The sequence below is a fragment of the Pempheris klunzingeri genome, chromosome 13 (assembly GCF_042242105.1).
Source record: "Pempheris klunzingeri isolate RE-2024b chromosome 13, fPemKlu1.hap1, whole genome shotgun sequence".
Lineage (NCBI taxonomy): Eukaryota > Metazoa > Chordata > Actinopteri > Acropomatiformes > Pempheridae > Pempheris > Pempheris klunzingeri.
This window is the reverse complement of record NC_092024.1, coordinates 4,393,501-4,465,170: the sequence shown is the minus strand read 5'-3', so window position 1 is coordinate 4,465,170 and position 71,670 is coordinate 4,393,501. Positions and strand designations below refer to the sequence as shown.

At 42.2% G+C, this 71,670-nt stretch overlaps 2 protein-coding genes across 3 annotated transcripts; both read right to left on the bottom strand.

The window, feature by feature from the left end:
• Positions 1-6,498: 6,498 nt before the first annotated feature.
• Positions 6,499-11,464, bottom strand: LOC139211910 (ovarian cancer G-protein coupled receptor 1). Its single transcript, XM_070842331.1, has 6 exons — positions 11,366-11,464; positions 10,509-10,658; positions 9,804-9,937; positions 9,406-9,628; positions 7,047-7,227; positions 6,499-6,968 (listed from the first exon to the last, which is right to left on the bottom strand). The coding sequence occupies exons 1-6, from the start codon at positions 11,462-11,464 to the stop codon at positions 6,499-6,501; spliced, it is 1,257 nt and encodes a 418-aa protein (XP_070698432.1).
• A 17,054-nt stretch (positions 11,465-28,518) lies between these two features.
• Positions 28,519-70,050, bottom strand: ccdc88c (coiled-coil domain containing 88C). 2 transcript variants are annotated; one of them, XM_070841845.1, is made up of 31 exons: positions 69,971-70,050; positions 68,008-68,120; positions 64,995-65,103; positions 55,134-55,203; positions 54,375-54,433; positions 53,292-53,375; positions 52,118-52,261; positions 51,730-51,962; positions 50,837-50,918; positions 50,273-50,431; positions 49,799-49,945; positions 49,315-49,465; positions 49,017-49,198; positions 48,700-48,837; positions 48,305-48,589; positions 47,404-48,201; positions 46,782-46,909; positions 46,501-46,642; positions 45,884-46,033; positions 45,392-45,553; positions 44,989-45,266; positions 43,664-43,807; positions 41,087-41,273; positions 40,780-40,925; positions 40,532-40,621; positions 40,092-40,396; positions 36,018-36,107; positions 35,354-35,464; positions 35,132-35,269; positions 34,667-34,896; positions 28,519-33,319 (listed from the first exon to the last, which is right to left on the bottom strand). In XM_070841845.1, exons 1-31 carry the CDS (start codon positions 70,028-70,030, stop codon positions 32,546-32,548), a joined length of 5,889 nt encoding a protein of 1,962 aa, XP_070697946.1. In that variant the 5' UTR covers positions 70,031-70,050; the 3' UTR covers positions 28,519-32,545. The 2 variants fall into 2 exon arrangements, with proteins under 2 accessions (XP_070697946.1, XP_070697948.1); XM_070841847.1 differs by having other exon boundaries at positions 46,501-46,639.
• Between the last annotated feature and the right edge of the window lie 1,620 nt (positions 70,051-71,670).

Sequence of the window (71,670 nt, the reverse complement as noted above, 5' to 3'; positions counted from 1 at the left end):
AAGAAAGCACTTACCAGGAACTGCGGTGGGAGCTGCTGCTGAGGAAGCTGCGGGTGATGAAAGGATGGTTGAGAATACCACTGGGGGAGATCCTCTCCCTCTCATCCCACTTGAGCATCGCCTTTAAGAGCTCAGTACACTCGCTCCTCTCATCAGCCTCTGCCACGTTGTCCCTCTCCCGATACATCTGGTTTTAGGAAACATTTGGAAAACACATCAAAGATCAAGACATTTTCCTAAAAGCATGAGACAAGTCTTGAAAGGCACTTTTCCACCTACTGTTTTCATTTCGTCCAGAGAACGGAACGTGTAACACCTGTTGTCACTGGAGAAAGTGAACTCATCCAAACACTCCTCGGGTGTCTAAAATAAGGTTAAAAGTATTTAAGGCACATAATAAATGAATTAATAATAACAAATGAAGTTGTTATTGTAGAAACTGTGTGGTAGAAAACAGTTACAATAAGCAAAGTAAGGTTAATGATCATAATAAGTACTGACAAAGTCAAAGAATGGGTATTATACCAGGAATTTCCACTGATCAGAATCTGTTTTCTGAAAATACATTTTTGATTCAAGCCCAGCATTGATGAGGTGGTCCGGTGGTAGACCCAGGAGGTCGATCGTGTATCGGAGCTGGAGACAAAGCGCAGCATTACATTTGTCACAAAGCAAAAATCACAATGATACATTTAAACAGAATAGCACTTTTCATGCAGATTGCTAATTGCAAAAAGTGCTTTACAACTGCCAAAACTGACGACTGACACAGGCGATAATCATGCAGCTCCCTCTGTAAGCTATGGAAGGCTTTATGATAAAAACAGTTTCTACATGTGCAGTAAACACCTGTAAAAAGACCCATTTCTAAAATCGGTATAATTCCCCTTTAACCCTTGTATGGTGTTCGGGTCTGTGGGACCCGTTTTCATTTTTTTATCAAGAGAAAAATGATACAATTAATTATTTTTTCACACTCAGACTCATTGGCCTTTGCTCATTTTGATGAGTCTGAGTTTGAAAAAATAATTCATCGTATAATTTCTCTTTTGATAAAGAACATAAATCGGGTCCCACAGACCTGAACACCATACAAGGGTTAATTCACAGCAAACTATATATACTTAAGAACTAGATAGGTTTGTGGAGGTGATGAGCTTGGATATGTAACTGAGGCCTGTTTGTTGAGTACAGACACTTGTGTCTGTAGTGTATAGGTCAGTTAGTATGTAAGATGTATCAGGAAGTAACTCAGCAAAACCCCATGGGCCTTTACAGTTCTAGTTTGGGCAAATGTTCACTTTTATCAATGACCACAGGCTTTAACACTGGGGAGGATGTTTTAAAGCTTGTCCTGTTATGTCTGATTCCCAATGGGCCATTTTTTTGGCCACTTTAGGGCAACTTTTAAGGTGGTATGCCACTACTGTTAGCAACTAATTTACACGTCTAGCAGTATCAGAACATCCATTTACTGTCATGTTTGTGTTCTGTTTCTGAGCCCAATAACTTTATTCACACTCTTTGACTCTGTTTTTCGGTCTCTACCAGCTCCTGAGGGAAATATTGCCTGTTTAGCTCCACTGTGTTCACTCGCTCGTCGCTCACTGCGCCTGTCGCCTGTTTAGGGTTTTAAAACTGCACTGCCAGTTTAAACTCTGTAGATTCATCACTACAAGTGACATCTCTCACATTACAGACTGTCATTTGATTAGCTGTTGTTATTAAAAAAAACATATAAATGATTGCTGCTCTGCAGACCCGGCAAACTGAGGCTAACCAACAGTACTTGATATCGTGGGAGTAGAGAGGAAAGCAAGCAGAGAGTCGTTGATTTCTCTTACTGTGTCATAACTCATTCCTGCCGGGAAGAGCATTTTGCCCAACATCATGATGGCCATCACGCACCCCAGCGACCACATGTCAATGGCCTCTGAAAATGGGAGTCCCAATATAATTTCTGGCGCCCTGAATGTGGAAAAAAAAAAAACACTTCATGAAATAAAGTTACACTGGCATATTTTAACAATTAAAGCTCACAAATAGAACTTAACGGATAAATAATAGCGTCAGTACAAAGTAAATATACAGCTTAAAATTCAAGATTTCTTAGTTTTGATAATGATCTGTGTTTCTTACCTATACTGAGGTGTCTGCATATTGCTGTTCGGCTTGGCCTGAGATGTGAAAATAGCCAAGCCGAAGTCGATCAGTTTGATCTTGAAGGGTTCTCTCAGGTGATCCACCATCATGATGTTGTCTATTTTCACATCAGTGTGGATTATACCAACTCCCTTCAGGGCATCGAGCGCTGTGGCCATCTACAAGTATTATTATTGATAAGCTTTATCTATAGAAAACTTTTATATGGGGAATTCTTTATCATATACAAACAGAGGTGAGTTACACAGTGTTTAAACCACAAAACTTATGTACCATATATGTGTATATATCATATACTTATCATAGTACACCACAGGGTTGTACAATGATATGTAAAGCCCCTTCTTCCAACACAAACATATATCATATATAGATAATGAAGTTTAGAATAGTATAAGATCAAATAAAATATCCATCTACAGTTATTTATATATGTACATATACACCAAGAAAACAATGTATGCAGCTATAAGTTACTACATAATATGATGTGACAAATAAGAACAAGGTGAGTGTGGACCACAGTTGAAAACCAAAAGAGAGTTTAGTTTTGCTTCCTTGATGATGCCACACCTGTTCAATGACACTCCTGATGTCCTTCAAATACATTGGGCTGTTTAAATCCACGAGGTAGTCCTGTAAGCTGATGTCCAACACCTCAAACACCAGATTTAATCTATTGTTCATCAGGAACTCATCATGAAACTTGATGATGTTGAACTTGTCCAGGCCGTGATTCATGAGGACTTTCATTATGTGCGCCTGGGGAGACATGACAAGATAACGTCATTATTAGGCTGTTGGGCTATTTCTTACCACTTGCAACACATCTGTGTAGTCTTGCATATAACATGTAGTCCTAACTATCGCCATTAGCACATAGCCCCACTTTCAAAATGTCTGTTTTGCAACTGAGAAATCAAAATTCGCGTCCCACCTCCTGGTAGAAATCTGTGTAGCTAGTCTGGACTTTTACAGCCACGGGCTGTTTGGTGCCCTGTTGTATGCACTTGACCACTGTTCCAAAGCCGCCGTCCCCCAGAACTTTCAGGACCTTGTAGTTTTTGAGGAGTGGGAGCCAGTGTGCCGAGCACGTCTCAGGGGAGGATGATGATGAACGGTTCATTGCCCTTTTCTTTTTCTTTTCTCAAAGACAGCTAAAAGGGAAATGGGGACAAAAAAGACAAAACATGCTTTTCTCTATAATTTATATGAAACCTGTGAAACACCTCAGCTTTAACCTGTGCTTTTAACCTCTCACCAAAAATAGGTTCCTAGGTTTGTTTAGGAATATACACCACTAAAGCACTGACCCATTGAAATGATCTCTCTGACAGAAAAGCTCTTGTATGTGTCTCTCCTCTAGACGATGTCTGGAGCTGAACAATGTTTGCTAAATCAGAAAGAAGAGCAGAGGTGCTTACCTTAGACGGTCACAATCGGTTCTTTGATCAGTTTAAAGATGGATGTCGTCGACTCGAGCTCGATTCAGCGCCCGTCTGTCTGGTTATACTTGAAATGAGCAGATTCCACTTCACGTGACAAAAGTTCTAGAGCGACTTTTGATATCTTCTAAAGTTCTGAGTTCTAAAGCTTGTTTTAAAAAAAAATATGGAATTATGATAATTGTGTGGCCCACACACACACACACACACACACACACATAGCTGTCCTTTTCAGTATACAGATTCAAAGTTTTACAAAAAATATAATTTATCACATTCAGCACTGGGAGGATGTATCAGCTGAACATTTATCATCATGAAAAGAAAGAAAAGCTTTAGCCATAATATTATTCTCTGTGTGGCAATATGAGTACGTTCAGATGTTTCATGTGATTGTCGGACTCTATGTTTCTGAACATTGTAGTGAGTTTAAAGCGTTTAATGCACTTTATATGTCACAGTACATTTCCATCTGGTTTCAGTATATATAGGACAATATAGGACCCGAGTCACATTGGGTGTAACAGTACAGTAATAGCTTTAAGTTATATTTTCACATTCAACATTTTGAACATTGTCCTGATTGAGGAACAAGATTTTGTTGAGATTCTATATAAAAATTAAGTTCTGACCTGCTCTGATATAACTCCCAGCTAAAGTTTTGACAATATTTCGCAGATCTACGACAACACAAGTTGTGAACATAATGTTATTGTTCAGTAACAGACGGACTTACAGATACTGAACTATTTAAAATGATGACCATAATAACAATAAGGCTCCATCCCCATGCATGCATATAGCAACATGTGAACATTAGAGATGTCTTCCTTTGATATTTATTCCCTTATAGCACAGAGGCAGACCTGGACAGATGCAGGCCAGTGATGAAAACCAAAGACTGCCACACATCCAACTGCATTCACTGATAACGACACAGAAAAGTCAACCAATGCCATTTTACGTACAAAATCCTATCACTTCTTAAAATGAATAAAAAGTAATTAAAAAAAAAAAATATTGAACCTTAAATAGTAACATTTTTAAAACAAGTACTAAAAGATGTTGAGGGTTAAAGTTGTGAAAGAAGAGGAAGACTTTTTTTTACCTTTTAAATTCATAACAGTCTTGTACAATTCAATTCAATTCAGTATTCTTAATAAGTTCATATTAAATACTCTGTGCTGTTTATCTCACATGGTGGAATTATTGTAAAAGTCATGCGGTCTTTTTGTCAGGGTTACAAGATGGATTCAATGAAATGAAATGATTCTACCTGCACTGAAATCATTATAAATATGATACGAAATTAATCCTCAACTCAACAACAGCAAAGTTGACTTAAAACTTCAATGTCACATTGCCGATTGCTTGTAGGAAGAGGAGTCAGCGTTACGGAGCATAACACATAATACAAAGTTCTCTTCAATGCTTTTAGAGGAACATTGGTACCACGGTCCAATAAGTCGTCCTTTATAAAACAAAGGTCAGAAGGTGTAATTAATGGTTAATTAATCTTAATGGTTAATATACCATTTACTTCAGGGATCATTAATAAGCCTTTAATGAGAACAACTAAGAGTGTAAACGACTTCACTGCCGTTTATTAGCTTCAAAATCACTAAAAGAAATGTTAAACACCTCCATCAAAGGGGATGTTTTTACACCCTGCCCCCCCCCCCCAAGCACTGAGCTTAAATCACTCATATTCAAATCTGCCGTATTCTAATTTTCTCACGTGACAACTGAAAATGAAACATTTCACGTGTTTGGGTCTGCTTTGCAACATGATGACATGATGATGATGTCATGGAGCCTATAAAGCTAGCTGCTGTCGGTACGTCTCGAGGCTCACGCGACAACAGGATGAGTATGGTGAACGGCCTGTATTTGTATAGCGCCTTTCTGGTCGTTGCAAAGTGGTTTCGCATCACATCCTCATTCACCCATTCGCTCGCCATTTATACAGGAGGAATCCAGTTGGAGCAGGATATTCTTTTCTACACATTCACACACTGGAGCTGTGCTTCAGGAGCAAGTTGGGGTTCAGTGTCTTGCTCAAAGGTATTGGGGAATGCCAAGTGCTTATGCTGCCACACCATTCATCAATTGCCAGGATTTTTGTCCACACTGGCCAGACTGGTGCCTGTGTAGCTTAATTAAACACTATTTATCTATTTAACAAGTAATGATATGGCTGGACCCAATAATGTCTTGTAGGCACACCTGATTTTCTCCACTGCTACTGCAAAGCTACTGCTCAGCTACCGCCAGCATCCCCAGACACTGTCGTTAATAGCTTCGGACTAATCTATAAAGTATTAGTAAATGATTTACTAACCATTGATAAAGCCATTGGTTACAACTAGCCTTTATAGAGGGAGCCTTATTAGAGAGTGGCACTGTAATACTATTGTTTTAAAGGAATACTGTGACGTTTCCCTCCAAGAGTTCGGTACCTAAATCCACTCTTAGTTACAGGACAAAGACTGTGACCTCCTGATGCATGAAGACACTCTTAAACTGTCTCCAATTTGCTCCCATGTCTGTAAACCAGAGAAATGTTAACATAACATTTATAGTCTAAAAGTCACACAGATGCACGTTGAGCTCTCACATAGTATCAGCTACTGTTGCTATCACTTGATAGACAGACGAAAAATGTTTTCAGTCCAATGCCACTGGATGATGATGATGTAAACACAGCTGGGTGGACAGCAGGCTGTCACTAGGGCCTCTGCTAGATTGGCCCGTGCAGGCAGGTTAGTTGTAGGTGGCCTCTTGTGCATTCTGCACCCACTCTTGTTCTAATTCAGCTTCAGGAATCAGTCTTGTCCTCTTAATCCCACCGCTCCTCCTTGCATCACTCCTAACTGCTCCTTCGATAAGTTTAGCTGGTGTTCTTGGCAGTCTCTTCAGTCCCCTCCCTCTTTTGGGTCTTCTCTTCCATGGGTATCACACAACTGAGTGTTCCTTCTCCGTCTGCACATTTGTTGGAGTGCCTCTCATCTTGTACAATTGCAGGCATGATAGTTTTTTCATCAGTCCGTGTGATTAAAATTGTGTTTTTCTCTGAACTGTCTGTTTTTAAGTTGTTGAGTGTGCTGGTGTGTGTGAGCAGCATCACAGTCGGATGGCCGTTGTTTTCATCAGTGGCCACCTCGTGAGAATCTGTGGCTGGGTTTCCTGGGCTGGCGTTGCCACGGCGACAGCAGCAGCATAGTATCCTGTTGACTGGTCGGACTATTACTCTGTATAGGCCGCGGCGGGCGCTTTCACTGACGAAGCAGTAGAGAGCAGGGTCGGCCACGCAGTTCAGGGTGGTCAGCAACAACGACAGGTGGTAGTAGTTAAATATTCCTGGAAATGAAGAGGCCACATGCTTAAAATGTTTCGGCGTTATTCACTGAATTACTTTGTAGAAAAAAAAAAACCCACCTGCAATAAAATTGCAGTCCCGCTCCAGCAGGGTGCGAACTAACAGGAAGATGTGGTAGGGGGAGAAGCAGACGAGGAAGATGAGGATTGTGCTGCTGACTAACTGCCTGATCCTTATCTTCTGATCCGGCTGCGTCCCAGCACTCCGACCCACAGCACGCAGGACACGAAGGTAGCTGATCTGCACAGAGAAAAACACGCATCAGACCTGATGCACCCGACCCTGACGGATAAGCGGTATAGATAATGGATGGATGGATGGATGGAATTGTTTGAACAGGTTTACAATTAAATCTGGAGAGATGTATTGGAGAAGAGGCTTAAAGAGCAACCCAACTAATTTAGTTAACACAGTACACTATAAAAAAAAGTTGTAGAATACGAGAGGAGTCTTTGGTGTTTAGACTTTGAACGGGGTAGTGATCCCATGAGCTGTACAGGAAAAAGAAAATATTTTTCCTTACTTTAGCAACAGAATTCTTACGACTAAGGCAAGAAATTACCAGGAATGAAATATGTAAAGGTCTGCGATGACCTGGGACTAAATGAATAGCACAGTGGGGCAGTTGGTCCATATTCCTGCAGGTGGTGCGTGAAGTGGCTTGAGAAGCGACGAAGCTACGAAAAGAGCAGCTTTGGTGGAGAATGATCTGTACAACTGAATATGTTTTCATATTTAAGATTCAGATTGCTGGTCGACGCTAGATATAAATTAAGCTCCTTTCTTATCTCTGGACAGAAAGAGCAAAGTTAGCAGATGCTAACGTTCTGCTGGGAAGCTGATGGATAATTCCTTGCTTGACCAGGAATCTGAAGACTTAATGGCCACAGTGACATTTCCCCTATTGCAACCATTCTCTCACTCTTGGGGGGTTGGTAGGATGAGGCTCACTAAATGTATGTCTTTACTTTGAAGGATCTTTGTCCTAAGACAGGGGTGTCCAAACTACGGCCCGCGGGCCAACTGCGGCCCGTGGTCCAATTTTCATTGGCCCACAGGAAATTCTAAAACTGTATTGGAACACGGCCCACACATGGAACTTGCACTGGACTGTGTTGTACTTCTTAGTCTCACCACTAGGTGGAGTAACTGTCCTGAACGAGGCAGCTTCTCTATAAAATGAGTAATAGAAGAAGAAATGTGCTACAGGTGACCAAAAATGGCAGAATTAAGGAAACGTAAGAGAGCAAGTAAGTGTAGAAAGTTTCGGACGCGGTGTGCGATGAGAGCACAGCTAATAACTAATGAAGATCACTTTTACATTATGGAGGAGCTGCTTGATGTTAGCAGTCTAAAGAGCACCACGACGGGGGAGGATGTGTTTGAAGCTGTGCCACGTGCAGTTGGCATGATGGGACTTAAATGGGACGAGCTGTGTGGAGGTACGATGGATGGAGCTCCAGCTGGGACAGGGGAGCGCAAAGGAATCTATGGTGTCCGCCGAGGGGCAACAAAGTGGAGGTAAGGCTGTTTATTCGAGCACCAGGGCTCTAGCACAGACTATTTCAAGCTTCCCTCTCTGATGCTGATGCTGATGCTGATGCTGATGCTGATGCTGATGCTGATGCTGATGCTGATGCTGGCTAAGTCGTGGCTTTGTGCGGCAGCGGTTTTATTCCCTGAGATCAGAAATGGACCAGTTCAGTGACCCTCTCTGGTTGGCATGTTTAGTGGATCTCACTGATCACCTGAACACACTGAACAAGAGCCTACAAGGCAAAGACCAGCTTGTACCACAACTAATAAATGAAAGTCCACTAATGGAAAGGCTGTTTTTTTTCTTGAATCATATTCAGTTATCAAGCAGAATTTACCTACATTTGATTGATATTGCCAACTTTAATTAAAGTGAGTGGCCCAGCCCTTTGTATGTTTTTCTGTATGTGGCCCTCAGGGAAAAAAGTTTGGACACCCCTGTCCTAAGACAAGTGCTTGAGGGTTGTATAGCCCACTCAGAGGAGGGGTTGGGACAGCAGACGCCAGACGATGTTGAGCAACTTTAGTCAGACTGCTTGATCCGCCAGCTTGAAGCTGAAGCGAGCTTGAAGTTGGACAGCTGACAGCAGCAGAGAAAGAAACAGTTGGACATCAACAGGGTAAGCTGTCCCATACTAACAGGTGCAGCATAACAAACAGGAGACCTTGAACCTTAAGTAAGAGAGAAGGAGGAGCCAATCAAGTATGTGGACATCGACAGCTGCTTTCTTCCTACAGTACCACTAATGCAGAGATTTCCCACACAAAAAGTCACTGGGGGCATAAAGACGTGTTCAGAATATTAATAAATCAACTACTAATGTGATTCAAATGCAATAGAATGCCACTATATCAATAATTGATTAATAATTGTCATCCTACCGATAGAATGGCCAGCGGGAACATGAAGCCAATGGTGAAGCGGTAGTAGTTAATTGGATACTCCCATGACTTCATGGGGTAGTGCTCGAAGCACACAGACTGGTTCTTGCGGTCTCGACTCAGTTCTTTATGGCGGAAGAAAACCACACCCACAGCGATCTCTTTCAGCCAGATGATGGCGCTAACAAACCACGCTGCACTCATAGAGCGGAGAGAGGTGAACCTGGAGGAACAGGGAGAGAAAAGATAGAACATGTCATTAGCATTAAATCCATTTTAATGAAGTTCTGCATTGATAAAACCGCAGGAGCTCAGAGGAGCAGCGGTGAGCAGTCGAAGGAGCTGGAAGATGACGCGTGTGCCGCTTGGCTGTTTTTATCATGCCAAATCCAAGTTACCTTAAAGGATGGACCACAGCCAGGTAGCGATCCAGACTGATGCAGCACAGGAAACCAATGCTGATGTAGATGTTCTCATAGAGCAGGAAGCCACACAGCTGACACAGCCACTCTCTGTGACTCCAGTCATCATCCTGAAAGAACACACATGAAACTCTATGTACAAAACAACAGGTAAGTGACTTTAATGAAAGCAGGACTGTTGCGTAGATAAATGAATACTAGAGGTATATTTACACTGACACCATCATTCTATGATCCAAATACATAAAATGTACCAAATGAGCATACAGTGAGACTACTGTAGAAAGAAATAGAAATAAATCAGATATTCATTAGGTTTAAGAGTCACAACAAATTATTTGTAGAAACTGAAAACATAAAAAGTGCATATGCATTAATGTGATAACCTGCCTATAATTTAAAAAATGTAGAACACAACGTAATTACTTTTTGCATATAATGTAATAACTTTTTTGGGATTGTGACGTATGGAAATAATACATAAACTATATATATATATATATAAACTATATACTAACAGTATTATATTTTCTGTTAGTTATCTTACTCTAACATTTCCACAAATTTTGGGTCATTATTCTAAAGAGAAACACCCAAATGAAAGGACGTCTACATTAAATGGGAATGAATGGAATCAGCAGATCACACATGTGACAGAGTAAACGGATGGTTTTAGTTTACCTGAAAGATGTACTGTAGCCACAGTGGTAACGATGCCAGGTATAACAGATCAGACACGGTGAGGTTCATTAAATAAACTCCCAGCTCATTCTTCTGCTTCAGCTGCTGAGCAGCGTGGTACAAAGAGTACAGGTTGGAGGGAACACCGATCTAGAACCCAGAAGATCATTCACTGTGATTATTTTGAATCTCTTTTTACACGCTGCCCTCCGCTACATCACGTTATTACTGAAGCATGTGTTCAGAATACTTGCCTCTTCCTGTTCAGACAACCCTTAGGCTACAGAAGAACATCCACATTGGACGAACCCTGACCTCCACACTTTGCTACTTACAGGACACTCTACTCGCGTCGGCACTGGACGCTGAATTCATTCAACTGTCCAATATGAATTTTATTGTTTAAGTTTAAGGATTTTGGACAGTTGGGTGCACATTTAAAGCCAACACACACCCCCAACCATCCACTTTGTGCTTTGAAAACACCTTTGAAGATGCAAACACCTGCTGGATAACCGATAACCGTCGGTTTTAGTCGACAACACTGTGACCAAATCACAGAGTGATGTATAAAGTGTTGAGATTACAGATGGGACCTTTGACATGTCACCGGGCTGTGACTGTCACAGCTTCGAGGCAGTTCAAAGTGTCCAGTCCAGCTAAAGTGCATGATACTGGACTGTGGTTGGAACCTGAGTCATCACACTTGTTCTGGGGTTTCTGTAGCTCAGAGTACGGTTTCCTGTGTTCCACTGACCTCCATTTGGAAACAGTTTCCCATTAGCTATGTATTTGTTATTAAGTATTCAGACACCTCAACGGTTTTGCTCAGGTACTCAAGATGTAAACACACTTACCAATAGTACGAGGATATACACGCAGGAGAAGAGGTACTGGTGGATTTCATGGCTGATGGTGCAGTTGATCACGTCCCCCTCAGACATGGTGAAAACCATCACACCCTACTCACGCTCACACCGCTTCACCTTTCACATGCACATTCTCTCACCTTTCACACGTGCACATAACTATATTGACGACACAACACACATGCACACACACAGATCTTCATGTTGGTGGGAGCACTCAGCAGTGGTTTAGACTTGGCTCGTCTGGTTGAGCGTAGGGCCTCTCTGATCAGGTAGTCCAGTTTAGTTCAGCCACTGTGGAACACAGGGAAGAGAGAAGTAAGAGTGGAATTTTGACCCAATGAAGCACCAGGTGAATCACCAAGGTTGTTAGTTTTAGTTTAGTTAGTTGGTAGTTAGTTGGTAGGAGATATTGCACTGAAAACTATGAGCATTATTAGGATTCGTAATTCAAAACAAAATCATGCAACCGTCGTATTGTACTATATATATATATATATATATATATATATATATATATATATATATATATACATACATACACACACACACACACACACACATATATATACACTACTCACAAAAAGTTAGGGATATTCGGCTTTCTGGTGAAATTTCAGGATGAACCTAAAAAGCATTCTAACCTTTCCAGGTGAACTTAATGTGACCTTCTCTAAACTTTTGAATGCACATGTCCAACTGTTCAGTGTCTCAGTACTTTCTGCACAAGTTGCTGTTCTCTAACAAGAAGCTTAACAGCAACATTCACAACAGGTTTGATCCATGAATCCACCAATACATTTCCTGCTTCAGTTAGAATTGGTATTTAAACAGTCCTCCTCATCCTGCTGTTCACATTCTGACATCATGAGACCAAGACGACACCTAACAATTGATCAGCAGCACCTCAACACTGGAGGCTTCAAACAGGAAGTCCTCAGACGGAGGTGTTCACTGAGCTTAGAGGGTCACAGAGTGTCATCAGGAGGTTGGAACAGTGATACAAGGGTTAGGGTTAGGGTTCTCTCTGGGTACTCCGGCTTCCTCCCACAGTCCAAAGACATGCAGGTTAGGTTAACTGGTCACTCTAAATAGCCCATAGTGTGAGCTTGAATGGAGTTGCTGGGGTCAGCTGGGATCGGCTCCAGCCCCCCTGAAGGATAAGCGGTATAGACAATGGATGGGTGGAAGATCACAATACATTTTATAAATTGCACCCTTCAACCTCGGACCCTCATTGAGAACAGAGGGAAGTCCCACAAAAGCCTCAAATTATAAAAAAAAGATGTCAAGAAATGATTTGAAAGGGCCTCACAGTTAGAATTTCCCTCTCACTGCTCGTGTCAATGTGCCGGCAAAAAGAGGAAACAAATAGGAAACCAAAAATCAGCATTTACTTTTGCTGGCTGCCAGACTGTGTTCTTCAGCTGCTCCTCCTTAACTACTATTACAAACGGATACTGGCCAGGAGAGAACATGTAGTGTAATGTATAGTACATGCTCAGCAGAAGCTAACAGAGAAAATAAAAAAGGTATGGTCTCTGTGATTAGAGATTAGAGAAAAACCTTCTGGCTAAAGCCTGCTCTGAGGCCACAAAGACGCTACAGCATCCTCCAGCCAGCCTGCGTTATTACGACAGTGGCAGCAACAGCTCTCCATGATGCATCTATCTTACCGTTACCAGTCCGCCACCCTGCATCTGTGCCACATCACTACTCCAGCAGCAGCCACTGTAAGAACAAGCGCTCATGCTTGCATGTGTGAGGATATTCTCTTGCACCCTGGGGGGTCAAGAGGAAGCTCATATTATGACTGATGTCTGCTGACTCACTCCTTCTGTACTCTTCTAAGATAATACAAGATAAGTAACATTTACACTCAAGAGTTGGAATTCACCCACTAATCAGTGTGAATAACCTTCTGTTTGATACGCCTTTACTTCATCACTTCATCCTGTTAGACATGTGGGTGAAATGTTGTCATAATTAGCACATGATGCATTATGGCCAAAAACATGTTTGGTGAGGTCACAGTGACCTTTCACCTTTCACCTTTCACCACCAAAATATAATCAGTTTATCCAAGTGGGTGTTTGTGCCAAATTTGAAGACATTTCCTCCGTCCCAATCACGAGAATGGGTCGGATGGATGGATGGATGGATGGACAGACAGCGTGAAAACATAATGCCACCAGCCACAGGTACCACCAACATGGAAACATACAAAAAAAAAGGCCCTAAACTACATTTTAACTCCGTCCCCCCGTATAAAGGGCAGTGGATATTGTATGGCACTGGAAAACTTTTAAGGGGGTGTTGAAAATGCAAGTCTGTGGGCATTTATTGACATGAATATTAATACCTATACCATGCAGCTTCACAGTAAGCTGCCACCTAATCTCCAATCGGCCTTTCCATGGTAGACATTAAGACTTGTCAAAGCAGGACAGGAACAGTTGGAATGAATCACGCTAATGATGGCTGGTTCTTGTTAAGGTGAGTCAGTTTCAGGACTCATGCTCACATCGCACTGGCACACTACGCTAACGTTATTTACACCTGTGCTTTTCCTGCTTTGACAAGTCGAAATGTCTACTGGAAAGAGGGTCTATTAGCATAGTAGACCAGGTTACCACAGGAGGAGTCAGACTGAGATAATGCTCTTAAAGAACATAGAGAAACAAACAAACAGGAATATATTATGACTCTGACACTAGACATGGATGCACCAACAGAGCATTTTCACACTTCGTCAGCTTGACGGTCACAGAGTACTGTAGCGTGTTCACAGCCTGAGGCAACTCGCTGGACCAGTTCCAGAACTTTTTGGTCACTTTGAACCCAAAAATAGGGCCCAAGTTTAAAAACAAAAAATCATAAAATTAAAAATGCCGGAGTTATCCTTTAAGGGAGGAGCTGTGGTGCAAACAACTTCCTCAGAAGAATCTCAAACCCACTGCCTGCATGTTAAAATTACAACCACAATACGTTCTATGCCATGCAGTGCATGTGCAGCACCTACTGCACACACGGCCAATGCTGGTGTGTGCTAGCATGTGTCATTTATTTTAAGTCATTTTAAATATCAAAACCAGCACAATTGTCCAGTGCAGCCTCAGGCGATTCACTGTACACTTCTAGTTTAGCTGAAGTAGAGTTTACAGTTTTTATCACATGTCTCTGGTCATCTGCTCCCTTATGTGTTTTTCTCTCTCCAACATCTAACAACTATAATTTGCATAGTGAATAGAATACACTCGGTTCTTCTTACTTTATATTCCTGCATCTGACATTAGAAGTAGAAGGGAAAAGAAGTGGCAGTAAGCATTGCAGTTATAGATGCCCAATTCAAGTTCAGCTACTGAACGGACACTGTTAGAATAAACTAGTGAAAATGAAGAGCATCTAAGTACAGTTTAGCATCCTTTCTGTGCACTCCTGTTCCAAAGTGACACAGAATCAATGGACAGTGAATTCTCTGAGTATAATCTCCACTAGATTTCTTTGCTTTGGCATCCCAGCTTCTTTAGAATGGCTCCATAATGACACACTAGAAAACCATTTAGAGCCACTTCAACACAACACACTTAAACCACAACCATCATCTCTCTTTCTCTCATTCAGTCTGTCCTCCTGTATGAATCTCTCTCTCTGGATATGCTGTGCATTCCTTAAGAGTCAAGCTAACCCAAGCTTTTAACCCTTATTCAACCAGGAGACTGGAATAAATTTATACACATGCTGTAATATCATGTGTATCTGAAAAATAAGGACTCAGTTGTAGAAAAACATATCCGCTCTGCACACCTTCAGCTGTTGACCCTGCCACAAAGGAGTAAACTTGAAGTAAGCTGGGGTGAGGTATTGCAGGCAGAGACCCACTTCCTGCAGTGATGTCCTGTGTGATCATTGCACAATATGACTGTAAAGTGTTAGAAGAATCTAACAAGATGGCTGGGTGCAGACACAGATGTAAATAGATCTAGTGAGCAACATGTGCAGGTATGTCTGAATCATCTCCTATAACCAGCAATAACAAGCATCCCCCATCCAGACTGAAATATTGTGCAATCTTTTCAAATCACAGATGAATTCCCTTCATGCACGTGAATGCAACCGAGTTCAATGATCAAAATTAGAATCTGTGACCAGTGTAACATCTGTAAACGGTGTAAACATCTGTAGATTCATGTGTCAAATGGTAATAAGTCTCCAGTGGAGTCACACAGAGCAGGTGCAGCAGTCTTAGTGATGCATAGTGCATAAAGGTCAAAGAAGGTTGTGCAACATGTCATCCAAAGATAGAGATGCATCGATACAACTTTTTCTCTCCAAGTACCGATACCTCAACCACAGGGTGAACTACCAATCTGATTCCAGTGTGCTCTGTTCCCAAGATTTAAGATTTAAAGACATATGACTAAGAGTAATTACTAAGAATAATACTTTGCATACGTTGTTTTTTGCACCAAAAAATACACTGTTAAAAATTCTTAAAATAACATTAACATTCTTCTCTCTCATTGAAAAATCCAGAATGGTCCTTACCAGCACATGAAGTCACTGAAGCCTAAATTACCAACAGCAAATATTGATAGAGCAGCTTGACAGCTAAACCCACATGACAGAAAGGTCTGGACTTGGCTTAACTCAACTTCAATTCATTTGGCCACATTATAAAAAGTAATTTACTGCTGAAGAACAATGCAAGTTTAAAGAGGTCTGTTCACCAAAGAGGTGGTTTTAATCCTTCAGAGAGTTTTAACCCTGTCTGTGAGGGTTCAAAACTATCCTGCCTAGAGGAATGACAGCATGGACTCTTTCAGCAAATGCACCAAAGTGTCTTATGTTTATGTACAAAGTGACAAGGACCTCCATCAGCTGTAGTAATTATGACAGGAGCAAACAGCAACGTTGTTACAGAGCAACAAAGTCCACAGATATTTCACAGCCTTAAACAAACTGTTCATTTCCTACTGACAGGAAACAATGCCTGACCATGATCACTCCATAACCTTCACCACTTGGTTATTGCTGTAAGGGTGATGGCAACGCTCCCCTAACCGTAACGAAGCAGTCAAACCAAAATGTTTCCCTAACCTTAACAAAAGTACTTATTTTCACCCAAGCAGCATCTGTCCCTGAACCTAACCAAGTTGTTTTCGTGCCTAAACCTCACCAAACCGGAACCATAGCATCATCACATCACTGTCCTGCTGATAGGGGCGTCAGATCAGACAACACCTCCGTACATGACAGCATGGACGAGCTGCATATTTTGTTGTTTAATTTGGAGGACTTTTTTTTTTTCCCCTGAATCAGAATCAGAGTCCCCGTTACTCTGGATAATACTGCAGTCGGACAAATTCACATCATCGGACAACTCATGATGGTGTCCAGTTATATGTGAATACTGTGCACCGAAATTATAGTTCTACATCTTTTAGATTTTGGTTTGATATCCCTGAACAAGGAACTTTGACCGACATGAGGCATCCGTGTTTGTTTGGTTTTCAGGCTCATTGAAATCCTGAAGTGCCAAGTTGGATGGCAGAAAGTAGTTCAGATGAAAACTGTTGTCACTGAGGCGTCTGGGTTATACAGAGGATGTGTTTATTCTGGAAAGCATAATGTCAAGAAGTGCATACTGTAAATTCTCCCCGTCGTGGGACTAATAAAGGCATATCTTATCTTATACAGGATAAACAAGGATAATAACACATGACAGGGAGTGTGACACTGGCAGTGCTGTGCTACAGACATGTGCACAAGGCCGAAGACATCACCAGTTTCTTAGGTTTACCCTTTAGGAAGTTTACCTCATATGCATGACTATAAGTCTGCAGTAAGGCACAATATCTTGTATGTGGAAGATATCAAACTTTATGCTTTGTTAGTCACTGACCCATATATCAGATGTGGAAACGAGCTTCAGTCTCGATTTCTCTCTGCGTGGGATGAAGACTCATGCCCCCTCACTGAAACACTGAGTGTGCCGTCTTTGAATAAGTAAAACAAACTGATATACTTGGCTCTGTGGAGGAATCAGTATAATGGTATGTCCTGTCACCGCTACAGGGAGGATATGGAGCTCACTTGATATCTACGGTAATAAAACCTTTCTACTGTTCTTGCTTGTTCCACTGAATTCGTTCTTCTTGAGGCCGGGAGAGTTAATGGCCTTTTGCTCTGTCCCCCAGCAACATCTATCCAGGCTGGGAGAGAGACTCTGCTCACTGTACAGCTGTGAGATCTGGATTTAATAAAGTAATTAAATCACACGAGTGATGACACGATAATTGAGAGGAGGTCAAACCCTGGGTGTGTGCGCGCACATGTTGCATATACAGTAGTGATCGGGTTATTCTTGCACAAACAGATATAAAAGGTAAAATGACAAACAGTCCTATCGTATTATCACATCAATATGCCATTTCATGATGGCTTTATCAAAGCCAATGTCTGACTCAGTGTTTCATGGAAATGCGCAAAATCATCTGAACTGTTGATCAGGATGACTTTTCTTCTGATCTCTAATAAAACTAACTTCTCTCAGCGTCTTCATGTTGAAATAATGAGCAGTATGATGTGATTAATATATTAATTATATACATGAACTAACAACCGTCAATAACATTGTTTATTCGGCCGACGTGAAAATCTAAGCTGATGTAGTGAAGATTAGTAGAATTAATGAAACCAGTCCGATACCTGAAATGTTACTTCCTGTGGTTATTTTGGTTATGTGACAAGCTGCATCTGGGAAATTAATTAGATTCAACCACCTGCAACTTCACGAGCGGCAGAAATGTGCAAATTCACAAGAGCAGCAGCTTTTTTCTAATCTGCCGACTGCCAACGTGATGGCAAACAGTTTCCTATTTACACATTCAAGGCACACAGAGCTGCATTGGCATTAAGTTTCTGTCCAGTGTTGTGGTCTCCACCAACCCCTGAGAAAAGTATCTGGCTCTTTGACTGCTAAATGTGTTGGTTGGGTGATTTGACAAATGTATTTCAGGTGAACTTCAGAGCAGCACAGAGCAAACTTTCCCAGCTTTTCACTGAATACTGATAAATGTTAACTAAATCAATCCCCCAGGCACCACGATCAATAATTTAACAAATGACCCTGTAACCAAAGGCAACTACAATGTTATTGCTGCTCCATCATCAGTGACCCCCCCCGGCAGTGGTAACCACGGCAACAGCAGCAAGTTGTAAATCAGGTACAAATAAGGGTCCTGTCACTGCTACAGGGAACATAAATGGTACCACAGACATTTATCTAACTCTGTCACAGCACCCGACCTTCATCATCTTCATCACATCCAAGGCCTTCGTCATCACTATCACCACCACTGCCATCCGTGGTTGCTATGCTCAGCCCATCACAGGATCATCTCGTGGAATATCGATTTAACGCGTTCTGATCTCACAGACATATAAACGCATTTCTTCCAAAGCGACTTAACAATAAGTGCATTCAACCACGTGGAAACAACCCAAAGGTTAAATCACACAAGTACATCATCTTCATCAAATGTGCTGAACTGCTAAACAGTCTGAATTTGCAGTCTGCACCTGAGGATGCGAAGCTGTTCTGCTGATCAGATGGCTTCTCAGGCTCTGACGCGCTGTAGGTCACATCCTGTACACTGAATTATTTTTTTCTTCGCCTCAGAATCATTTTAGTGTCCATTGAATACATTGTGCCTATTGCTTCATTCATTTGACCTGCGTAGATACACAGATAGATAAGCTGTGCTTATGAAATCCAAGTAAATGTCAAAATTTCAACATACTGCTCAACACTCATTCTGATCTTTGGGGGAAATAGTGTTAGCTCAAGGTAGCGTATTGCATTTGAAATGTGCCATTATGCCTGTGTTTTACTTTATAATAGTTTATGTATCTCCATGGCTGCATGTTACAACATATGGAGTAGGCCTAGGCGTAGGGCCCCCCCCCCCTCCTTAATAGACATTTGACGTCAGGGATGATTATTGCTCACCCTCATGATCAATATCATCAACCCATGATCCTTCATGACCAAAACAGTTATTTCCCAAGTGATAAAATGGAACCACTATGAAAATAACTCTACCGCAGTACAGTATTCTCCTTTTTCTCCTCCCCCAGGGAAATCATTTTCATTTTGTCCAGCAGGTTGTTATTAATCAACTTCCATCTCTGGCGTTGTATTTGATTTATGGTCTGTTCCAGTATGTGCTCTCCAACAGATGTGATTCACTGGCTACATACATCCCAAAAGCAGGGTGACATGTATCCTACTACACCGTTCATCTTCCTGTGTCATCTCCATTAAGGAACACGGGTTTCACTCGATGAGTCCTGTGTCTCTCAATCAGGCATTTAAAGATTCAAACCAAACGTATATGCGTTTCCTCGACACGTATGATTAGTAATTAGTTAACCACAGAGCGACCGTCAGATCTAGCTTGCACACGCTTAATCATCAGATTCCCTTCCAGAGTAAGTCACGAACCGTCTGTCTTTGGACTGCAAAGGTAAATCAACTGAAATGGTGTTTCTCACACAGATTGGACCTCAAAGATGACATATGATTTTATGCATTCTGCGATATCATCTCGCTCCACACACCCCTTCATTCCGCTGTTGGATAAGTGTGTTCACACGGCAGTACTTGGCCGTCACAGCCAGACGACCGCCTCTGAGGCTGGTGAATAAGAAGAAGATCACTGTGAATTACTCGAGGACGTACAAAATCAGTGTTTGTTGTTTGGAACTTGGAGAGAGCAGAGTGTGTGACACACGCTGCTGTGGCATCAAATTAGTGTGGGATTCAGCAACAGAAATAGATTTATCTACTCACATGGAAAAAAAACAACAACACTGATGTGGTTTTGGAAAGTTAACAGACATTTTAACCTCAGGACTCATCATTTTAAGCCAATGATAGTATGCTAAAGGTCATTACTGCATGACAGACAAGTATGAAATGTGTGATGCACCGTCTTATCACAACCCTTCCAAATCCACGTTACAGCTACTGGTAGGTATGTGAGTATGTCGAGGCTTCAGAGACTACTGGTCAAATTCTGCTTTGGACCACTTAGAAACATCTTCAAGGCCAACAGTGAACATCACAGTGTTAAAACATAGAAGAAAACGTGAAGTCGATGTTGGATCAAAAACATAAACAACAACCTGACGATGCCATAATAACATACATCCCTACCAGTATTCATTAGGGGGGGGGGGTTCTCCAAAACCCTCTAGCTTTCTGTCTACGTCTTTGCTGCTAAGCCCTAAATGCTGTTTGTTGCCCTCAAAACAACACTGTGACATTTTACTCTCTTATGCCTTCCTAACCATGGATTTATTGAAACTTATTTAAAGTAAAGCAAAATAAATATTATCTCAAATAAATAGAAAATGTAATAAAATATACACTAAGCTGCATTGTAGTCTTGTGTGTGTTTATAAGGGGCTGGTATGACTTCCATCCATCCTTCCATCGTCTATACCAGGGGTGTCCAAACTGTTTTCCCTGAGGGCCACATACAGAAAAACATCCAAAGGGCTGGGCCACTCACTAGAAGTGAGCTATGCTGCTAACTTTAATCCACTAGAGGTGATGTATATCGCCTCCCCTCTCGTGGATTAAAGTGGGCAAAATCAATCAAATGTAAAAAACAAAAACAGCCTTTCCATTAGTGGGCTTTCATTTATTAGTAGTGGACCAAGCTGGTCTTTGCCTTGTAGGCTCTTGTTCAGTGTGTTCAGGTGATCAGTGAGATCCACTAAACATGCCAACCAGAGAGGATCACTGAGCTCATCCTTCTCTGCACTCTGTCTGGTTTACTCTGCACATACTGTTTATAGTGTATATCACACTCTGGAGTTATTTTTTTTACCTGCAACATTTTGCACATTTTTATTTTGCTTATTTATTTGTTTGTATTCATGGTGGTGGTCACTTTTACTTCTTTACTATTGTAACACCAGAAATTCAACCCGGGGATCAATAAAGTATTTCTATCTATCTATCTATCTCTTCAAAACTGGTCGATTTCTGATCTCTGGGAATAAAAACCGCTGCAGCACAGAGCCACGACTCAGCCAGCGCAGAATGGTAGAGCAGCCTTACCTCCACTTTCTTGGCCCTCGGCGGACACCGTAGAGGCCCTTCCTTTGCGCTCCCCTGTCCCAGCTGGAGCTCCATCCATCATACCTCCACACAGCTCGTCCCATCTAAGTCCCATCATGCCAACTGCACCTGGCACAGCTTCAAACACATCCTCACCCGTCGTGGTGCTCTTTAGACTGCTAACATCAAGCAGCTCCTCCGTAATGTAAAAGTGATCTTCATTAGTTATTAGCTGTGCTCTCAGCGCACACCGCGTCTGAAACTTTCTACACTCACTTTCTCTCTTATGTTTCCTTAATTCTGCCATTTTGGGTCACCTGTAGCACATTTCTTCTTCTATTACTCATTTTATAGAGAAGCTGCCTCGTTCAGGACAGTTACTCCACCTAGTGGTGAGACTAAGAAGTACAACACAGTCCAGTGCAGGTTCCATGTGTGGGCCGTGTTCCAATACAGTTTTAGAATTTCCTGCGGGCCAATAGAAATTGGACCACGGGCCGCAGTTGGCCGGCAGGCCGTAGTTTGGACACCCCTGGTCTATACTGTTTATCCTTCAGGGTCGTGGGGGCAATCCCAGCCATTGGGCGCCAGTCTAGACTAGACACGAGTCAATCACAAGGCCAGACCATTCACACTCTCACCAGATAACCTAACTTGTCTTTGGACTGTGGGAGGAAGCTGGAGTACCCGGAGAAAACCCACACAAACACGGGGAGAAACATGCAAACTTACACCGTTACAGCACCATGTGTCATTAACGCCTGACAACCAGTTGTGTTTGGAGAGAAATCACAGCTGCATCACTAGCTGAGTGCACCACAAGAGAGCGATAAGACAGGGTTCCATCATTAGCAGTAACACCCAAAGGATAAGTGGGTAGAGCTAATGGATGGATGGATCGATGGATTCAGGTGATAAGCAATGGCCACATCGAAGCAGTAAGACAACACAGAGTGCCAAGTATGGCTTTATTATCTCTCAGACATAGAGAGTAGAAAAGTACTATCATTATATTCATTCATTTATCATTTAGAAGTATCATCTGCTTCATCCATATACAGCATGTGAGTAATGAAAGAACACACTTTGTAATCTGATCATTCCTCCTCTGTGAAGAGCAGCAGTACATGTGACAGGTGTGGTATCTCCTAATGAGGATGGAAGCCTATCTAGCTTATTGTAAATACGATATGAGCTTTAATCGAGCCAGCTTCAGTGATCGACGGGAGAGTAGGCTTAATAGTCTAGTAGCCTAAGTGATGGACAAGCAAAATAATACTTAGTCTCTCATTATGTTTCAGCCTGCTGCTGGAACCTGCTACCACAAATCACTCACACAGAATATTAACTAAAGTGTTCTCAGAGGTTTTTAGCCAGAGGCCTAATTGCTCTACAATAACTTAGGAACCATTTTTAATCCTCTCCCGTCCCTGAACTATCCAAAGATTTTCATCCAGGGTGCCTTATGGGAGTTGCAGCGTACTATTAACTGTCAGCACTGCAGTAATGAGCTGCATATAATTAGGAAGGTCAAGTTCTTGGCATTCTGTCAGATCATGTCATGGCATTTATGTCTCGAAGAACTCGAGGTGTTTCTTAATATGCCAAATGTAGACATCCTCAGGACCCCCTTGGATACCCTTTGAGGCCCCTGACAGTCCTTGGTCTTCACATTTAGCACTACCACTGCCTTCTGTACGTAAAGCCACTGGCATTACAAACAGGGGTTTGCTTTTTCTGCCTTTCTACTAATGTCTGCAGACAGCTTTTCATGGATGGATGAGGTTAGTGTACACAAAGAGCCAGTGCACTCCAGTCCAACTGGTGCCCAATGTCTGGGCCTGGACCCAAGGGCAGACTGTAAGGAGATTACAAAATGGTCCCTGACTTATCCAGGAAGAGCATAAGTTTACAGTAATTACACTATGATCATCAGTCATTTGTGTAAGTTCTGCACTGACTGGTGATCAGAAAGAAATCAATTACACTTTACAGTTTATATTTATTGCTGGTTACATCTTAATTGTCTTTATCGTCTGTTATGTAGCCAAAGTTTGATTTCTTTGATTATTAATAATTTCCTTTTATTCGTTTGTAAATGAGCACTAATGCTCGAACTGAAGTGATTTGGCAATGCTGCTGCTCCTCCATTCATGTCAGTAGCGCTTACTAGAACTAAGTGAGTCGGTGTAAGATAGCCTGATAAGAATGTGATGATAAGTCCAAAGACAGGCTAAAATAACAGACCTGCCGGCTTATCCTCAGTTTTGTGGGCAGGAAATCAAGATTTCGTACAGAACAACAGCCTACAAGCTAGTAGGCAACTAAACCAATCTTTTTATAAAACTTAATATGCCCATTTGGGTTTGTTATTGCAAGTCACCCCTTTCTGATTACACACAGTCCTTTGACATTGTTAATAGAGAAAATATTGATTAGTGCAGCTTTAAAGCTACTTAATAGGAGGAAAATGGTGTCTTTATGTTGAGAAACTGAGACCCATCTTTTCACAGAGTCACATCTCAAACAGACCTTCCGTCAAGAGGGGGGGGGGGGGGGGGGGAGTGCGGGGGGTGTGATTCAGTACCTAACCTAACATAACCACAATGCAAGTGAAGTTCCATTCACCTCCACTGTGATGGCAGAAATCCCAGCGGTGAAAATCTCTAACGCTACAGCCCATCAAGCATGGCTGGACGCCAAGTGGGAAAATAAGCTAGTTTTGTATTTTGGGTGACCTGACCCTTTAAGATACGGTCTGGTCATCCATTCATTTAATTAGCCACCAAGTTACTGTTTCTAGAAAAGTTCAAAAAGTACGTCTCTGCTCAGCCACATCAGTCATCCAGCATACGTGACTGAAACCAACTCTTGACCAAAATCAGCACAATACTGTGTCTGAGAGAAGTACAGCTGACTGTGATGTCAAGAAGCTTCTTATCTCCAACAGCATCTTCACAATATTGCTGTGATATTCTTGTGAGGCCTTGAGCTCGAGTGCCTGAACGTAATGTAGCATCCCTGTTGTTGTTGTTGTGTTAAATGCTGTTTTGAAAAGTCCCACTGTTCCTGAAGGTGTTTTGCTAGGCATGTGAGTGGCTGAGAATAGGAGGAGGGCGGGGCGAGAGTGTGTGCTTGATTGTGGTGTGTGGCATGTCTCGTCCTCTGGTCGGCGCGCTTGGTGAGAGAGAGAGCTGCTCAATTGTTCCGTTATTGTTATGTTTATGTTGGCGTGGTTACGGCCGACAGTAACCGAAGATTAGTAATAAATTACATTACTAACAACTGGGCTCATTATTCCACCATCCTGCTGAACGTTACATTGGTGTCAGAAGTGAAACACTGGACTTCTGATCTCGGCTAGCAGCGACCCGAACCAGCTAACTCTGCTCGACCTACGGTGGCGATGGCGGCGCAGCGGGAAATGACCGGTACTCGTCCTAAAGTCAAGGTTGAGGCGGTGGACAATGAGTACGATGTCACACCGGGACATGACAGTGGCTTGGACCGTGCTGCGGAGCATAGAGCCCGCCTCAGGCAGACGGCCAGGAGGCTAGCAGCTGACGCCGGCTTCAGCTCGCTGAGTGCGGAAAAACCCGCCAAAGACGCGGGGCCATGTCTGATTAAAGATGGCGGCGCCCAGAGTCACCAACTGTATGGGAAGACGCCGAAATACTCCGGTAAGGCGGACTGGGAGGCCTTCCATGCCCAATTTGAACTATTGGCAAGGGCCGCTGCCTGGTCGGAGGACACTAAAGCGCTCCAGTTGGCTCTGTGCCTTACGGAGGAGGCCTTGGCATGTTTGCTGCTGCTCAGCCCAGCCGATAGGGGGAACTACGGGGCTTTGGTTGGAGCCCTGCAGCGGCGGTTTGGACAGTGTAGCCAGCCCGGTGTCCTGCGAGCGGAGCTGTCCAACAGACAGAGAGGGCCTGGGGAGCCGCTCCGTGTGTTGGCTAATGACATTGAGACCCTGTCAAGGAGAGCATATGCCCACATGCCACACACCACAATCAAGCACACACTCTCGCCCCGCCCTCCTCCTATTCTCAGCCACTCACATGCCTAGCAAAACACCTTCAGGAACAGTGGGACTTTTCAAAACAGCATTTAACACAACAACAACAACAGGGATGCTACAGTAACTTTATATTGAACTAAAATGGTAAGAATGCATTTTCTTTATTGTATCTCTATAGTTTGATATAGAAAGTTACAGGAAAATCTAGACCAGCACAGCTGAAAATGAATTACATGTTAGCAGTGAGTGTTTGCAATACGGTGACTCTGTATACATTCTACATGAAGCTCCACATCCGTCAGCCTGCGAAAATGAGAAGTGCCATTTGAATGCAGTGGATCTGCAGCTGTTGCCTCTTTTCCTTCCACAGTGTCACACAGTCAGTGATGGAAAACGCTCCCCTGCTACTGACTCCAGCGCTGACACGGCTTAATAGTTAAGATGAATAATGAATAACTGTGGACTGAAGAGCTTCTACAGGCATGCAAGCCTGGTCCAAAGGTGACACTCGTCAAAGCAGACAAATGATGTTCATGACAATCCTTATTGAACACCAATAAGACACTTCAGATATTAACACCAATTTTTTATGAGTACCGTAAACGCACCCAGTAAGAAAACTCTCCCTGATTGGTCCACAGAGGCAAAACTACACACAGGAGCTCTGCTGCGGGAATCTCAACTTCAACCACATGTCATTTACACACTTCAATGAAATGAAGACGCTGATTTCTTACCTAATCTCTCCGGCCTGAAGGTCTGCATCAGACTGAATGCCAGCTCCCTCCCTCCCTCCCTCCCTCCCTCTCTCTCTCTCTCTCTCTCCGCCCCCAAACACACACACTCACACACACACAAACACACACACACAGTCCCTCTCGTTCTCACAGTCGCTCTTCCTTCCTTTTTTTTTTTGATAATTCTACGAAGTGTGTGTGTGTGTGTGTGTGTGCAAAGTTTTACAATAAAATAAGTAAAAATTAGAATATGAGAAACAAGATTATTAACCTCCACATTTTTTAATTAACTAATTACCCAGTCCCTAGAATCCTAAAAACTAGAAACCAAAAAGGAATATCAAAAAGGAAGTCTAATATTCACCCTCCTTGTAGCTCTGTTTTGGTCTCAACCAACACTTAAGGAAAATATATGGCTGACTTTGGTTGCTGTTCTGTGCTGGACAGGTAAGTAAGTAAGTAAAGTTTATTTAGTATAGCACTTTTCATAGAGTGCTTTACAGGAGTAAAAGAATATTTTAAACAATAAATATAATAAAATGATAAATAAGATCATAAAAACGATAAAAGAAACAACAATCAGCCATAAGAATGAACGGATCTAAAGACACACCAGGAGGCGAGGAAAATCATCAGCTGAGGCCGGGCGTCTAAAGGAAGGCTGTTCCACGATGTTGGAGCCACCACTTCAAAATCACCTTTCGTTTTGAGTCAAGTGCAGGGGACTAACAGTAGACCCTGGTCAGAGGACCTCAGGGACCTACTGGTGATGTATGGATGAAGCAGCTCAGAGGTGTACTGACCATGCAGGGCTCTATATGTAAAAACAAGAACCTTAAAATGAATGAATTTGATGGGAAGCCAGTATAAGGAGCATAGGATGGGTGTGATGTGAGTTGATTTGTTGGACCTGGTTAACAGCCTTGCATCTGCGTTCTGGACCAATCGTAGGCGGTCCAGAGACGACTTGCTGAGGCAGATGAAAGTGGAGTTACAATAGGGGGGTTGATATAAACGCGTGAATAATCATCTGAAGCTCAGCTTGTGAGCATAAGTCAAGCAATGTTTCTTAAATGAAAGAAGTATGTCCTGGTCAGTGATCTGATGTGTTGATAAAAAAACATGGCATGATCGAATATAACACCCAGATTTCTAAGCTTGGATTGAACAGCTGAAGAGAGGGGGCCAATACACTGGGAAAACTTGGAGGCTACGCTATCAGAGGCGAAGATAAGCAGTCTTATCTGCATTTAACTGTAAATACATATTTGCAATCCAGTTCTTAATGGCAGACAGCCAGTTTGTCAGTCTCATTGGGTTTAAAAGAGACATACAACTGGATGTCATCGGCGTAGCAGTGATAAGAAATACCCATAAAACTGTAGATAATATCTCCTAAGGGAAGCATGTACAAGGCAAATAATATAGGGCCCAGGACAGAACCCTGAGGCGCACCACAGGAAAGAGCAGCTGATTTAGATGTGTCAATCAGGATGCTGTGATCTACAGCATCAAATGCTGTGCTGAGGTTCAGCAGCACCAGAACAGAGCATTCACCCACATCAGATGACATCCTTATATCATTACAGACTCTGAGGAGAGCCGTTTCAGCGAAATGCTTCTGATGGAAACCACATTGAATCAGTTAAAAACGCAACGGATTTCATTGATTTAACTTGATGGCCATTATGTGCACCTGTTGAGTTGGATTGTGTTGCATTCAAAGATTCCCAGTATTTTGTCCACCTTCATTTCAGTGAGGGTAAGCACCTCTCAGTAGAACCACCTGTGTATACAGAGTAATTAATTACATTATCCATTTATTTCACCATGGTATTACCTGCCTGTATTTGCAGTCTTTAGGGTTACAGAGTCAAATTCCTTCATGTTAAAGCATATTTGGTTAATATAGTTGAGTCTGACTCGGGGGAGGAAGTGATTCAAAGTTCCAAAGATCAGTTTCCTATTGCATAAACTTTCCCTCAACAGTGTTAGACTGGGGGCTTTCCATCCTCTCTGTTGCGTCAATTTCTAGTCATTCGGTTTCTCAAGTTAAAAGTCATTCAACAGGTCAAAATGTCATAGTTTACAGGGACACTAGAGTAGATCCAACATTAACATCATTATTGACACTTAGCAGCCTGCTAATGTGGCTTTTGAGTTTTATGACGTTGTCAACTGACACCTATCTAACACCCCTCCTCCTAAAGGAAAGACACAAATACACTTGCAAAAAAAAAAAAAAAATCAATTCAAGTTTATAAATCTTTATTACCAAAAAATGTTTTGGGTGCAATAATATCACTCTGTTTCTACTGAATCACACTAGTAGCCTTTTTAAAAGAAGCCTTTTAACAGTCATCACATCACAATAGCAGTCAGTAAGTCATAAAGTGAACTACAGTAGAAGTTATTCCAGTTACAGCAGCAGTGACGTCAGCTCCACTTCACCCTCTGCTTTCACTTCTCCCATGTGATGCTGCCGGAGCACTGCAGCCATTTGGTGTTCTTTGATCTCAGCTTTTTATTCAGTGTAAGTCGCACAGTGGTGCTGAGAAACGCAGACAGAAGACACAGAGCTTTAAGTTTTTTCAGTTCACTGAGCATGATGATGACTTTGGTGTTGCTGCTCTTTACACGGAGCAGGCGAGACGACCAATAGGAACGATCTTCCCCAAACTGTTCCATCAGACAAATGGGACAGCGAGACGGTCGGACAGACTGACGCACGGGCAATCAGCAAAGCAGACAGACAGGGCACACACTTTTCAGACAGCCAACACCATGGTAATAATGTGAGACGCTCGCGTGGCGGTGTTTTGCAATAAAAGAAAAATTGCATCTGGGAGTCCAATATTTTTTTTCTGTTGACATCAGCAAACTGAAAGTGACTCACGCACACAGAAATGTCCTGGAGGGCTTTTGGGGACCGATAATGCAGAGATGCTTTAAGTGCAGATATACATGTAGGCAACACAAACCAACCTGAAAAAGATACACAGGCAGGTTGCAGCATTACTGACAGAATCAACCAGTGTTTCACTTCGCCTGCTGACATAATCTCACTACTATCATTTCTAAAGTATTTCTAGTTTTAAAAAGGCTTTACAGGGTTTTTACCTGTTTAGGAACTGATCTGGATTTGATCAGAATTAGATCAGTTCATAAAATCTAATGTCATGTACAAATGTTACAGGTAGAATAATTTAGCTTGTTGCATATCGACACGTGCTTTTTGTTCAAAGTGTGGAAATGAGTGGAAAGGTTAGTGATGGATGTCAGTCAAAAATATTCATTTTTACAACTCCAGTGTTACATCTTCCTCATCATCGTTCTAGTGCTTTTAGGAACGTCTTCGCCGTCAGTCATTAAGAATGCAGGCTTTACAAAAAGCAGTACAGACAAAAGGTCAGTTAAATATCAGTATTATTTTCACAGGCTTCATTGTTTTCATTAATATCGTCTGTCTCCATTTTTCATCAATTTCTCCTACATTTTTGTTTTCTCATCATCACCTTCCTCTTCTCTCTGTTCAAATGCCCTTAAACAAATCTACCAAGTGTTTGTGATTCTCCAGCAGTCACCTACCAGTGGTAACAGACACCAAAACCCTTCCTGTGTCTCCAGCAGAATCTTGACAGGAAGATGAATGATAAGATTAAGAAACACAACCTAATGCTTACAGTGTGAGATGCTGTGTATTTAACCGTCTTAATGGTAATGTAATGGCATTCAGTGAGCCCCCTAACCCTAACCTTTCACACAGAGGCTAAGTGACCACAGTAGGAGCAGAGCAGCAGGCTCACTGCCTGTCTAAGTCTAGATACTCTACCCATGACACACTGTGCTAATATGAGCTGGTCCACCTACTTAAGCATGGCTAGTTTATGGGTACTGAGTCGTAACGTTCAATGAAAGAGATAGAGAGAGATAAATAGAATGAGAGAGAGAGAGTGAGAGAGCATACGCTAAAAGGAAACTTCCTGTGAAGATTGCACATGTTTCCTCAGTAAGCTTCATCTCTGGCCTTGTTGTTTGTGTTGTTGTGAGATGGTGTGCAGATGAACCCGTGTGGCCTTAGTGGCTTACAACTGTGCACTCCCTACTTTTTTGTTCTGCCTGTTTTCCACTCCCAGCAGGTAACATTTACAACAACGTTCTTGCACTCCAGACAGTCTTGCAGGCAGATGCACCAGATTAAATGCTGAATTTTATGGAAAGCGACAGAATCACAGACAGTGCTGCATTTCAAGGAACAGTCCACTTTTAACAACCTGCCTTTGTCTGTGGTGTTTTAAGGGAAAGAGTCAGACTGAGGAACTGCAGTATAACAATAATAATAATAATAAAAATTATAGCATGAGATCTCTAGATGTGACTTCTGCATAAAAGTCACTCAGGCACCTATTCAGACAGGTCAACATTAAAATGCCATCCCATTCACATAATGAGGAGCGTATTGTCTGAAATGAGCTCCAGTTAAATGTTAGCACGGTGCACCAAAGTCAGAGACTCACCAGAGACACTTGGATGATTTTGTCTAGTTACATAAAGGATTTGTTCACCAATAGAACACTTGGTACATTCAAGTTCAGTCATAAAACTCAAAACTATTCCAAAGCTAATTCATAACATGCAAACTCTAACTATCCCGATCCCAGCGGGTCTAGATTCAGCCTGAATCTCTCTCTCTCTCTCTCTCTCTCTCTCTGTTGACCAGCGCTTACAACTCTGTGGCTGACTTCGCGTGCAGCAGTACACTCTACCAAAACACAGTGTTTAACCAGTGGTGTGTGTGTGTGTGTGTGTGTGTGTGTGTGTATGCATGTGTGTGTGAATTAAGTCCAGCTGAATGGTTAGTGAAGCCACAGCCAACCCCTGAAGGACAATGCCTCTGCGTCTGTATATATCATTATATATTTGTGTACATGTGTATGAGTATGTGTGTGTGTGTGTGTGTGCGTTTTTGAGAAATTAGAGTTGGCACAGGCCAAGCAACATTTCCAGTAAAGTGTCAGAGTGGTGCATGCTGGGACAGAATCTAAAGATGGAGGAAGAAAGACTGTAATTTAACTGGGAGGAACCTCTCCATCTCGGTCCTGTTTATCTATCCGTCCTCCCGCCACTATATCGGTCTCCCTCTCTGTCCACCACCCTTCTCTATTCCATCATCCCTCCATTTTTTCTCACTTTCACTCCGCATACCCCTTTGCCGCAACTCTCTTCGCTTGAATCCCTCTGTCTCCCTCCCTCCTCTCTCGTGTGTTCCAGTGGTGGGGAGGAGGATGACAGAAACATTTGAATACATTCAGTCGCCCTGCTGCCTCTGGTCACCATCATTAGTTCAGTCACACCTCTTGGTGATGGTGATGGCTAACTCCTGGTGTACAGTTCTTTAGACGTGGTGGGGGGCCAGTTAGCGGTCAAAGAGTTCCAGCTCATAGATTAAGCCCATCTATAGTATTCTGGTTCGTGACTTTGTATGTAGCACTTGTCCTCTGTTCCTGCAGGCTTTAAGTGTTATGGATTCTCAGATTCAGACGTCACAGCTGCCATCATCCAACATCCAACACCTGGATCGTCATCTGGTCAAAACAGCCACAATTCTTTTTTTCAAACATCCAATAACAGTGTTTTCAAATAAATATTTTGGTGGCTCCTTTGCCCCAAAGAACATCACCCTGTGGGCTCAGGCCTCTTGCTTTATCACAGTAAGCACGGTAATAACAACAGGAGATGCCATCTATAGTGTTGCAGTGTTCAAGTCTACATCCTAAAAAAGCCAAAATGATCTATATTGCATCAGCCTAAAAAATGATGAGAAAAATGACTCCAGTAGCTGAGGTGTGAGTGCAGTGAAACATGATTGTTTGAGTAGCCAAACTCCCCGCCAGCTTCTTAGCATTAGGCTGTTTTTATCAGCTGTATTGGCAGGTTTCGTATGGAATCAAGTTTGGTTTTTCATCTACAAAAATTATAAGAAAATACAAACTGAACTCATGCCTCCTTCTTGAGATGTTTTAAACTGAAGCTTTTCTTTCCAGGATTTATACCAATTGTGGAGTTGTATTTGTAGCAGTAGGCAGTAGACTTTGACAGAGTTACTTATCCAAAGTACAAATAGCAAATAGCACAGTCCAGAGACTGATTACTTGTGTCTGAGGGTTTGGACTCAGCCCATAAAGCTCCAGTATTCAGCCCCAGTAGGCTGTAGTTTCAGTATTTGGTTCCCGTCTTTAGATACAGCCCCACCCACAGACATCCATTAGTTGCAGTGTTTAGACACAGCCGTACTCATACCATACGGTCTGGGGGTCATTGTTGGGATCTGGGGAAGATGGTGTGCTTTTTGGGCGTTCAACAGAGTCACACCTTGCTTTCTCACTTTCTTTCTTTAAGTGGGAGGAGTCACCTGACCGCTCCTCCCTTACCACCTCCACATGCTCAGAGGCTTCATCAGGCCGTGTGGCAGGCACAGCCCTGACAGGGGTTACCATGGCGACTTCTCCACGGTGGTGGTAGGAGGGGGATGAGGAGGGGCCGTTTCGAGAGACGGCAGTCCTCCCTTTCTCTCTGTCTCTCTCTGCATATCTCTCTGGTGTCAGGTTGAGAGAGGACGAATGGTGAATGGGTGGGTTTGGGAAGCTGCCATCCCCATGTTGATTATTCGGACCGGCCAGACGGGCAGAGAGAGGTCGTTCTCTCCCGTTAGCCCCTCCCCCATGTCTACGAACAACCACATCTGATTGGCCTTCATTTCCTCGGAAACTGTCGGGCCCATTTGAGCGCAGCAAATCAGCTGAGGCCAGGCTGAAAGCCCTGCTCAGTGACTGGCTGGTTCTCTGTGTGATGGGCTGGCCCGAGGCCGGGGATTGGCCAGCAGACTGGCGGGGCGATGGCTTGACGCTCTGGCCTGGCCGCTGGCTGGACGACTGTACGGTGGGTGTGACATAGCTGGTGGGAGTCACCTGATCTCTGCCAGCTGGCACAGAGGGGGCGGGACTTCTGGTGAAATAGTCGGTCATCAAGTCCTCCCTGCTACCTGTAGACACCTAGTCCAAGGAAAACAAAAATGAGAAAGGATAGATGGGGGTCAGCTTGTGTCTTTAGTGCTTAGCTAATGCTGAGTTTTAGTAGTTGTATGTGTCACATAAACATGACACATCCCCCACATTCCACTAGTGGATACCACTTCGACTAGCACGTATTGATTACTGCCATACACCTCGTACATCTCGCTATGCCACGTAAAAGAGTAACAGAGGCGTTCATGCTTACATGTGCTACTTTCCACTGGCTAGGACGGTGCCACTTACCCACCTCCTGTCCTTTGTGTAGTATGTAGATCCTACATCCTAACTTTATTACATTCATACTTCACTATTAAATAATAGTCTTCCTTCTATGCATTTTTGAGCCAGTGTGATAAAAACACACAATATTTCTAATGGTTGGAATGTCCTCGAATGAATGAACTGGATTGAATGTGAGGGTGGGAATCATTATAAGTATAATTATATTGATTTAAACTTGGCATCATTATCTGAATCATCCCATATTCAATATTTTTTTGTCACAGGAATGTGTTTTGTTTGAGAGGCAGCTATGAAGAGCTCTCCTTCTCTGTGGGATAATCAGGAAGAATTATTATGGGTGTTGACGTTTTTTCTTTTTAGTAAAACACATTATCAGTTTGGACTGTTCAGTGAGTTGAAGTAAAACTCTCACGCTGATTTCACATGTCTGGCTCAGTCCGTACATGCAGATGACAGGCTTGAACGAAACATCTGATTTGTAGGCTGAAGCCTCACAGCGGTTTTATTACACGTGAGAACAAGTACCTACATAAATCTGGACAATGACTCGTAAATGAGTAAGCTGTTGCTCAGTTGGAAACTGTCAGTAACATCACTTCATAAGCGAGCTGCAACATCTGCTTTGTAGTGATAACCATCCTATTAATAAGAATAAAAATGCGCTCCCTAACAGAGCATGTGTCATTTCTTGTTTTATGTGAGATGCCAGATGTAGGTTGAAAAATAACTAAGTAAAATAAAAGGTAATTTCCATCAAAGACTGCATCATATGAGCCACAAGAGACACCCATATTATGTGGAGCTTCAGTGTCAGTGTGGCAGTATTATATTTTGTACTTTTTCATGTTAATACTACAGTATTGTTCTCGGCTTGAAGCTGACCTAAACTGACTCAGAATGATTCCATTACCAAAAACTGAATTCTTTATGGTTTGTTAAGATGGTGGTATTTCTTGGTGGGTGACCAGCCCAAAACATTCTGCTCTTTTCTTTCACGGTGACTCATTTGTCCTTCCTTTACCTGGATGATACATTTTCCCTCGCCACCTTAAGGATAAGCGGTATAGATGATGGATTGATTACCATAGGAGGTGACTGTAGGTTGCTCTCTTGTAGAAACTGTTCCAGTGTCACCATCTCACTTCCAGGAGATCCTGGGCGAGTCCTTGACCTAACCCCGGCTCCGCGCTGTGGTTGGGCCCTCTGAGGTGTGTGGTCATATGGAAGGGTGGAACTACGTGACAATGTCTGCTGTGATTGGCTGAGACCCATGGCATCATCACTGGAGAGGCTGGCTGAGCGAACCTGATGATCTAAGGCAAATAGAAAAATCTATGTTATTACTTAATGAAACTGGGCACCATCTGATTACACCAGGGTTTTTAGGACAGAATACTGTATGTAAAACCTGTATCTGTATATAGACTTAGTCATTTCAGTCTATGATCCAATTTCTCTCTAGAATCATAGCAAAATGTTTATCTATTTAAACAAATATCTTGCTAAATATTTCTTTAAGCAGAGCTAACTGTTAAAATGTGTGTGTACCTCTGCAGTGGACAGGTGAGTTGGAGCTGGAGGTGTTGTGGCTGAAGTCTGCCGAACCTGGGCGCCCGCCTGTGTTGCCATGGTGACCAAATGCGGAGTCAGCGGTGTTGTGCCGAGAGTCTTCATCAAATAACGGACCTGAAATTGTTCACATGTCGTCATAAATACATTTACTCTTGCTGACCCTGTGAAATAAGGTCTTATGTGTGTAACCTAGTTTACCTCTGGGCCTGCGACCATTGCCTTGACTCAGTTTGGAGCTGCAGGCGTTGGTTGGGCCCAGTGAAGATGACTGGTGGCTTGGAGTAGAGCTTAAAGTTTTTTGGGTCTGACCTGGGGGCAGAAAACATAAAGTGGTTACTTTGTCAGGGGGAAACCAATGCCCTACTGCAGAATTCATTCATATTATGCTGAAAAGCCGGCCATCTTTCACCTTTTATAGCATAGTACATCTGTGCTGATGTACTGATCATCATTATCAAACCCACAAAGTTTTATCAAAGACCAATTTCTGTTTTTGTGTTACTTTACAATGTTCACTTTGCTTAACCTGTTCCTTTTGTCCCCACCATCTAAATGTTCTTCAAGCAAGACAGACGAAACAGCCTTCATTATCAAATGTGCATTAAGATGCGATTAAGTAATCAAATTTCTGGACGTAATGAAAAGCAAAATTATTCCAGTTGCTTATTTCAAACTCTATCTAAGTAGGTGATTTAAAAGTAAACACTGGCAATCAGGCTGCCAATCTCGTTTTTTCAAAATAGTACACCATGCATGTGAAAACTATACCACAACTTAACTTTCATCTTCAACTTGTTCAGTATTCCTGCAAGAATTACAACATTTTCATTCACTGTTATCCTCATTAAACGTTAACAATTACCTCGTCCATGTCCGTCTTCTCCATTGATACTCTCACTGCTGCCTCCTGGAGTGCTGCTACGATAAACACCCCGGCTCCGGTCAGTCAAACCTGCAGACCAATCAGAATGTTGTAAGGAACCATTCTGGACCTGCATGAAACAGTACAACGAGATGCATGGTGTGCATAACATAAAGTAGCAACAAAGCCAAGCAAGACATTAGGAGTCTGTTCACTGACTCAGGCATGCTGCAAGCTTACAAACCACTGCGATATCAATTCTGATTCAGTGAATGTAACGGACATTATGACTGGATAATGAATATAGAAACACAGCTTCCCTTTAAGTCTTGCCATGCACCATCGTGAACATAGAGCTTCTAAATTTAAATTGTCCAAATATTTGTACAGAACCCAGGAACCCAATCACTAAATCAGTGTAAACCTTTCTTGGCATGAAAAGGTTCACACTGAAAGCTGTTTTATGCAGTTTTTCTACATGCTGGTGGCCAAAAACAACAACAAGAGGTATCTGTTAAACAAGTTTCATTATCTAGAAACAAATTGTTAAGTGGCATGTATAAACTAAGATACTGCTGGAGGTACTGATGATAATTTGACTGAATACAGCATTTGCTCTCTGTTATTATTTCTCTTTCCCCAATTTAAAGTGAGACTACTGGTCATACCAGACCAAATAAGGTGATAGAGACAAAAACCTCAGTGTACTTAACTTTTAAGGGTGTTATATTGCTAATGAATTCCACTTACTTATTTGTAAGAGAAAGATGGTGTCATCTCCTCTTTTAAAAGAAACAAAATCTTGCTTCACGCTGACACTATTGGCGCTTTTCCATTACACAGTTTTAGCACTACTCGCCTCGACTTGACGGTCGCTGTTGCCAGGGTTTTAAAAACGGTGGGTTTGATTCTTGTGAAAAAGTCGCTCTCATGACTCATCCAGTAACGCCGCTCCCTGGCCAATCAGTGGCCTGCAGTATGTTGACGTCACATTTTCAGCTCGACTCAGCTCGCTTGGAACCCCGGCCGAGTAGCTACTAAAATAGTACCTGGTACCAGGTACTATGTCTAGTGGAAAACCAAAAAGACCGAGTCGAGTCGAGCCGAGTAGGTGCTAGTGGAAAAGCGCCATATGTCTTGATGCATTCATTCAGACAGAGGATGGATAGACCAAGGGGGTTCAAGCAAGTACAAAGACAGACAAGGAGAGGTGCTAAGTGACAAGTGTGCAGCTGTACAGTTGCTGTTGTGTCCTTCCACTGCTGATTGAATAAAGGGAACATTTGTGCAGCAAAGCTTTGTGATTGATAACATATTTATACAGATAAAGACAACTCTTCAAAGACATGCAGATATATGCGGGCAAGCGTGGCGTGCTAGGAAACATGTGCATGTGCGCACTCTCACACACTCACACATGAACCATCTCTGCTCACACTACTTACTAGTAAAAATGGCTGGCTCACAACTGCAACATGCACCTGTGTGTGTGTGTGTGTGTGTGTGTGTGTGTGTGTTTTGTATGTTTATATGAATGCTTGCGGAGTGTGCAATTTGTGCCTACTGTAGTGTTGAATTGAGCGTACGTATATGTGTATTCTTTTGTGAAGTACTGACAGTCTGAGCACTGAGAGTGCTGAGTGTTGTTTAAGAGTCTGATGAGGAGGAAGGTGACGATGATTTGTATGGTTAAAAAAGGATGATGAGGAGGATTTTAGAATACTCCGTTGGCTGACATTGGCTGGCTACTGATGACGTCAGCTGTGATGTCAGAGGAAGACCAGAATCGCAGTCTTCTAGAGAAGAGGGAGGGACGGGAAGAGGGGGAGAGGGAGGGCGGGGGTAGGAGCTTGTCTTGACTTTTACTGCGGAAGAAAACAAAACGTTTGGAGGCAGGAGGAGCTGAGATGGAGAGAATGGAGAGAGATAGGAGGGAGAGATGGAGAAATGTTTAGAAAAAAATGAAACAATGACAGTGAGTAAATTAAAGAGAACAGTTGGTTAAGGAGCTATTAAGTATGTGATTGACAGAATGCAAAAATAATATCATGCAGGAAAATCATTTAGAATAAAAGATGAAAACAAATCGTTTGTTAAGTAAAATCCAAACATTAGACTGACCTCAACTCACTCTATGTTTAAGCAAAGTATGACTGCCGGTGTGTTTGGGGTGTGGTGTGACTAGTACTCCGTGATCAGGAAACAACAGATAAAATCTGCGGGCATAGCACTGGTCTGTGTTGTAGAGCCATTTCTGCACAAAAACTAGTCACATGTGGCCGCATTGTAGAGAAATTGATTTGTGTTTATGTTTCAACTTACCTCCTTGAATAAACACAGAATAAAAATATGTCGGCAAATTCGGTTTAGAATACACTTGTTGAATTAAAGTGAACCGAGCTCAGCCATGTGAGTTGAATTCCATTTAAGAGTAAGGCAACAGAAGAGAAAACCCATGGAAATGAAAATATAAACATAGTTAGGGTCATGCTTCAGAGCCCCGTTAGGATAGAATGATGAAAAGCATGCATCAGGTAGCTACAGTAGTGGCATAGTGGTTCCTATGTGACCCTTAAATCCACAGCAATGTCTACTTGTGACCCTTCTTTGGATTAATTATGTGGTGGCGTGGTGGTGGATTTACCTACATATCATTGTAAAACATGGTTTTGCAGTGATGTTACCGTTACTACAATGGCTTCATTATTAGTTTTATTTTGTTTAGCCATAATTGAGCGCTCTTCAGCCAGTCAAACGGACGCAGAGCAGCCACAGCAGCAATCTATCTAGCTAGATTTCACGTCCCTACTTCTGCATTTATATAAAAATCCAATGAACTTTGGCTGTGTGGCTCACTTTCTTAGTGTTGATACGCACAGCCCTATGTCAGATATCTATGAATTTTGAGTAGTTCAATAAAATAAGTTTATCTGTTTAGAATGTTTAATTTAACAAAGTTGAAGTAAGGACCAGAGCTATACAGTATTAAGCTATAATGAGCCAAAAGTGCAAAAAATAAACATAATTTATAATTTATAAGCATAATTTAGTTTTGCTTTTTACCTGCCCGTAATATTGACCCAAAGGTTGGGTGCAGTTGTTAGAGGAAAAGACAGGAATGTATACCAAGGGTCTAATCTTATTCCACTCTATTGATCATCGCTTATAGCTCATGTCTTCAGAAGACCTCCGACTGCATTATCAAACCATCGTTTGAATTATGTCATCAAAACCAAATATTTTTATGTTTTCACTGGGTTTCTGGTAAGCTAACCTCTTCTCGGCACAAGAAAAGCTGTCCGTTACCACAAAGATACGGCAGCAATCTGGGAGGAATTCCTGGTGTCATTTCAGATTGCTCAGAGTTGTTCTAAAAGCTTGCCAGCATTCCTTTCCTCTCTTAGCTGTCCTCAGTGATTGATGATCCAAAACTAAAAAGGGACAATCAGTGATAGCCCTAAACCCTGACAAGCCAAGTTTTGTTTTTTTGCAGGATGTCTAGTAGGAGGGAATGTGTAAGAGCCACTATTTTTGGCTTATTTAAATCTGCACGACAAGTAACTCAAGTCACTCAAATAGTCTTCTATTATTTTCCAAAGTAGACTAGACTCATGGGAATATTGTAAAGGCACAAATGACAAATGTATCACAAATCAGCTGGAACTTTAAAATAGACTTGTATCCCACATTCAAAAAATATTCAAATTTGGAAAGAACGCAGTTGAAACCTACTTCAGAACAAACTACTTTAGGAGCAGAGTGTGGTGAGCGTGCAAACACAGTAGACAGATACAGTGGATGTTAACAGATGTGAGAGACAGAGTTGTAAAGCGACCTTCAGTAACTCAGCAGGTCAGTCAGCTATGTGGTGGTCAGCAGCACCCCCTACAGGAACAGATAAGGAGGAGCACCTGGGCCAAGTCACCATATTCTATACCCCATGAAGATATTCATTTCTCCTCCAATGTCAGCATGAAACAAATATCGTTTCTGAACTTTTCAGAGCGGGTCTTTCACAGAGTGAAATTTTGTTTTTCAACGTGTATTTCTGTCAGTGTGAGTGAGTGTATTCACCTCGGTTGATAGGTGTGAGTGCTGGACTCTGGGCTCCCAAGCTGGGGCTGATGGTGTGGTTGTTATGGTTACTTTGGGCTTGGCTGCTGTCCTGCGTATCACTTGCTGCCCGCTGGGGAAGTGGGGGTGGGGTTTCGGGTGGGAGGAGGGGAGGTGGGGCAGGTAGTGGGATGTCTGGGGCACTCTTTGCTCGTTCTCTGTCTTTGCCACCCTCCTTGTCTCGGTCTCCCCCTCTTTCCCTGCTGCTCTCCTTTCGGGGTTTAATCAGTTTGGCTAAGGCTTTGGCTCCAGACCACTGACTCCTCCTGACAACATACAACAACATGTATCTGTCATATATCAAACATCATATGAAATACATGAACTAGTTATATGGAGCTGATAACACTATTTTCCATCATTTATATATGAGGATATTCAGGTGTTGATAAAATCATTACTTTTTAGGCGTGGGGTCGTAGAACTTGTACTGGTCCATGATCTTCTCCTCTAGTTTCTCTTTCTGACGACGAAGAGCGTTCAGTTTATCACTGAATGAAGAGAGACACAGAAGGAAAGAAACACAAACAGATTGTTGTAATATGCTCCTCTATCTTTCTGAAGCTTCTCTGCTTTAACAGTTTCAACATATGAGTGTTTGTATGTCAAGTGTAGTTTGGATTCCAGGTGTGGTGGTGTGTGCAGTTACATGTATAGTTTCTGTTCCTGGTGATAGAGCTCTTTACTCTCCATGCTCCTCTCCAGCAGACTGTGGTTCTGCTGACTCAGCAGGTTGATCTGACTCAGCAGGTGGTGGTTCTCCTCCTCAAGGTTCCCTTTCAGTCGACTCAACAGCTAAACACACACACATGCGCACACCCACACACAGGAGTCAGATCAGGAAAGCAGCAGTGAAAGATTAGGAGTTTTTAAAGTCAAACACTGCTGTGCTACAAGAAGTGTATGTCACTTGTTTCCCTCCACTACCTCATGGTGAAACAAAAGGACCTGTTTACCTCACAGTGGTTGTCTAGTTTAGTCATGGTTAGATCCAGGCCCTGGTGTTGCTCCATCAGAGAATCGTGTCGTGCCATCCATTGACTCACTTCCAGCTGGGAGGAGCTTAGAGTGCTCTTGAGTTCATTCACACGCTGCTGGTACCCCTCACATTGCTCTGACTGCTGTGACTGGCTCTCTGTCAATCTAAAGGGGGAAAAAGAAGAAGTCAAAAAGAATACCAATAGTTAGAACTAATAGTTTTAAAATCAGCAGCTAACTGTGCATCCAGGATCTGCCACAGACCTTAACTGAACTAGGGCTGCAATGTTCCTTGACCTTAACATTTCCAAGCATTTCAAACTTACACCTTAAGAAAACAACTGCTACGCTGATTTGGAAACCTGATACTCAACTAATATTTGAATGAAGATATTAAAATCTGTGTGACATGTAACTAAAGTCTCTCAAATATAATTGTCTTCTATTATTTTCTAAAGTACTAGTACTTAACACTAGACTCACAGGTGCATTGTAAAGGCACAAATGAAAAAGGTATCATGAAACAGCTGAAAATTTTAAATAAACTAATATCCAACATTCAAAAAATATTCACTTATTTCATAACAACAATACTTCCATGTACTATTAATATTTCTACTTCAGGAGCAGAGTCTGGTGAGCGTGCAAACATGGTGGCCAGATACAGTGGATGTTAATGGATATGATAAACAGAGTTCTATTGATATATCATTCAGGATAGATTCATTTCATCTGGCTTTACTGACATAATACTAGCATCATTATGTTTACAGATCCACTGGTATGTAGCCCACATGTAATATCACAGTACAGCAGTGCTGTACATCAAATGACTAGCAGATACTCTTCATCACACCATCACTACCTGCCATGCTGTGGACCGTTTTTTGCTGCCTCACCGTCCTCCATATAGGTACTGCTACAAGTTCGTGGCTAACGGCTAGCTCCAGGCTAAGTCCCTCCACAGCGGGCAAAATACTGACATACTCAACTTCTCAACTGCTGAAACACAGTAACTGTCTCGTTCTGGCTTGTATGTCAGCTATTAAACAACTCTGCCTGCTGCACAGACCCCACTACGTCCAGAGAAGTAGGTTGTTGCAGAAAGGTTATTTACTCTCGGCCCGGTCTTTCCGGCTCCATCCCATCCATCTCGTCTTCTGGTTGCACCGTCACACATCTGACAAGTCATCCGAGCGCCTCCACTATTGGGATTTGTAGTGCTGGCAACACAGGGTGGTACAGAAAACCTGGAGTGCTGGATTTCAGTCTGCTCCGACCTTTACAGAGGTCCCTCAGTCCACCAAGCATTAAAATTGAACTTTTTAATGGCCAATCCCTCACAAATAAATCCTGCCTCATCCATGACCACATCCTGGACAGACATTATATGCATCACTGAAACCTGGCACCTGGCTTTACCTGAAGTCTCCTCATGTGAATATCTCACATTCAAATGCAAACCCCCTAATCCAATGACTGTATTCCTTATCTACCGGCCACCTAAACCAAACTCAGCTTTCATTATGGAAATGCACGACCTCCTCACAACCCTTTGTTCCACATCTGCTAACACCATAATACTGGGAGACCTGATCCCATCCATCCCACCACTCAGCAGCTGAATTCCTACAACTACTGGACTACCTTGACCTGACGCAGCACGTGGACGTCCCCACACACACCTGGGGGCACACTCTCGACCTGGTCATCACCGACTCCGCTGCTGTCGCAAACCTGCAAGTTTACGACCTAGGTGTCTCTGATCATAAGGCCATCTCACTGGACTTGCCCTCTCCATCTCCTTGCTCTGAGCCCAAACGCCAAATCTACTTCTGGAACATCAAAAGCATCAACCCAGAAAACTTCATATCAGATCTCCAGCTTCTTGCCTCCGCCAGCCTCTCTTCAGCTGATGAAGCAGTGTTTTTCTACAACAGATCACTCCATAGTCTTCTGGATCTCCACGCCACCATCAAAACCAGAACTGTAACCTTCTCGCGTTCAGCCCCCTGGTATACCTGTGAGCAGCGGAAGATGAAAGCAGCTGGGCGTGTCCTTGAGCTGCGTACCAAAAGCCTATGCTGAGGCACTCACAGACGCTCGCTCACAATTCTACTCTAAAATAATCAACAATAGCGCTGGAAACTCCAAGCTGCTCTTCTCAACTATAAACCATCTCCTCAACCCACAGAGCCAAACACACACTGAGCACACAGAAGAACAGTGCAACAAATTTCTGTGGAGCTCTCTCTCAGACGATTTAAGGGCAGTCTGTGGAGACCTTTAAGAAAGGCTTGAGGACTTTTCTTTTTAAAAAAGCCTTTCACTCGTTTTAATTTATTGTTGCTGTATTGTATTGTGTTCCTGTTTTTATGCATTCTTTTTATTCCTCTGTAGCACTTTGAGATTTTATGCAATGAAAAGTGCATTATCAATAAAATGTATTATTATTATTATTAACGCCGGGATCAGACTGTATGCTATTTTTGCCTTCAGTTTTCCTTGACAACAAACTTTTTGACAATGTCAATGAAAATGAAAAGATGCAGCACCTGTCCACTTCAGTTTTCAGCTGTAGATTCTCTTGCTGTAGAAGTCGATTCTTCTGGATCTCCAGGCTCAGTTCTTCCTTCTCTTTCCGACCATGCCCCTCCTGCTCCTCCAATTTCTCCTTCTGCTGTAGCAAAATACAATACCTGCAGACAGACAGACAGACACATGGTCATATTAATAGCATGTAACGGAGTATGACACCCACTTTACTTCACCTGCGGTGCCCACAGACTCTTTGTCTTTGTCAGAATTTGAGCAGGAATGTGTCAGTATTATGCTGCTTGAAATAAGAGGATCAGCTGAATCGCTAACACGTGTGAGGGCTGAATATCAGTTACTGGAGACGTGCCGACATTGACCAAGTCAGCTTGAGGAGATCGTCAAACTGAAAAACTGAGTTTCCACTTCTTTGGCTATTGTAAATGGTAAATGTTCTGTTTTTGTGTAGTGTCTTTCTAGTCATTTCGACCAATCAAAGCCCAAGGACACGCTAACTCATAGGAGCCGGAGATCGAACATCCGACCTTCCGATTGACCCACTCTACCTCTGGGCCACAGGAAGTTTGTGAAGAGTTTGTGAGGAGTGGGAGTAAATTAATTAATTCAGTTAAACTTTCTTTATGAAGTTGATAAAGGTCATATAGTGGCAATGTGTTAATAATAACACTGTGTCCTACAGCCACTGGTGGTGGTAAGAGCCAATATGTGTGTAAGCTGCTGGTAACCAACAAACTAACCTCGACAGTGATATGAGGACACTGTATGTGTATGTGGGTGTGTGTGTATGCTCCCTGTGACCTCATGCATCTGTTTATACACTGAGCTCTAGTGAAACACTGCTATGCTGTGTAAAGTTGCAATAAGTCTTTTTTTCCCCAACATGTAGTAGTGCATCCCAGTGTGAATTGTTGCTATACACACATATCAACATCCCTCTCTTTTCTCTTCCTGTACAATAAAAAAAAATATTTTTGATGGTTTATCTTAAATGTGGAGGCTGTTACATGAACGTATCCATAATTTGGGGTGACTGGGTACCCACTAATTCTCACTCACAGTACTTTAATGTTACACCATGGTAGGTGGTGTGTGTTAGAACCTTGTTTAAATTTCCAAAGAAAGTGGTTGAGGTCTGATTTATTAATTTAACTCATATCCCCCTATTTCTACAATAGCAACCCCTGGGATGTATGAGTGGAGGTGAACAGTCCTAAAGCTCCGTACCTTTCCAGTATTTTGCCATTAAATTAGGTTTTCACTGCACTCATCGCAATTTCACTACTATCACGATACTGTTAGAAGAGTTTGTTTGTTATCCACTTACTTGCTGTGCAGTGTCCTGTGTTCACTCTCCAGGGCCCTCTGTTTGCCTTTCACCATAGTGTGCTGACTGATAAGCTGCTCGTATTCGTGCGCTTGCCTCTCATGAACGCTCAGTAAGCGTTCATGATCACTGAGCACGTTTTCTCTGCCTCGCCACGCCTCCTCACGCTGTCGCTGCCATGACTCTACCTCCGTCTCCAAGGCTGTAACTTGGCCCTGCAGAACAGCATTCTGGGCCATGAGAGAAGCACTCTGGGAGGACAGCGTAGAGTTCTCCACCTAAGACACAGTGAGATCAATTAGAACTCAGGTAAAAAAAAAACGTGGTAAAATAGAACCCACGTGTATATAAATGATGTTACCGTCATTATTAGCCACCTTAGACTGAATAGTATTTTGTTCACCTGTAGCTTTGCTGTCTGTGTATGTAAGGCTGAATTCTGTTCCTGCAGGGTGGTGGTGTGTCGCTGCAGTGCCACCATCTGGCTGTTAAGAGATGTGTTCTGATTTTCCAGCTGTTTGAGCTGATCCTTCAATAGACTACTCTCCGTCTGCAGGGAGGCATTCTGGAGGAAATAATGACACCAAAATAATTAGTGACTCAACCTACTGAAAGAAAAGAAAAAAACAAAATGGTAAAAATTATCATCAAACATCAAGTCATTCCTGTGGCAACAATGGTCTAATAATGGTACAGGTAACCTTTAATATACTAATTATAAAAGAATATGTAGTGTACATAGGAAAAAGGCACATTATGAGCAAAATAAAAATGATAAAAACATCCAATATGCTACATAAACACAGAAACAATGATTTGTAGAGTTTTGAAATAAAAATAAAGAAATGGTGTACCTTGAGTTTTTTATTGAGGAATTAAAATAGGAAACTCTTACATTCTTTTCTACATCGATAAGATGATCTTTGATTCGTAGCAGTTCAGCAGTGGCTGACCCCTGACCCCGGTTACTCCCTGAGCGCTCCAGGGAGTTGTGGTTTTCTTCCTCCTCCTGTTGAAGGCGCAGGGCGGACACTGCGTGACGAGCCTACGGCAGAAAAGAACGCATTGTAATAAACTCTACAATAAAGCACCTCATAAGAGATTATTGCTAATAGAATACTCATCTAAAGAGTTCCTAATCCATATAGCAAAATAATGTCAACTCAATCTTAGTCTTTGACACTAAAAAATTATAATTGAGGAAATGCTTCTTTCTTTTTCATAATTTAACGTCTATTTATGTAATAAATACCAAGCTTATGCTTTATGAGCTGTTTGGGCCATTTGACACATTCCTTTTATGTAGAAAATCATTAATCCATTTCAATGCTCACTTTGTGAGTGAAGCATTGAAGCTGATTATCACTTTATCACTTTTGTACGATGGTTGATTTATTTATTTATACATTTATTATTGTATATATTCAGTATGACAGGAGAAGTTTTCAAGAAATAAAGGTTTTTAGGAATTTGGACAGATCTTTTATAAAAAAAGTATGTGCATGTCCTCACAGTGGCTAATTCAGCACGTAGTGTAGCCTTGACTATGTTGCTCTCTTCTACTTTCTTTTCTAGACAGGAGATTTTGTCCTCTTTAATCTTCATTGTCTGTTGGACAGTTTCCTCTAGTCGAGACTCCAGCAGCCTGTATCTGCTGATATACAAAAAAAAGAAAACAATTACACATCATTACTAATCGGGACATTAAATTCATTTCTACGCATGAAATCGCTCAAATCTGATTAGTAGCCCTAGAATGGGGCAAAAATAACCAGCATACTAGAGAAAACTACCTGTCCTCCAGTGTGTGCTCTTGCTGGAGAAGTTTTTCTCTGTTCAGTCCGATCTTCTCCAGTTCTTCATTGAGTCTCTCTAACTCAACACTCTGTTGCTGAACACTCAGCTTCTCTGACACCAACTCCTGCACACATGAAGACACACAGCACACGACCATTGAAACTGTTGTTGAATACACATCAACGTTTTCATATTATAAAATGCATGTCTGGGTTAGAACACTGCATAGTGTGAGTCAGTCTGAAAATTGAGCTGATATTAGTATTTGTATTTGTATTAAAAACTGAATATATACCAGTCACTGTTATCTACCAAATATATTGGACTTAGTTACTCAATAATGTTCTGCTTTGAGGTTGAGTTCATTTTGCACTTTTGCAAACAGTGGTTTTCCATTTTTCGGAGCACTTTTAAGGACTTCCCATCCATGCTTGCTCCTGCAGAGGACGCTCATGTGAAGTGAAGGCTCCAGAACAGCCCCTAAATGGGCCTTGTGGTGCTGCTACAAGGTCAAGAATAAAGTTTGAATCTCAACTATTAAGCTGAGATGGAGAAGTTCATAAACTATTTTGAAGATCTTTTTGTGTCTTGACAAGTCTAGAAGCTTTTTCCTCTCACCTCTCTCAGAGTAGCCAGAGTCCTCTTGTCAATAGTTGCCTGTTTCTGCAGCTCCTTGTTCTCCCTCTCCAACTCCTTGGCTTTGACCTGCACCTCCTTCAGCCTATTTACTTCCTTACTCCGAGCCACGCCCTCTTTCTCCACTGTAGCCAACCTCCTGACTTTCTCTTCAAGCTCCGTCTCTTTACCCTCCAGCAGTGTTCTGATCCTCCAGCTCTCCTTCTGCAGATGCTTTCTGTCTTTCTCTGACTGCTCCAGATCCACCTGAAGCTTCCTTCTCTCTATGTCAACTTCCTCCCTTCTTCTCCTCTCCTCCTTCAGTTCTTCTACTTCCCTTCTTAGTTCGTCTTCTTTGGCTTGCGTCTCCCTGCTCTCTCTCTCCACCTCTTCCCTTTCCTCTTTGCTCCTCTGTACTGCCTCCTCTAAGCAATGCTTTTCCTGGTTCAGAGCTGCCACGTTCAGCTCAAGCCTCTCTACCCTCTTCCGTTCTCCTTGTGCCTCCTCTTTGGCCTCCTCCAGTCTCCTCTGCAGCTCCTGTGTCTCTCTCTGTGCCTCTTTATGCTCCTCCTGTAGGGTGGCCAGCTGCACAGATGAGGAGCGCAGGTTTTCCAAGGAGCAGCGCAGGTCCAGGTTCTCTTTTGACAGCACACTGTTGTCCACCTCGTGCCTCCCCAGTCTCTGCAGCTCCCGCTGGGCCTCCTCTGCCTCCCGCTTTAGCCTGTGCACCTCCTGCTCCAGGGAGGAGATCTGCCTCTCTAGAACCTCTGACCGCTCACTGCATGCACGCAGGGAAGCCACCTGGAAGCAAAATAGAGGAGCATATCTCTTATCAATATTTGGATCAATTCATCTATCCATCCATATATATATTCTTCATATAATATATATATTATTTTATTACTTCTCTTTTCAGCGCGTCCCTGCTCCTCTCAAGCCTTGCCACCTCCCTCTCCACCTCTTCACAACGCCCTGCCCTCTCCCTCAGCCTCTCTGCCTCCTCGTTGGCTAGTTTGAGTTGGGTTTCTAAACTGGCCAATCGGGAGCTGGTGTCAGTGATGTTCTGGTGAAGTAGACAGTTCTCTGCTTCCACCTCGCGGACCCTCGCTTCGTTATTTGACTGAGCGCGCTCCTGAAGGGATGCCACCGTGTCAGAGAGGTGCTGCTTCTCACTCTCCAACTCTGAGATCTGATTGGACAGGAGCAGAAATTGGGCATCAACAAAGGATGCGTTAACTTAAAACCAACTTTAATAATGTCTTACCTGAGCTTCTGTGTGTGTGTGTGTGTGTTAACTACCTGTCTGTCCTTCTCTGCCCTTAGAGTGTGCATTCCTCTCTCTTGACTCTGTTTTTCCTTCAACAATTCCTCTCCCAGAGACTCCATGTCCTGATTGGTCAGTCTCTCCTGGTCCAATAAAACCTGAAGACGCTCCAACTAACAATCAAACAAACAAGATAAAGGTACTGTAGTTATTAGTAATATGCAATTGAGTGACAAGTTATAGATAGATACAAATCTATTATTTTAAAAACCCAGATATATTTTGCAAACCCAGACGGTGTCAACACCACACTGAACTGAACAGGGGGCTTTAACACATTCAGGTGTCCAACCTTCTTGCTGAGGCTTTGGTTTTCCCTGTCCAGCTCCTGGGTGTGGAGCTGCTGCTCCTGCAGGAGGTGATTCTCCTCTTTCAGTCCTTCTATAGATGTCTGGAGTTCCCGGTTCTCCTTCTCCAGCTTCAACAACCGGCTGGAAACACACTCGTTCAGCTCGTGGACCAATGACTTACGAGCTGCAGCAGACAGAGATACTTCAGTTTTGACAAAAGAGAGGGAAAGCCACTTCCAGACATGGAAACAGAACAGGATATAACAGAACGGAAAAGAATAAAAAGTATGTGTGCCTTACTCTCTGTGTTAGAGTTGTCATGGTTCTTGGTCAGCTGTTCCAGCTCCCAGCCTAGATGAGCTGACTCGTTCATACTCTGCTTCTGTCCGATCTCCAGCATCATGTTTTCCTCCACCAGCTCCTCCAACCTCTGACGTTCATTGTCCCTTTCCTATACAATGCATGTGCGCACACGCACAGACACACACACAGGCATAGATATTAGCAAATCAAATGGTAACAGTTTAATACGTAGGTGCTAATACACAATATTTTGTGCTAACATGTGAGGAAATAAAATGAAATAAAAAGTATGTCCTCATGTATAATTCATATGGTTGCTTTGTTCAGATATTTGGGGCTGGTATTGTGCAAATTGAACTATTGCTTTTATAAAACAAATAAATACATTCATGCCAAAAAATGTGCTGTTTTAAAAGCTTTTAAAATAGCGTTTGCATGACATTCTGACTAATTAATTGTGGAAAGCGTAATAGTGTAATACCATTTCCAGGTCGTGTATTTTAGCTCGTAGTAACAGGTTGTCTTTCTCCAATGTGTGCAGTTTATCACAGCGTCCCCTGGAGGCTGACAGCTGCTCCTCCAACAGCACCTTAGTCTCCATCAGAGTCAAGTTGTCCTCGCGAAGCTCCTGAATGACCACACACGTGCATACAGACACACAAACACAATAAGTGAACTGCCAGCACCAGCTGCTGGGTCTGGCTTTATAGTGTGTTTATAACACAAAGCATATCCATGCCAGTTAGAGTTATGATCTTGTATGAAGTGTTCATGCAAATCATACAGTCAATCTGGTGTATCAACTTAAGCAGCAAACACAGCATGCAGTAGTCATATATGTAGTATGAAAATATACCATAACTATGTAAAGCACTGCTACATGATGCATCATGATGCAGCAGTCCTTAATATGATGGTTAATCGCATCGTGTAGTGTGAAGCTGTGTATGTGTACCTCCACTCTGGTCTTGTAGAAGTGAACATCATTGAGTTTCTCTTTACATCTGGTCAGTTCAGTCTCAAGCCGGTCAACCCGGGCCGCTTTTTCCCTCAGCGAGTCTACCTCGTCCCGGTACACTCTGACCGAACGAGCCTCACAAGACAGTGACTGGTTCTGAACCCCACACACACACACACACACACACACACACAGACAGCAGTAACGGCACCAACATGAGTAGATTCAGGATTTAGATCTGCATTATTGGGTCTATTTCCACTATAAATCATACATTGACAATAAAACTGAACTGAACTGAATTGAAAACTGCTACAAAACTATTCAAAACTATTTCAGCTTTTTAGTATAAATAAAACATTAATGTATGTTAATGCTTGTAGTCTGTCATTTTAATTGACAAATCATAACTGCCTCTAATTAATGAGACAAAAATTCAGAAGTTTATCTCCAGTCTTAGACAGAAACAATGAACTCCAATCTGCTTTTCTTCATCCCCAACCCAATCATTTTCCTCTAGTCAAACAGATCTGAGACAATTGGTTATAAACGGGTGCTGACCTCCTGTTTCAGTCTCTGTAACTCCTGACTCTGACTCTCAACTTCATGTTTTGAATCCATCAGCTGCTCTGTCTTCTCCTCCCTGAAAACACACACATGCACAAATAACAGTTCAGCTTCACATTAAAAGTTTTACAATCCATCATTATGTTGTACTGTATAATCAGGGCCACACCCCGGTAATGTCTAGATAGGTAGTAACTGAAGGAAAACTAACAGTGATGAGAGTGGAGATACATACGATAGACTTGTCTTAATAGATCTCTGTAAAATAATATAGTATATATGTAGGTAAAGTAACCTAGACAGTATATTCTGCAGAATGACTGTGTGTAATATGGGAGTGTATAGTTTATGTGATTACATTGAAGATCTATCAGAACTAGACAGCATAATAAGCTATGTTGGATGTATAATGACTTCCAGCTGCTGCTTGTATAACCACAGTTCAGCTTTAGACCCGAGACACCCACTGTTTGGACTGTGTAACAGTATGCGATGAGCTACTACTTCAGCCACATGGGGAGCTTTGTCTCCGTAGCCCCACAGAAACAATATAATACAACACAATACAAATAACACTAGTCATATGATTACATTGTTAAAGGAGATATATTTTAGGCTCATTTTCAGATTCATACTTGTATTTGGGGTCCTATTAGAATATGTTTGCTGTAATGTCCAAATTATTTTTCTCATACTCTCATAGTGCTTTACGCACTCTTTCTGAGTGCTCTAATTTAGCTCATGTCAAAGCCCCCCCTCCCAGAAAGGCCAGACAGCTCTAACTGGTCAGCTCCCTGAGCAGGCACAGTCCAACTTGAGTCCAAATTCTTTGATATGGGTAAGGTATAGGTTCTTGAACCACCATCCAGGTTTTGAGTTTGACTCACAGTTCTTGTCTGTATCTGCGGAGCTTGGCCTTGGTATCAGCAAGCTCCACAGATAGATGCTGCCTCTCCTCTTTGGTCAGCCCAGACACAATCGCAGCAGATCCACCATTACTTTCTCCCACGCCTCCAGAACCCCGCCCACGCTCTGGGCTGCTCATGCCCAAGTTCCTGCACCCTTCCTGCGGCTGCTGACTGAACAAGTAGTCTCTCTCCTGGGTCAGATCCACAATCACCTAAGAGGCAGAAGTGTTTTTCATAAATTCACATTCAATTCTTGTTTTCCCTTTGAAATAATGCTATAGGCATACTTTTGTTCTATATGTGTGATCATTCTTAATAAAATACCAAGAGAAGCCTGACAGTGTTTGTTGTGTGTGAGTCTCACTACCTCGCTGGCTTTGTCTCTCTGGTTAATCAGTTGCTGTAGCGACGCAGCCATGTTTCGGGACAGAGGTTCCAGCTCTTCATGTACGAACTCTGATCCTTCCTCCAGCCAGGACAGGTCAAGAACATTCAGCTGGTTATGTGTCACCTGCAATACACAGATACGCACACACAAATTATAATGTAGCAAAATACAGCACAAGTTGACTTGTGTGTACATAATAGTGTAGTGGGTTCCTCCTTGCATTAAGTAGGACCACTGTATATTTAACCACAATATTTCTCTTAAATGTTTAGCTGATAAAATAACTTCAAATTCAGATAAAATATTTTTCTGTGCTGTCTGACAACATTTCATAGGACATATCCACTTTATTATATCTATTGGTAAGATAGATGAGAAAAGAATATTCAAGAATGTTCAATCTCAAATTACTTAAATATTGATTACTATTGTAAATCGGCTTTACTTGTTGACATATTTGAACACCTCAGGATCGTAACAGAAAATTAAGATACTGAGGTTCTGTGTGTTTGAACAATGCTTGTCCACTGGGGTATCAGTGGGGCTGGAGAGGTTAACTAGTAAATCATTCAGCAGATAATAGCCTCTCAGAGAAGTAAAGAGCTAAGCTAGCTTGATACAGCTGGCCTGAAATAAATAAAGAAGCTGTCTGAAAACAGGAAGGAGCTATATTAAGTATCAAATGCATAACAAATTGGACAGACTGTTTAAACTGATTACTGCTGACCGAGCTGTGATTGTTCTCTGATGTCTGCTGATGTTTGACATGCTTCGTGCTGCATTGAGGCAAATGAATACACACGGTTTGAGGCATTTCTAGGAGGTTGTAGTGAGCAGACTTAGGGAAAGCTAATGACTGCAGCTAATGCAACAACAGCTTCTCCCCCACCTGATGTCTGCTACCAATATGTGCTATCTTTTACCAGACTGTCGATGTAATTACCTACATATTTAGATCACATGATCCTCTCCATGACAAGTGAACAAACCCCATTCACCGATGACGAATGTGAAATGCTGTTGAAGTTGTTAAACTTAGATCCTAGTTATTCATCATGTTCAGTGATGATATCAGTGGGACAACACCACAACAAATCATTCTACATTTATTTCTGGTTTAATCCACCCTAGGACAGCATTGTGCTCCACTGACCTCTTGGATGTGAGAGACGATAGCAGCTTGGGTCTCAATGTCCAGCAGCTTGATCTTCTCTATCATCTCCTCTTTGCGCTCACACTGATGCACACGCAGACATATACAGAAACACACACACACACACACACACACAAAGGAGATACATTTGAAGACAATTGTGGTTGATGATGTTTTTCTATGTTGCCATTAGATTAATGTCAAGCACAACAGCACTGTGGGAAATGTGGCCTGATGAAGAATGTTAGTTTGTTTGGCACATGTTTATTTTACCACTGCGTCTATTTAGTACAGCATCAAAAACATTTTTCATGTGGCTCTATCCTCCTTTCCATTCATTGCTCCCTCGTGGCCTTCCTCTTTCCTGGAACCAGTAAAACCAGTACCAGTAGGGAGGTAGACAAAAGGAAGGAATACTGAAAGAAAGGGAGGGAGATTAGAAAGGTGGGAGTGAGGAAGAGAGAAACAGAATGGCTGCAAGCAAAGGAAGAGAAGAAAAAAGGCAAGATGTGAGAAACTGTTTGGTGGGTTCAGAGCCATGGGAGAGGTGGAAATGAAAGACAACAAAGAGCTAAACAAACAAACACGCAGACAGAGAAATCACCTGCACCTCCAACATGACTAGCCCCTCCTCTTTGATTAACAATTAACTCGCCACATCTGGTTAGTACTAGTTAAATTAAGTTAATTGCTAAGTATGGATTTCAAAATGTTTACATTCCCAAACTTGTTGTTGACACAATTAACTTCTACAAATATTTAAACAACTGTTATAATACCCTCAAGCGAGGCTCTTAACCTGTCACACTACGCTGACCAATACCGAGCATGTTCATGATATAGTGCCATAATGGTTATTACTGCATATAAACCACTGATGTGACTCCATGTGCATTTTGATCTTGCGGTCCCACCCACATCTAGTTCCACCCTGCACCTAATCAGCAGAAAAACTGAACGGCTGTGCTCAGACATGCAAAACTAAACACAACTGCACTTCCTGGGAGAGACTGGGTGGTACAGTAAGCTGCTGTGTTACGGCGTGTGTGTGTGTGTGTGTGTTTGTGAGTATGTGTGTATTACCTGGACAGCGCAGCCTAGGATCAGCAACAAAAGTCTTTTCAACTCCTCCATGCTCTTAGCTAGAGAAAAAAAAAAAAACATAGAAACATAGGCTTCAAATGCAAGCAACCATGATACAGCTGAACTAAAGTGATAATAAAAAAATCACTACAAGAGACAAGGAGAATAAAAATCATGTCTCTGAAGCATTATGTCTAAAGAAATTACCTAAAGGTTGAGGTTTTACACCTCAAGACAGGGATACAGTATATTTAGCTGCAGCCAAGTGTGACTGTAGGGCCGTGCAATAGACCAAAATCTCATATCTCGATACAGCTTATGTCATATCCAGATAGCAACACATACACATTTTCTTTAAATTCACCAATTTACCACACCGAGACACCCAAAATTCAGGAGGATGGGAATAAAGTCCTGATTCTTCATGCTTCCAAAAGGCCAAGCAGGGCATTATTAACTTTGCTGCATATTAAAGTTCAAAACTAACTATAGCTATAAACTAATCAACTAATGCTGTGACTAATATGCATCATAACATCTGCAGTAAAAACAAAGTTCCCAAGCTCATGCAGCAATAATTGAAATTCTCCAAAAGACCAGTATTTAAAATGATGTCATGGGAGCAGAATCCAAGTTGAAGATGAAACATAAATAGACACACATATAATGCATTTCTATTAAAGCACAGACAAGGACGTAATGGAAATATGAAGGACCTAATTAGCAATAAGGTTTGTGATGTGTGGGAGAGTGTGTTACCTGATATCGGATCCTTGGCGATGCACAAGATGTTAGGAAGGGGCATGACTATTAACTGCTGTAAAGTCTCCTGTAGCAGAGAAAAGGAGGTTGGAGGGCAGATATTAAGAAAAAATAAATTTTCAATGTTATGGTCATAATGATGAACTTTGCAAAAGGCAGTATTACTGATAAACACTGCAGGAGCACTAGAAACTGTCCATGGGACTGGACTTCCATAACTGAGAATGAAAAAAATCTGACAACAATTCCAGGGCCAATACAAAAAACACATTAACATTTTCCAGACAGATTCCATAAATGAATAATTGTGGTTAAAATATGCAATGAGGGGTAGATTTTACAACTTAAAAATGAACTTGTCTGTGCTACCTGGTGGATAAACTATGCGATGAAGACGCCATTTCTAAATTACTTCTAACATTTTCTTGTGGCTTGTTGGCTAGTTTATATGCCTCAACATCTGCGATAAGCTCAAATCTGCCGATGATATAAATTATGCCACCAAATCTGTAGGACTGTACACAGTCATTTAAAAGTGTTTCTAAAAAAATAGAAATATTACGTGAAATCAAAAACTCCCTGACAACTGACTTCTAGTTGAGCCTCTAACAGCAGCTTATTTGCTGCGGTGTAGAAGTGTGGAAGCAGAGCGGACAGCGGACTGGTGCTGCTTATGTTTTTACAAGAGCTGACCAGCTTTGATAAAAACACACTTTTCTAGAAATGAATCAAAGTCCAGCCACCAACTGACCCAGACTCGTGTGCCTACATGTTTGTGCGCATGTGTGTATTGGCAAGCAGCCAACAGGAAACACCCTGCAGACTGTGTGTGCGCATGTGTGTGTGTGTGTGAGTCAGGAAAGAAACAGCCCACTAGGAGGGAATGCTTTCCATGCCAGAATATCCTCTTCTGACTCCCAACGCATACCTGATTGTCCAGACAGGCCAACAAAACATGCCACAAATAAAAGCACTTTAAATATTTAACTTAAGTATGATCTCTAATTAATCAAATACACTGAATTAAGAGACGCAAACGTGCAAATTAGCTCATGTTTCTGCAAAAGCAAGTTCTTTTAAAATGAGAATACATTACAGGGGAATAAAGGTCGCATAGGAAGACATTAGTTTTACAGAAAGGACGCATGGGAGGAGACATGCTGACGACCCCTGGCTAAGGAGAAGGAAAATGTACTAATAGTGTGTGTGTGTGTGTGTGTGTGAGATCTGGGTGTTTGAGGATGAGGGAAGTGACTGTCAGCAGGGAAGGGCTGGCTGGAATAATATACTCAAAAACACAGCACACACCTCGCATACACACCTTCTCACAATAGGGAAAGACATCAAAACTCACATGTGAGCAAAATGAACTCGAAAAAACTTTCAACACTTCCTAAATGTGCTGCTGTTTACTGTATGTTCAGTCGCCGTCACAGCTTAATTAGATATGGGGCTCTGGTCTAGAATGTCATTTGCTAACCAGGCAAATAAATGTCCTATCAGCTTACACCATAGTTACAACTGAGCTGCACAGGCAGCTTTGAGGTGGTGAGTGTAGTGGTAGTGCAATACCTGTAGATACTGTTACACTGGCGTATATACCAGCAGGTAACGAGAGATCCAACCTCTTTCTCTGTCTGTCTCTGTCGCACACACACACACACACACACAGAACAGTGTGAAGTCTGAATAAAACATGTGAGCTGGCTACCAGATGTCTTTAAGGCACAGCAGGAATTCAGCTAACACACACAGTCCGTCTGGCAGCTTTGCCAAGAAGTTTGTTTCACTGAGACACATTGCAGATGAGGTCAACCAACAACTATTAACTAAACACTAAATACACTCTCAAAGGGCAAGAGGGATGATATTTTGCATGAGATTTGGTGGTGGTTTTCCAGTCCATCACTACGATGGACTGCTACTATTCAAAATATATCTCCTGAACCAGAAAACAAAATTGAAGTAAAAAAGGAACACAGTTTCTTCTTCTATTCTGGCCACTAGTCGGGTGAGAAATTGCCCAAATGTTGCATTGGTGATGCCAGAAGAAAAACCATGATGTTAGGAGTTGAAAAATGTTTCACCTTTTCTTTTTTTTTCCTATTTGGCATCATTTTAGTACATCTGAGACTCTCATCTTGTCAGGCTAAGCCCCAGCAGAGCTGGCTCCACTAAAAACGACATAGCATTAGCGTTATGACAGACTTAGTATTAATTGTTCATGGTTTAATAATCAGTGGGTGTTGTACAATTTATAATCATTCTGTTTGGATTGTGCAATCAGTTGCAAGGTAATCCACCATGCACCATGCTTGCACAGTCCCTTGAGGGGTCCATCATCATTCGTATGGGTGTGAGCAAATTAAAGCCATGGTGTACTAGCTTGACATATCCCACACTGCACTAAATCATACTCTAGGATTTTAAGTTATCCCAAACAGGGTGTAGCTTTGACAGCAGACACTGCAGAACATGAAGGCAGTATGGAACATAGATGCACTGGGTGCTGTTATATAGATGCCCCCCAAGAATGGCACAGCACTCAGGACATGACCACAAGGTCACTGGATGCATAAGAAATGTGTTTGCACTACAGGGGATATAACGAGAATGTGTCTTTGAATGTGTGAATCGTCTTTGTCTGTAACAACATGGTGTCAGCCTCATTATTACTATTGGTCAAAATCAAAATAAAATCATTACATCTTCAAAACAAGCTTTAAAATCATGCAATGACTGTATAACTTTATTCAAGTGCAGTATGTGTAATAAAAAATATTTTAGTTCATGTATTGCATATGGGTAGTGGAGCTGTGTTGGAATAACAGATTTACTATACTGTATAACGTGGTCAAACATCCTGATGTGCCATTACCATAATTATTTCACAAGAGCCCAACACAGCACACTGCTCTGGTGTTTTATCAATGTTTTAATTTGATAAACCACACAGAAGTGCCCATCTACTGGTCAGACAGACACACAGCAGTCAGAGCAGGGCCAGCAAACCAGGCTCCTTTACCTTTCTAGCTCTAGTTAGTCTGGCCATAGCCATAGCCAATATGACTCTGCCATTTAACTATTTACACCTAGCATGTGTCACATACTGTACGTTCTTACATTCCTGTCTTATAGAAAAGGAATGGGAAAGGTCCAAAACATTTCCACACTAAAACGTTCCATGAGTTTCACCTTATCCGATCCCTAACTGCTTAAACCTCACACAGCAAAGTACAACCTCTATTAACATGTCAGTTGCGATAGAGCTCTGTGAAGTTGGCGTTTCCATTCAGAAAAAAAAAAGAGTGTGGCTTTAATGGCACGGCTAAGGTCAGAGCTAACCAGCTGGTTATTTATTATAGATGACACAGATAGACTTACACTCTGCTCTCTGGCTACTGTAACAACCTTAGATTTTATTTTTTGTGCAAGCACGATGTCAGTGTGCACACATTAAATACTAAGACAGTGTGAATAAGGTGAATGTCTATTTCTGATTAAAATGCATACTTTTCTGACTTTTGCTCTGTGTGTGTTGTGTGTGTGTGTGTATGTGTGTGTGAGTGTGGGTGTGCATTAGTGATAGCTCAGATCTATTGATACTTTCCTGCACCGACATCACCAGCAGGATCTAACACTTAAAACTGACAAGGAATCAATACAACTTGCTACATGACCCATTTACACACACACACACACACACAAGGCCTAAATCTGTGGCCCACTAACACACTGGGCTCACATTTCTAATCCGAGATCAATAAAATGGTGGCAGCTAACAGCAGATCTGACTTAAACCGAGCTGCTATGGTCTGTGTTCCACAACTTTCTCACCACTTTCACTGCTTCAAATTCCAACTCCTCTCCTCTGGAGAAGCTCTGCACTAGTTCCTTTTGGATGCATCAAGTCACATTTATTTATACAGCTAAGCTTCACATATAATATCTCAGTGGGCTTTACAGGCCGACATCAGCAATGTTTTCTGATCCATTCAGGCTTCCTGCCCAAACAGCACTTCTGTGCCCTGCACTTGTATGATGCTGTGAATAAGAAGACATTTCAATAAAATCTCCTCTCACCATGGCGAACAGGTGCATGTGAAGAATCAATGAATACTTCAATGAAGTCAACAATAACATTGAGTAATGAAAGATTAAAAGCACATCAATTAGAAAACATTCGGACCACGTCGGTCTGCAAAGGCTCCACAAAACCACTAAGTTTATTGAAAATAATAATTGGCAGTTTGTAACCTGAATCTAGATCCATAGTGATGGCACAGTAATGGACACAGTCATTTTGTAAGAATATACTGACTGACTGACAGACAAAAAGGACAACAAATATTTGTGTAGGTCAAAACAGTTCTACTATCTATATATCTACAAGATCTATTGGTGTCTATAAAAATAAATGTTTAGTACTTAACACTACTTCATTCCTAAGAAACTTTTTTATCAGATGACTGACTGACAGAGGAGACAAGTCAAGGCTCACTGGTTCCTCCATAGTAACTGCTCTTCTTTTCTTTCTCCTCTTTGTGGTTTTTCTATTGACTCAGGGAACATTAGCACTCTGTCTCTGAGCCTTTTACAAATCAAAAGGGTTGAGAGTGACCACATACACAAATACTCACACACAGTACCTTAAGTTAGGTAAAAACCAAAAGATAAGCCAACTTTGCATCACGTTCCTGCCTCACGCCTCACTCCTCACACACAGACACACACACACACACACACACACAAAACTGCAGCCATTCCTGACAGCGGCAATGGCAGTTCATTGGGGCAATAAAACTCTATTGACAACTTTGACCAGGGTCAGCACACACACACACACACGTGCACACAGATGCACACAAACTGAATATTGCAATCCATCTGGCCAGGGTGTGTGTATGTGCAAAGTAGGCCAGAGGATATGGAGTTCAAAACATCCCATACAGGCTTTGTTCTGCAGTTCCCACGGTAACCAAGGAGGGTAAAGTGAGAGGGGAAAGGGGCGAGAGAAAGACTACACAACAGTAAAATCTCTTTCACAAGAGCCAGAGTTTCACACTTCTACATGCAAGAGCTGTCACACTCAGACATTGTTAGAGTATTATAGACGCTCTGTGATCAGACAGAATGACGGTCAGAACAAATAAATGGCCCTCTTGGCTTTTCTCGTCAGCTAGTCACTGATTGACACAGTGATGTCTTCATTGTGATTTTTTTCTCTTTTCAGGCCAACAACAGATCTACTTGTGTCACAGCTTGAGCACATTCTCAAAAAGCCCTTATAATGATGTATGTTTATTCTGAGGTGATAAAATACGATGCTTGTTTGATTGCCATCGACAGCTTGTAAATACTTGCAACCCCACCAACCTATAGCAGCCCTTTTTTTCCAACAATTCATTTGTTTGTTATTTGCTCCTGTAGCACTGTCTGCCTCAGTTTCTTGTGTGACATGAATAAATTATACAGTCTATAAAACATGCCAAATATCTCTAGCGGTGTTCCTCTTATACACTGCCCATCATTAATTTGTATGCAATTTAAACTGCCATGTGTACTGCATGAGTCTTTAGCCTGTGTCAAAGTGTCAAAAAATAATGACAACTGTTGTTACAAAATTGCTTATTTTTCCTGACCAAAAGACAATACAGCAAAAAGGTTTTCCATTTACAATAATAATAAATATTGTGCACTGTAAACTGATGAGTTGATCAGTTACTTATTCCAGCAATTGGATGGACCAGTTACACAGAAAACCCAGAGTATTCCAAGCTTGTGATATCAGGTTACTGTGCTTTGTACTGGGAACAGAGGAGAGACGACAGACTCCTCTCTCTTTCACACCCACACACACACACACACACACACACACACACACACACACACCCACCCCTCCCCAAAGGATTGGTGCTTTGTCACTAGGGAGACTGGGAGGAATCATGGGATCAGCCTGGATCTCTGCTGTGACATCCTCTAATTAGGGGAAAGCCAACACCCAGCCCCGTATGAACAGCTGGATATGTACGTGTGCCTGTCTGTGTCTGTGTTTTGTTCTTGCAGCTGATTTGAAATGAAGTACCATTCTAAAGCTCACAACTCACTGACTTAAGGTTATTCTATGAGATGTTTGCATGCATGTGTCCGTGGCTGAGTGTTTGTTGGTTGGAGATTAACAACCATAGGCAGATTAACCTCATACTGCCCAGAATGACCCACTTCATATAGTTTTCATGCACGTGCATGCAGGAACACACACACACACACAAACACACATTCAGCAGCAAATGTGGTATTAATTGGGTGATCTGCAGGAGCTAGATATATATTTAATGCTATACTGAAGTATTTTTTCAGATTTTCATCTGAGGCGCTTTCTGTTTGGCATCACCAAAAACCAAATAATGGCCATCTCTGTTTGGTGGGACTTAAGGATAATATCTATGTAATTTAAATTGTCGTCATTTTCTTTAAATCAGTATCCAGGCCTGTATTCGTGAATTACATGATATCAAACATCTTAAGCCACTTTCAGACATGGTTCCCAGTAATTTACTGGGATAGCCTTTCAGGCACCTTAAGTGAGTGACGCAACTACAGGAACATTTGCGTCTGTAGCACTGTGCTCCCAGACTGCAGGCCTACTGGTGGTCCCTAAAGTCCTCTAAAGTAGTGATGGAGCCAGAGCTTTCAGCTATCAGGCTCCTCTCCTGTGGACTCTCCTCCCAGTTTGGGTTCAGGGGGCAGACACCCTCTCTACATTTAAGATTAGGCTAAAAACCTTCCTTTGTGTTAAAGCTTATAGTTTTGGGCTGGCTCAGGCCTCAAGCCGCCCACCTCTGAGCCATATAAATATATGACCCTACTCCCCAAATGTCTACTGGGCAGTTTTCTAAATACAATATCACCCACCAATATTACCATCCCTAAACCTAGTAAAAGCTTAAGGTGTATCAGACCTTCTGAGCATCAGTAAAAAGTTAAATCCATCTAAAACATAAATAACCCCTACAGTGCAATTTGTGGCTAATAAAGTACAACATTAAGTTATTTAAGCAAATATAAAAGGCTGACACATGGTTTATAGGGTCATGCTATCAAATAATCTTCCTAGAGATTAAAAACAGCAACAACTACAAGCAAACATTACAAGCAAGCAATACACTCCCATCACTGTGTGGGGTCAGAGCTTAGAGGAAGTGTGTGCGTGTCAGCAGGACATGACTGCAGCTCAACCAAATCAACTGCGTCTTAGCTCCTTATCTAAGTGTGTCTTTTGCATAAATCAAAGGATTTATGCCTCCCACCAAATGCTGTGATTTGCTTTCGGAAGACATCCACACACATCCATGCACTGCTTAAATCACACATCTGATCTCGATGAAAACTTAAGATTCAAGATCAAGATCTTTACTGTACATTGTGTAATTCGTTGAGAACAAAATGAAGTAACAACGGTCACTGGAAACCACAATCACCAACTGACTGAGGACTGGATTCAAAAATCACACTGGAGATCAAAGTACAAAATTTAAATGACCATCCAACTTGCGTGAATTTCATCACGGCAACTCTCATCATCTACAACTACTACTCTGTTGAGACGGTGGATGGTGTCCTGGGGGATCTCCTCCCAGACCTGGATCAAAGCATCACTGGGCTCCTGGACAGTCTGTGGCACTACTTGGCGACGTCGGATACATAACGTCCCAGAGGTTCTCAGGTGGATTCAGGTCTGGGGAACATGAGAGCCAGTCAATGGCATCAATGCCTTCATCATCCAGGCACTGCCTACACATGAGGCCAGGCATTGTCCTGCACCAAGAGGAACCCAGGGCCCACTGCACCAGCGTCAAGTCTGACAACGGATCTGAGGATTTCATCTGACAGTTTGGTCAGAAACATGCACACCAGCAGCCCGCTGGTCCTGCTGCTGGGCTGATGCCCTTCTACGGCCCTGTCCAGCCCTCCTCATGTATCTCCTGGTATCTCCTCCATGCTCTTGAGACTGTGCTGGGAGACACAGCAAACCTTCTTATGACGGCACGTATGGATGTGCCATCCTGGAGGAGCTGGACTGAATAGGCTACAGGTACCACTACCATCACCATGCTACCAGTGGTGACTGTACACTAGCAAAACACAAAACTAGAGAAGAATCAGTCAGGAAGGATAAGGAGAGAGTAATTGTCTGTGGCCACCAGCTGCAAAACCATCCTCTTTTTGGGGGGTTGTCTTGCTGTTGCCTCTCCAGTGCACCTGTTGTGTTTTGAGTATCCTTCTATCAGGGTCTCACCGCAGTTGTCACTCATTCTGTGTGTTATATCACTGGATGTTAAACTACAACATGTGGACAAGCATGGCTGCTGTGAAGCCTAATCCCCTGGCTGATGTGTATGACATTAGAATACATACATCTCTCAGTACATAATCTACAAGTTATCCAGTAAAGGAAAGTAGCTCCATACTGCCTGTAAATAGTTTAAAGTGATTAACTGTATAATGATGATCTCCCTTTTGCAAAGGGCTTTTATGTTCACTATTTTACTGGCTTGGCATCTAATCTTGAAATGAAAACATTCTTTATCTCCTTTATTTGAACGATGGATTAACAAAGTACTAAACTCTACAAGCTTGGAAAAACTCAATACTTCAATATCCTTCGATAATAAGAAAATCTTTTCCGGATTAGACAAACTTTTGCTTAGGGTCTGGGACAACTGACCCTTTTCCCCTTTTAAAGAGGGTTATGTTAAAAGGCATGGAACACGGTGGTCACAGTAGTGGTGGTCTGTGTTCTTGGGGAAAAAAAGACATGGTTCAATTTATGCTGCATTTGGAAATAGTAATCCTTTCCTCTTAGGAAGTCTTATACCAGCTCTGTTAAGTCCATGTACACCTTTTCTGCTTTAAAATGGCTGACTATTGGTTATTCTTCTCTCACATCTTTTAAGTATGATCTATAATGACATCTGACTGCAAACTGATTCATCACTGAAGCAGTAAGATTCACAATTACCATTTCAGGATTATTTAAATCCAAACGTACTCATTTCAATGCAAAGCAGAATTTCGATTCATATTTTTCTTTATGACAAACTTTTTGGAGGCACTATTACAGACACCAATTACAAAATCGTCTTAGTGAACTGAATCAAACATCAAAGAACAAGAAAAGTGCAGTGTAAGCGATAGTAATGTTATGTGAAAGATGCTCACACTGAGCATAACGTTTGCATGATCATTGTGCCCACTGACCTGATCATACTATGTTACCTCCTGCTAGTATTGATCACTGCAGATTATTGGTCATCAAGCATGACAACTAAAAAAATGATTGGTTAGAAAGTTCAAGGTTGATCCATACTGATATATACCATTGTCAATATGAGCCCATGAGTGACACACACACACACACACACACACACACACACACACACACACACTCTGATGTGGTTTAATATAGGAATGTGTTGTTGTGTCCATTTGCCTACAGGGCCTCTAAGCTAAAATAGACATGTCAGAAGACACACATGACAATGATGACAGCAAAAAGGCAAAAATACATTTGCACCCTCGAGGCAAAGTAACTCAGCTGAGGATACATAAACAGCTGCATCTCCACACAGAAAGACAGACACTCAGAACAGAAAAAGTAAATTATCATGACAATCTGGACAGATGCTTTGCCACTGTAGTGAAGTCTGACCCATCAATGCTGCTGTGTTATGCAATTTGTGTGTGTGTGTGTGTGTGTGTGTGTGTGTGTGTGTGTGTGTGTGTGTGTGTGTGTGTGTGTGTGTGTGTGTGTGTGTGTGTGTGTGTGTGTGTGTGTGTGTGTGTGTGCATGCATACCTGGTAGTACGTCCTGATGTGTCTGATGAGAACGGAGAGGTTGTGAAGGCGAAGCGACAGATCATTGTTCACATTCTTGTTCAGCCTCTGATTGGTTGGGCTGGGGTCACTATGGAGACACACACACACCACAGGAGCACTTAGACTGACAATATCTGTGGCTGTTTAAGACAAAGATCACTCCACAAACACACTCCCCAAGTGCAGGGTAACTATTGTGCTGGGCGAGGATTTATGCCCACATCAACACGTCAGCCTGTGCCACACTGATTTGCATATGTACTGGGGGGTGGGGGGGGTGTAAGGCTGTCTGGCAGACCTGCTATGATATCATGCGCTTAATTCACCTTAAACGGAAACTATTCCACACATAAAGAGGCTACAAACAGACTTTCATTTTTCTGGGAAAGCATATTCTACTCACTTAAATAAATAAGAAATGGCGACAATTTTCTTGATTCATCACTTAATTATATTTGACTGTTTTCTGACATTTTACATTTAAAAACGATTTAATAGAGCTAAGGGGACATCTTCATGTCGCTTATTGTGTTGGAACAGTTGGGTCCAAAGCCCAAAGACATCCAGCTTTATCACACATGACGGAGAAAAGCAACAAATCCTCACACTGGTGAATCTGAAACCATTTTCTAGTCATTTTTGCTTGAAAAATGACTGATGTCATTCATTGCTTCCACTTCAGCTGAAACTTCACACATCTTTTTTCTGTGCATGTACTTCAAGAGGCACTCATTTCTTTCCTAACGTCCACACACACGCTGAGATTTCCAACTCAATTCATCACTCCTTTCAGCACGTTCACTGTAACTGACACAGTTACCACTCAACCCGTTCAATACTTCAACTTAAACTGAAATGTTTATCTTCTTTCAGCACTTCCATTTTAAATTCTATCTCAGCTCCGTTCAATAACTATATTTTGACCACCATACAACTGCAAATTACCAGTAGCAAGCATGCTAAATTTCCCCAGACATTCAGTCTTTTACAGTTTAACTCCCGGTTAGCAAGTCAATCAACACAGTCAATTTAAAATGCCCTGATTCAATTACAATGTCATTCCAAGTTTCTGCCACAGCCAAGAGTTTGTTTTTGTTTACAGTCTGATTTCACAGCTGACTGGTTTTCTGCCTGACTGGTTTACCAACTGTCTCTGAGTGGCTTTCCTTTAATATTCCACATGGCTCTTCTATCCTGACCTCCTCCTCTGTAACCCACTTTCCCGTAAACCCCTACCGAGTCCTAATCACCCCCAACCCCCCACAGCACAGCCTACATTCAGTGAGTGGAGAACAATAGTATGATTATCATTGTTTCTGAAGACAATAACTAACATGAGCATTTGGTCTGATTGGGGACACGGGGCTGTCTGGATGGGAGAAGATTCAGATTGACATAATTAGTTTCATTTTTATCATTGTCAACAGTATTAGTGTCCTGTGGTCCAAATGCTGTCTGTCCACCCCAGAAAATAATTAAAAGATAAGTCTGATGATATGCTATGTGTTTTTTTACTGTCAACAAACCCCATGGAAATACAAAACCGACAATAAGTGTATCATATTAGCAAGTACTGTGTGCATCCCAAGCCTGATACCCTGATATATCCTGTTCCTCTATGCCATAGACCTCTACTGTTGTTCAAAAACTTTTAAACCACATTAGTCAGCCATGCACCGGGTTCCTTCATTGCCATGAACACACATGCTGCCGTTAATTTGGCCTTAATCGCACATATAGTCCACATCGATCTTCTCATTTTCCACCACAATAGTCCTCAACAAATGCATTCTTTACTCTTTTGTGAGAAACATTTGCTAATGTCCCGCTGTTTTATTGAACTACTGAGCCTCTCTAAGACAAAGGGTTCAACGAGCAGTTCTGATGGAGTAAACTGGCCCTTAAGAGTCTACAGCCATGCTAGTGGCTGCACTAAGGCACAACAGTGCTTTAAGCTAAATGCTAACTTCAGCATGCTAAAATTCTAGCAATGACAATGCTACCATGCCGATGCCAGTATAATGTTTACCATGCTGATGCCAGTATAACGTTTACCATGTTGATGCCAGTATAACGTTTACCATGTTGATGCCAGTATAATGTTTACCACGTTGATGCCAGTATAATGTTTACCATGTTCACCATCTTAGTTTAGCATGTTAACGTGATAAAATGTGCTAATTAGCACCTAACTTGAAGTTCAGCTGAGGCTGATGGGAATGTTATTAGTTTTGCAGATGTTTGGTCATAAATACAAAGAATAGAAACATTTTAAAGTCTGACCTGATGAAGGAACCAATTGGCTAGGGGCTGAGTGCAACAAACAGGGTAGTTAGGTAGTATTTAGATTGTTAATTTTGGTCTTTGGTCAAGAAAATAATAGAGTGTCGTCACAACTATTATTCAAAATCTTGGAGGGAACACTTTGGACATGCGAGTGGTATTAAAACATATACATAAACCTGGATATTGTCACAAGGCACCTATAGTATACCAAGCATGAGTCTTTGAGTAGCCTTAACAAACCACATTGTGCTGTCTGAAAATATGCACCCTGCACTCATGTTGGTGAGTGTTCCATCACTTTCACATTTCTGATTGAGTCTTTGCATGCAGTGCCAGCTTCTTTGATTTCAGCCACTATGTATGCATTTACTGAATCTGTCCAGAGTTGTTGGACCACAGTCCTTCCTGCTTGTGACTGTAATTCCTGAGTCACAGTACAAGCTGACAGCAGTTCAGTTCTAAAGCGACTGATCTCAGTCATTGTCTCTCTTATACCTTACTGTGTTTCTTGATTCAGACTTCAGCAGCACATCTGGCTGTGACGTTTACAACCTGAAACCAGCAAGTCAGGATGTGGTCACGCAAAACACACTTCCACAGACACACACACACAGGAAATACTTGATTAACTCACACTCATATCCAGTCAAGACACACAAAAATACACACTTAAGAAGTTTTTCACTGACTAAGCTGTGGAACGTACATGTGTGTCATGATCTTGTGCAGGAAGACGCCGTCCACCAGCTCCATGAACATGTTGACCCGCTCCTCTGAGCCTACGTCGTCACACGAACCCAAAGGGCCCAATGTCCGCACCTAGGGGTAGAAACAGAGGTCAAGCACTTCACACCTAGACATTTCCACAGAGCACTCTTGATGCTTTTCCTTTCAACTCAATATGCTGGTTGACATCCCGGTGAATTTTAGGTCAACATTTCTACATCGTGTTAAATCAACTGAGTGTCTTCCAAAGTTTTGGCCTTTTTATTGTGAAAGCTCCTCCGTGTGCTTCTGCAGACAGCATTTTCCTTGCAGACCTGCAGCAGGACGACGGTAAGACATGGAGGAAATTTGGTACTAAAAAAGACTTTGGAAGAGACACACTTGATTTGATTAAATCAGACTACTAGCTTCATACTAACAACAGCTGAACAATGCATTTTTGTGCACAACAAGTACTGTGATTTTGTCCCTCACCATTTATGCTGAAATTGCATTTGGAAGGGACCAATAACCCTTTTAATGTACATATAGGTACATCAGTAATATTTTAAGGTTGACCTGAAAAAAATACTAACCTCTCATTTAAGAGCTACACTGGCATAAAATGCCATACACAGCACATTTGACATTTTTACAGTTATTTGTTCAGGAGGCTTTGGCTAAGGGTAATGGCCTCTTTTTGAGGAACGCCCTGCTCACACTCACACAGTGGCACAGCTGGAGGCTGCCCAGTACAACCACAGTCTGGTCTGCTGGCCACGGAGTTGGAGATTAAGGGCCTTGCTAAAGGCCAGCACTACTCTTTCATTTTCTCCACCCAAACTAAAACCGGGTGCATACTGGCAACCTTCTGGTCACAAACCCCACTTCTCTAACCCTGGAAGTGTAAATAACGACCACCAGAGGATGACAAGACAGAGAGTGGTGAAGTGAAAGTTGCCCTGTGTTGTCTTTCTAGCACGTGGCTAGGTTAATAGTGTTTGTCTGTGTCAAACTAAGGGGGGAAAAATGTTTGTTTGACCGATCAGGTCAACAGGATGTGAGGTCATAGGGCTGTTGACTGCTCTGCTGCTTGTCATTATTTGGCCTGGGGCATCTGGAAGATCAAAACGGGTCCTAAGCAAACTCTGAAGACACTGGTATCCATAACGAAGTCTACGAGGCAATTACTATATTTAACCTCCTTTTCCTGTTGTTGTTTTTTTTGCTTTCTTTTAATGTTGTGAAACATTTTTAATGAATTACTTAACTACAAAATAAATGCACTGACGTTGTCATTAAAACAGGCTATGAACAGGTGCGTGGAAAACAAGGTGTGCGATGCAGTCACTTCTGGTTGGTTCAGAGGATGTTAGGGTGCTGCTTTACTGTGGATTTGGTTTTCAGGAAGTTTTAACCAGTTACTCGCTCAGTCTCTGCTTAAAGCTTTGCTATATCAGTGAAATCAGCAGCAGTGCTGTTTGCTCCTGTGAAGGTGGTGAGACATAAAACAAGAACGCTAAAATCCCCCCACACAGTGAGAACATTTGAATCTGAAGGTGATGCTTGTGTACACGAGCAGAGGCAAAAGACCCATCAATGAGCAAACAGCTGCAGCAGCAACCAGTGAAGCAGAAAAGACAACTCTTTCTGTTTGATGTGAGATCTACTTTTGGAAAGTCCCAGGGGCACCAACGGATCACTCAACGGATCACTTAATGTGACACTTTGACAGTGAAAAGGCTGTAACGTCACAGTGTGAGGGTTAACAGTGCAGCAGAGCTCAATACCGTGCACTGCACTGCACTGGCACACTGGAGGTCTGTTGGAGCTGCTGGTTTCTACAAGAGAGCTAGTTGTTGAAACCAAGTGAAAGAGGAGGACAGAGAAAGTCAAACAGAGACACAGGTCAGCAGCTCGCGTGCATCACCCTGACTGTGCGCGCGCGTGCTGCTCCCACTCACCCACACCACCAGCGGAGACTCCATGAAAGTGGCCAGTAACTCGGACAGAGTCACGTCCATGTCTGCCCTGCCTCTTCCGAGTGTGCTTCTCAGTCAAAACCGATCATCAATCCACCGGCCGGTCAGTTGCTCTCCGCAGCGGGCTCGCGGTGGCTCTGCACGCAGGACAGAACAAAGCCCCCGGTAGGCATCGACCCCCCCCTCCCCTGCACGAGCTCCCTCTCACGCACCACTATTGTCTCGCGCTGTCCCGTTTCCTTAAACACTGGGTTTAAAACAAAAAGCGAGTTAAATAACAATAAAAACTGTTCGAAATACTTCCACGGCCGCCAAAGTGCCCCCCAGAGTGAGTTCCGTGAGTTTAGCGGGGAAACATCCAGAGTGTTTTCCGGCTGAAGGTTCAACACTTGATCCAAACTTCGCAGGACAGTTGTTCGCGTTGCCAAGGATACACGACTCGGACCGTAAAGCGGCGAAGCGGCCGTGAAATAATAAGAGAAAAGTAAACGAAGTGAGGAAAAGTATAAAGCACGATAGAAGAAAAGAGAGAGCGTTAGAATAGTTGTTTCCGTTGTTTGTTACATCCCCACCACGTCTGCCTCGCTCTCAACTCTCCTTCTCTCCATCAACCTGACCGTGCCACCAGAGGTAGGGGAGGATTGACTGACAGGAGTACCAACCAATCCGCTACGGCAAGAAGAGAGGGTCCCGCCCTTTGCGTTGAATCAGCCAATTGCAGCGCAGTGCTGTGGTAGCGTTTTCTCTGAGTCTGATGTCACCGCCAGACAGAGTCAAGCCAAAGAGTTCAGACGGGACAAGATGAAAGCGTCCTGAGAAGGAGCCTCCGAAACACAAGCTGGTACATGAAGTTGGTGGATTTTTGTCAGTTAGATAATGTTGTGAGTAATGTCATGATAAATGGTCTTCATAAGGTTGACAAGTTTCATCATATAACAGAGTTTCTTAAGACCACGGATTATTAGTGCCAGTGCTTTCACAATATATTAGATGAGACTGTACATCCAACACACTTTATTATACCTCTGTATTAGTTACAGTTCCTGTTTGTTGGCTAAACAATTTGATCTTGTAATTTGATCTTGAAAATAAATTATTTTATGTCTCAGCCAACACATAGTTACTGACTAAACTACTTGCTTATATCTTTTTTTAAATTGCACCAAAATACCAAAAGCAAATTCCTTGTATGTGAAAATCTACTGGACAAAAAGTCTAATGCTGATTGAATTAATAATTGTCAGTTAATAATTAGCCAAGCACAACAGACATTTTGTTTGCCATAGCAGTAAAGGTGTGACAGCAAACATTAATGTGGCTAAGGTCAATTTAAACAGAGCAGGACCCTGGAACTGGGCTATCTGAATGGTATTCAGCCTTCATTTAGATTATTACACCGTGCATCTATTGCTAAGAAATAGCATTATAGCGAGGAAGTATATATATATATATATATGAATAAATATTTAATTCCATAGGTCAGTATTGACATAACTCACGTTTTGTAGTTTTTCACCCATCTCAGACATCCATCCCACCCCTTAACTACATGAGCACCTATAAAGTATTAGCAGTACAATATAAGACCACATAAATCATATGCACAGAGAATGAACTCAAATTCAAGTTAAGTATTCCAAAAAAAAAAAAAGGGGGAAACCTTGAGCCACCGAATCCTTCAA

Excerpts from the sequence above, each read along its gene's own strand:
- ccdc88c (XM_070841845.1), bottom strand. The coding sequence starts at position 70,030 with ATGGACGTGACTCTGTCCGAGTTACTGGCCACTTTCATGGAGTCTCCG. Across the intron at positions 41,274-43,663 it reads CTGAAAACTGAAGTGGACAG|ATTGACAGAGAGCCAGTCAC; the intron begins GTGCTGCATCTT and ends TTCCCCCTTTAG. Across the intron at positions 35,270-35,353 it reads CAATGGTCGCAGGCCCAGAG|GTCCGTTATTTGATGAAGAC; the intron begins GTAAACTAGGTT and ends GAACAATTTCAG.
- LOC139211910 (XM_070842331.1), bottom strand. The coding sequence starts at position 11,464 with ATGGTTTTCACCATGTCTGAGGGGGACGTGATCAACTGCACCATCAGC. Across the intron at positions 9,938-10,508 it reads GGCTACAGTACATCTTTCAG|GATGATGACTGGAGTCACAG; the intron begins GTAAACTAAAAC and ends GTGTTCTTTCAG. Across the intron at positions 6,969-7,046 it reads GGACTGCAATTTTATTGCAG|GAATATTTAACTACTACCAC; the intron begins GTGGGTTTTTTT and ends CTTCATTTCCAG.